General features: G+C 45.5%; 2 protein-coding genes across 3 annotated transcripts in view; one reads left to right on the top strand and one right to left on the bottom strand.

The window, feature by feature from the left end:
• Positions 1 to 3,499: 3,499 nt before the first annotated feature.
• ccbe1 (collagen and calcium binding EGF domains 1) lies at positions 3,500 to 46,631 on the bottom strand. Its single transcript, XM_063012076.1, has 11 exons — positions 46,503 to 46,631; positions 45,950 to 45,978; positions 14,849 to 14,901; positions 13,785 to 13,919; positions 13,479 to 13,616; positions 11,807 to 11,913; positions 9,677 to 9,779; positions 6,918 to 7,057; positions 6,227 to 6,262; positions 5,804 to 5,839; positions 3,500 to 3,907 (listed from the first exon to the last, which is right to left on the bottom strand). Exons 1-11 carry the CDS (start codon positions 46,629 to 46,631, stop codon positions 3,662 to 3,664), a joined length of 1,152 nt encoding a protein of 383 aa, XP_062868146.1. The 3' UTR covers positions 3,500 to 3,661.
• Positions 46,632 to 67,200: 20,569 nt separating this feature from the next.
• LOC134330070 (potassium/sodium hyperpolarization-activated cyclic nucleotide-gated channel 1) overlaps positions 67,201 to 72,089 on the top strand; it is a 61,703-nt gene continuing 56,814 nt past the window's right edge. For both annotated transcript variants that reach the window (XM_063011010.1, XM_063011011.1), the window contains exon 1: positions 67,201 to 67,729. In XM_063011010.1, coding sequence (XP_062867080.1) covers positions 67,362 to 67,729 — 368 coding nt within the window. In that variant the 5' untranslated portion in view covers positions 67,201 to 67,361. The remainder of the gene's footprint in view (positions 67,730 to 72,089) is intronic.

Consider the following 72,089-nt stretch of genomic DNA (forward strand, 5'->3'; position numbering starts at 1 on the left):
CCGTCCATAAATAAGGGGCGAGGTGGAGAGGAGCGCCGCTGAAGGCACTTCAGTCCAGCTGAATAGTGAGAAAGGGCTTCACACGGGACCGTGTTGAGCCACTTTAACCTAATGTTTCAATACACACATACACACTCACACACACACACACACACACACACACACACACTCATTCACTTTCTAGTATTGTCCCACACACACCCACACACACACACACACACACACACAATATGGTCAAACGTACGTGGACGCCCTTAATCAGCGAGTTTAGGGAATTTAGCAACACCCACCACTGAAAGAAAATCAATCATATAAAAATAAACCACTGTGTATACCTCCAGCTTTGTGCCAACAGTTTGGGGAAGACCAAAGCAAAACCCAAAAATACAAAACAGAACCCTGAGCTCAACCCCACAGAAGACTTTAAAGATAAATCAAAATACGACCAGCAGGGAATCAGACTCCAAAAATGAGAACATCAGACTCCAAAAAATATAGGACACCAGACCCCAAAAAGAACATAAAACCCCAAAAAGGAGGACATTACACCCCAAAAAAGGGAACATCAGACCCCAGTAAAGGAGAACATCAGACACCAAAAGAAGGACATCAGACCTCATAAAAAGAGTACATCAAACCCCATAAAAGAAGAACATCAGACACCATAAAAGGAGAACATCAGACCCAATAAAAGGAGAACATCAGACCCCAAAAAGGAGAACATCAGACCCCAAAAAGGGAATATCAGACCCCATAAAAGGAGGAACATGAGACTTCCAAAAAGGAGTACATCAGACCCAATAAAAGGAGAGAACATCAGACCCCATAAAAGGAGAACATCAGACCAACATCAGATCAGCTCCATGTTTCCAGCCCTACAGCTGGTTTACACCAACCCCAAAATCAGGAGTCAGAGGTCACATTTGGTCTCTGCGGTGTCCCTCATTAGCCCTGAACCACAGGGGTGAAGGAAAGTGAGTTTGTGCCCCCCACACTCGCCCCTCAGGCCGACTCACTGAGGGACTCTCTGGTCATTGTGGAGCTGAACTGGGAGAATAAACTGGACCTGAGTGTTAGTGTTGAACACTGATGCTAATCCTCAAGCTCTTCCACACCGGCTAATCCGGTCTCATTTTCATAAAACCCCCAATTACAGACTCGCACAATTAACCACGCTGATTACAGACTGATGTGGAGCGATGGGGTGTGGGTGGTGCGCTTTAGGTCTCAGCCCCACTCAACAGCTCTGGAATGATCTGGAACATCAACATCAGCACCCAGCCGTACAAAAATTAATGTGCACACATCCCCACAGACATACTTCAAAGTCTTGTAAGATGCTTCTCAGAAGATCGGCTGTCGTGAAGCTCATGGTCAGGAGTCCAAATAGTGTTTAGTTTACAACCCAGTTTGACATGTCCTGCCACCTTGTGGTCAAAACTTGAAACTTTAACCTGGTATAAAATTGGAAACAGTGTTTAAGTGTCGCCACCTAGTGGTTATAATAGTGTGTGGCACCTTCCTCTCAGTTAAAACAGGCGCTTCCAAACTTTATCACCTCAAACCTAATAATAATAATAATAATAATAATAATAATTGTAACAATAATAATAATATTGAATTGAAGCTACACAATGTACCTGTGTGTGTGTGTGTGTGTGTGAATTGCACCCACCGTGACCCTGACCAGAATAAAGCGCTGATAAAACAGACAATGAATGAAATAAATGGATATTTTTTATAGCCTATATAATAAAATATGACTGCAGGAGTCGTGCAGCAGAAGCCAAAGCTATAATGAGGGAACTGGACACGACTAAATCAGGAGGAAAAAGGTGAGAAATGCAAAACCAGGTTTATCAGTTATGTGCAGGATTAATGAATCATCAGCTGAACGTTAATAATAATTTGAGGCCTGTTTCTGTACTCGGACTCTTCAGCTCTGTAATCATCGTGCTGTTTGTGTAGCAGCTAATCTAAACGTTAGCTTTTCCTGTGGAGCAGAAATCACAGTCTTATACAGAGTCGGTGTTTAACGAGTCTGTGGGGTTTCGTCATGTCATGCCTCATTACTGACGGATCGCGATCGCCTGACCGTAAAAGCATCGAGTGGAAAGAAAAGAAACAAGAACCTCGAGCAGGTGCAGAAACTGCAAAAACACTGAAGCGTTTCATCACGTCTTTATAGAGCTCGCTCATGCTGAAACATAAAGGGACCTTCCCTAAACTGTTGCTGCAAAGTCGGAAGCATAACACTTTCCTTACTACACGTACAGAATTCCGCGCCTCTCTCTGAGGCGGTTCAGTCGCTCGGTGACCAGAGCAGCTTCCTCGTCCCTGCTGATGGATGTTGGTGGTCCGAACCATTTGTCTGGCGTTCACGAACCTTCCTCGCCTGTCGCCGCTGATCATTCCCACATGTTTAGCGAAAGCCGAGAATGTTTCTGGATTTGGAACTCATAACTCATGCAGCGTGAATAGCGTTCAGTCATTATTTAGAAGAACGGCAGCGCAGACACGACCAGGTGACAAAATGTGGAACAAAGATGAGAAAAACAGACGGTCCAGCTGATGGTCGGATCATCCATGATGAATTTCGTCTTGAACAGCTAGCTAACAAATATGTAAACGGACGACCGAGTAACAGAAGTGAAAACTCTACAGCAGTTCAAGTGTCAGCGGTGCTACCAGCTTGTCCAGGCTCCCAACAGACTGTCTGGGTCACAACTTACTGTGATGCAACAGTGACCCCTGCTGACGGGTTACGGCGCTGGCACAAGTAATAAAATAATAAATAGAGCATAGTGTAGCTCTTAGTACTCTATTTTAACTCAAAAATCTTGTTCTATTTTATCTATTTTAACTCGGATCTTGAACTGGTTCTGTTTAGGCTTCTTAGAACCTTGGTGCTTTTTTATTGGAACCCGAGGATGAGTCACCAATAGAGGGCGCTGCACAATCAAAACAAAAGTAAACAGTAGGAAGAGGCTATAAGTGCTGCAGTTACTCCCTCTGCAGGCTGGTTGTGGTGCTGCATAGAGACAAGGAATAATGGAGATCAGTGTAAGACTCTCCGTGCGCTATACAGATCTCCATACAAACCCACCTGGTGCAGGTGAAAAGAAGCGGTCGGTGCTGCAATGAGTCGGAAGGGGTGTGTGTTAGTCACGACTCTCCTCAGTCAAAACCTGCCAGGATTTTCCACTGCTGGCTGGAGTAAAGAACCACTAGCAACTGCACGTTTCGAGGACGGCGGGTGCTAATCTGTGACTCTCCACGTTCCTCCAATTCTGAACACGCGCCTCAGGCTACTAACCACCGTCAAAGACCCCAAACCTTTTTATTTAGTCCGGTCTTTTCCCACCTAGCAGACTAGTGGTTGATATTATCTGCTGCACCATCTGCACTGTCGATCATGGCCGCTAGGGGGCGCCCAGCTGACCGGTATTATTTTTATAAACACTGAACCAAAGTTAAAACTCGTTCCATCACACGCGTATAAATCTGTACATCTTTATGTTATAAAAATAGAATTTGGTACAAAGAAATACATTCACGTCTTCATGTGTAGAGTATAAAGTTAAATAAAGTTCCTCCGTCGTTCAGCTCTGTTCTGTCCTCTTACTGTCACTCGTACAAATAATAAAGCTCTCCGTTCATCTCAGATCCTCCACTCGGGACGGACGGACGCGCCGGACGGTTTCCGCTTCCTTCTGGACGGGCCGAGGGATTTGTAGTCCTCTCCTGAGCCGCCGTCCACGCCGTCCACAACGTCCACGCCCTCCTTCCAGAAGTCGCCTGCGGGGGAGTCCGGCTGCCTGCCAAACACTCTGTTCTGCAGCTCGGCGATGTCGTGACGGATGTCGGCCAGCAGCACCAACAGGAAGTCAAAGGAGCCCGGCGGTCCCTAAACATCACACAACACACACACACACATGTAACACACATATATAACACACACACACACATGTAACACACATATATAACACACACACACACATATATATAACACAACACACACACACACACATATTTATATATATACACTGATCAGCCATAACATTAAAACCACCTCCTTGTTTCTACACTCACTGTCCATGTTATCAGCTCCACTTACAATATAGAAGCACTTTGTAGTTCTACAATTACTGACTGTAGTCCATCTGTTTCAGTGACACTGACATGGTAGTGGTGTGTTAGTGTGTGTTGTGCTGGTATGAGTGGATCAGACACAGCAGCGCTGCTGGAGTTTTTAAACACCGTGTCCACTCACTGTCCACTCTATTAGACACTCCTACCTAGTCGGTCCACCTTGTAGATGTAAAGTCAGAGACGATCGCTCATCTATTGCTGCTGTTTGAGTCGCTCATCTTCTAGACCTTCATCAGTGGTCACAGGACGCTGCCCACAGGGGACGCTGTTGGCTGGATATGTTTTTGGTTGGTGGACGATTCTCAGTTCAGCAGTGACAGTGAGGTGTTTAAAAACTCCAGCAGCGCTGCTGTGTCTGATCCACTCATACCAGCACAACACACACTAACACACCACCACCATGTCAGTGTCACTGCAGTGCTGAGAATGATCCACCACCTAAATAATACCTGCTCTGTGGTGGTCCTGTGGGGGTCCTGACCATTGAAGAACAGCATGAAAACAGGCTAACAAAGCATGCAGAGAAACAGATGGACTACAGTCAGTAATTGTAGTACACACATGTCCTACAATGGTCAGGTGTCCACATAGTTTAGACTCCGACCCCCTTTCTAAAAAGTCTGGACGGCCCTGTGCTAATCAGTGTTAATCGCTAGTGTAATATCTCTGTTAAAACCGTCGCTAATGGTTTGTTCTCCTCCAGCGCGTATCCGCTAGCTCAGAACGGCAGTAGCTCCCAGTAACGCCGCTTCAAACACACAGTGACGCACTCGCTGACAGAGGGTTTGATCCTGACGACTCCCAGCAGGCACCGCTGCACCGTTCTGAAGGGGTCACGCGTACAAACCCGCTCCCTCTGAGCGGCAAAATAAACTCCCACAGTTCTCTTCTGCTCCACGCCGGGTCATTTGGCGACGGTGCAGATTAGCTTACCGAAAACAAGCGAAAGCAAAATAAGAAAACGCTACGTGAGCTCGAACAGTTCAGAGAGTCCAAATCAGGGAGATTCTAACAAACCCCCAGTTCCAAAACAATTATTATTTATTATTATTATTTTTAATAATAATATTAATTATTGTTATTTATTTATTAAATAACAATTATTATTATTATTATTATTATTATTTTATTAATAATAATATTAATTATTGTTATTATTATTTTGGTATTATTATTTATTCATTTATTATTATCATTAATATTATAATTATTATTATTTTAATTATTATTATTATATTATTATTATTATGTATATTATTGTTATTATTATTATTATTTTTGTTATTATTATTATTATTATTGTTATTATTATTATTATTATTTTATTACTATTATTATTATTATTATTAATATTATTATTATAATTATTATCATTATTTTTATTTTTTTTATTATTATTATTGGATATTTTTTCAACACCTTTGGGATGAATTGGAATGCTGACCAAAACATTAATGCGCCCAACATGAACACCATGAATGAACGTGAATATTCACAGTCACATTCCGAAATCTCTTTTGTCTTTTATAAACGTTGCTAACACGATTTCAAAAAGAGGAAATCAGGAGCTGGAGTGATGTGTGTCGGAGAGGTCAGAGGTCAGCGTTAGTAAAGCCGGCGAACAGAGAGAGGCATGATGGGAAATTCTTACCGGAGGTCCGGAGGGTCCAGGATCGCCTTTTTCTCCCTGGAGGAACCAAACAAATATTGTGGTTAGTGAGATTACAGTGAAGGAAGCGCAGGAGCTCGTACAGGACAGGGTTCCACCGCCCGCGTAACACCATCACACCCTCGAACCTCGAACCCTCGACCCTCACATCCTCCACCCTCACACCCACGAATAATAATGCATACTGAACAATCCACACACACACACACACTCACACACTCACACACACACACACACGTGTATAAATCACCCCGGCGGGGGTTCGGATCGCGTTCCTTTTCATGCAGAAGGTTTTTATTTATCGCTGATAGGACTCCAGAGGATCTGGAAACATGCATCATGCACACACACACACACACACACACACACACACACACACACGCATGTACAAAATACTCACGGTACCTTCATGCCATCTCTGCCTGGAGCACCGGGGGGTCCCTGTCGAAACACACACACACACACACACACACACACACACATTTATTAAAAACACACGTTCTATTTCATCTTCATGTTTTACAAACACTTTATCCTGGTCAGGGTCTCCATGGGTCACTGGTGTCAGACAGGACAACAATCCACTGCAGAGCCTCGACCATCCTCCTAAACCCCCTCAGACACAGCCAATCATGTCTGTATGTAGACGCCCGACCGGCTGACAGATTCGAACCCTGGATCCCTGCAGCAGTGGGCTAATAATTCCCTTTGTATATTATTTATTATTATTATTATTATTATTATTATTATTGTTATTATTATTAATTATTATTATTTATTGTTATTATTATTTATTATTATTATTGTTTATCATTTATTATTATCATTATTAATTATTATTATTGTTATTGTTATTATTGTTATTGTTATTATTGTTATTATTATTTATTATAATTATTAATTATTATATATTTTTTTATTATTATTATGATTTTTATTAGTATTATTATTATTTGTTTTATTATTATTTATTATTATTATTATTATTTGTTTTATTTTTATATTAATTATTTTATTTATAATAATAATAATAATTTTTATTATTATTCCTCTTTCAGAATCATGTCAGTATGATTACGAGAGTGAACTCTCTTACCACCGCTCCGCGTCGGCCCTGCTTGATGTGCGAGAGGTCCGGTGAGGGCCCCATCGGCCCCATCGGGCCCCGAGGGCCGGGCTGCCCCGTAGCACCAGGCTGACCCGGGGGTCCAGAAGAACCTTTAGGACCGGGACCACCTGAGAGAGGCAGAGAGAGTGAATTTAATCCTCCGAGTTTTAAACTGTAATTTTATATGAGAACTGGGAGAACTGGTGTATTTATGTAAACCACACTGGAAACCCAGTCCGGACCCTCGTCTGTACCGTGACTGGAGTGAATACGAGCGGCGCGGATGGTAGCGGATGGTACGAAATGGTTTCCAGAACGCCGAGGCCCCGGGCCCGACTGAAGCCTTGATTTAGGATCGAGTGTTACTGAAGTCCAGCGGTAACGGCGGCGCGTGAATCCTAATCCTGCTCGGGATGAAATAGAATCCTGATGTGGTTCAGAATTGTGCGTAACGTAATCACGCGTCTGTACGTTCACATGATGGGATACCAGAGGAAGCATGAAGAAACACAGCGGAGACGCGGGTTTGTTTTCTTCTTCTGAGAGAGACCCCCCTCCCCCCCCTCCCCCGGGCAGTTTTATATAAACAATACACCACCAAAAGTATCCGGACACCTTACAACCAGCTCTTGGACCCCGTTACAAAACTACGGGCATTAATAAGGTGGCACCATATGCCTCTTTTTTATTTTTATTTATTTATATCTTTATTTTCTTAATCACACCACACTCCATATGGGGGGGGACAATCCTGCTCTTAGACTTAGCCAGTCATGTCTGTCTAGGTGCCCGACCGGCTGATAGCACCATTAAGTGAATGTATTTTCTGGTCTTACACAGGATTTTGCACTGTACCTGTGGGGATTTACTTCATTTCTAATCATTCAGAAGAACACTGTGAGGTCAGGCACTCATGCTGACTTGCTCACAGTCAGGGTTCCGAATCATCCCGGTGATTTCGGCAGGGTTAAAGGTCAGGGCTGTGTATAGTATATATATTTGGACACATATTTATACAGTGTATCACGAAAGTAAGTACACCCCTCACATTTCTGCAAATATTTCATTATATCTTTTCATGGGACAACACTATAGACATGAAACTTGGATATAACTTAGAGTAGTCAGTGTACAGCTTGTATAGCAGTGTAGATTTACTGTCTTCTGAAAATAACTCAACACACAGCCATTAATGTCTAAATAGCTGGCAACATAAGTGAGTACACCCCACAGTGAACATGTCCAAATTGTGCCCAAATGTGTCGTTGTCCCTCCCTGGTGTCATGTGTCAAGGTCCCAGGTGTAAATGGGGAGCAGGGCTGTTAAATTTGGTGTTTTGGGTACAATTCTCTCATACTGGCCACTGGATATTCAACATGGCACCTCATGGCAAAGAACTCTCTGAGGATGTGAGAAATAGAATTGTTGCTCTCCACAAAGATGGCCTGGGCTATAAGAAGATTGCTAACACCCTGAAACTGAGCTACAGCATGGTGGCCAAGGTCATACAGCGGTTTTCCAGGACAGGTTCCACTCGGAACAGGCTTCGCCAGGGTCGACCAAAGAAGTTGAGTCCACGTGTTCGGCGTCATATCCAGAGGTTGGCTTTAAAAAATAGACACATGAGTGCTGCCAGCATTGCTGCAGAGGTTGAAGACGTGGGAGGTCAGCCTGTCAGTGCTCAGACCATACGCCGCACACTGCATCAACTCGGTCTGCATGGTCGTCATTTCAGAAGGAAGCTGACGCACAAGAAAGCCAGCAAACAGTTTGCTGAAGACAAGCAGTCCAAGAACATGGATTACTGGAATGCCCTGTGGTCTGACGAGACCAAGATAAACTTGTTTGGCTCAGATGGTGTCCAGCATGTGTGGCGGCGCCCTGGTGAGAAGTACCAAGACAACTGTATCTTGCCTACAGTCAAGCATGGTGGTGGTAGCATCATGGTCTTGGGCTGCATGAGTGTTGCTGGCACTGGGGAGCTGCGGTTCATTGAGGGAAACATGAATTCCAACATGTACTGTGACATTCTGAAACAGAGCATGATCCCCTCCCTTCGAAAACTGGGCCTCATGGCAGTTTTCCAACAGGATAACGACCCCAAACACAACCTCCAAGATGACAACTGCCTTGCTGAGGAAGCTGAAGGTAAAGGTGATGGACTAAACCCAATTGAGCACCTGTGGCGCATCCTCAAGTGGAAGGTGGAGGAGTTTAAGGTGTCTAACATCCACCAGCTCCGTGATGTCATCACGGAGGAGTGGAAGAGGATTCCAGTAGCAACCTGTGCAGCTCTGGTGAATTCCATGCCCAGGAGGGTTAAGGCAGTGATAATAATGGTGGTCACACAAAATATTGACACTTTAGGCACAATTTGGACATGTTCACTGTGGGGTGTACTCACTTATGTTGCCAGCTATTTAGACATTAATGGCTGTGTGTTGAGTTATTTTCAGAAGACAGTAAATCTACACTGCTATACAAGCTGTACACTGACTACTCTAAGTTATATCCAAGTTTCATGTCTATAGTGTTGTCCCATGAAAAGATATAATGAAATATTTGCAGAAATGTGAGGGGTGTACTCACTTTCGTGATACACTGTATATCTAAAACTCAGTAACCATGAGACGTGTCCCAATACTTCTGTCAATATAGTGAATGTCTATTCTGACTTTACAAGAGATTTCGGAGTGTGTCTGAGGGAACTCGGTGCCACATAGAGCATAAAGCGCATCAGCTCTCACCGGGAGGTCCAGGCTGTCCCGGAGGTCCAGGCAGAAAGGAGCGCGTCTTCTCACTGGTCATCTGCTTACTGATGTCGGTGTTACTGGCCAGCATGGTGGTCATCTGTACAGAGAGCAAAACAAGACATTAACGTACTGGGATTCTGAAGCCCCTAGTGGGCAGCAGACAAAATCAGCCACTAGTCTGCTGAGTGGGAAAAGACTGGACTAAAAAGTAAGCGGGGTAAGAACCCTGTTTAGTAGGCCGAGGAACGTGGAGATCAGCGAGTGACTCTCCGTGCGCGAGACCGACCTCACGCGCCGAAGGGGTCGGTGGAGCGCACACGCGTCAGAGGGAGGGCGTGTCAGGAGAATATACCCTCCTCTGTACGCCATCGGGGTCTCCAGCAGAGGAAGAGGAACTGGCTACGACTAAACTGGTGAAAAAAAAAGAAACCGTTCATTCAGTTTACTTGGACCCAGACGTGTTGCGTTTTGCAGCCCGACGGGTCAGCGGCGCCCTCAGTACCCGCTCTGTTGTAAAGAATGACCCAGAAAGTTCATACGTCCTGTGGGAAGCGGGAATGACTAAAACTGTTTAGTTGCATGATCGACTCAGGTGGCACGGCGGGAAATTCCGCCAACGCACTAGTGCTGTGATCCAGGGTTTGAATCTCCAGTGGTGCTATCGGCCGGTCGGGCCTCTACATACAGGTATGTTTGGCTATGTCTAAGGAGAAGGAAGGGGGTTGGCAGAGGCCCTGCTATGGGGTGTGAATCTGGGGAAGCTGGACCCACTGTGACCCTGATCAAAATCAAACGGTCTTCTCAGCTAGAACACTTTGAGACTTTGAAGTGCGTCTGTGGGAATTTGTGCCCATTTAGTCAAAAGATGACAGCATTTGTGTGGCACGACCAATCTCGTTAACGTTAACGACGTCGTGAAGGGAATGAAAGCGCTCGGGCGCTCTGCCCGGCGGGCGCTAACCTTCAGCTTGTAATCAGATCCATACGCCGCAGCATGTGTGAACGTAGCGGCCCGAGTAATGCGGCTCCATGTGTACAGACCGACACCCGCGCTCTTAATGAGCAACGTGTTTCACCGAGCCGCACTTCAAAGCGCTTCGGAGCTCGGGGCGTAGACGTCGCTATACACGTGCACGGGTGTGACCCCGGGGGCACTAGCCTCGGGCCAGGGGCATAAATCTGCCCGAGCGTCTGGATCACAGGCGATTGAAAAGCCGTTTGGCGGCACCAGGCGCACCAGACAGGGGGGCAATCCACCGCGGGGCTTCAGCCATTCCCCGCTTTTAGATATAGCCAGTCATGTCTGAGTAGACGCCCACCCGGCCGATAGCACCACTGAGATTCGAACCCAGAAAGAAGAATCACAAAAACATCGTCACAAGTTCGAATCTCAGTTCTGCCATCAGCCGGCCGGCGTCTTTGAACGCGATACTGCGTCAGGTAAAAAGAAGTGGTGCGTGACGGCCTCACCCACCTTCCCTTGATCGGGAACTCCAACTCCAAGGTGAAAAGCGCTCAATACCGAGTCAATAAAAATGAAAAATCATTAGATGGGGTGTCCAGATATTTTTGGCATACCCCCCCTGTGTTTTCGGCTCTCTGTGTGCTGCCTTTACTTGTCTCCCCCCCCCCCCCCCCCTTCGTTTTAAGCATTACTGTACGTTATAATCTGTCACAGGTTGACTCGGTTGGTGCTGCCCACCGAACAAGGGCACGTCAGGGGCGCGGGCGCCGTCCAAAGGTCACTTCAATCACGTTTTATTAGCCTGTAAACTCGGCAGTGCGTCCCCGCGGGGCCCGAAGCGGCCCTCGAACGGACGTGTTCGTGAAACCCTATCATCTGAACGCCGGGTGCTAAAAATACGCCACGAAAATGATCGCAGTGTTTAAAGCTGTAGAACACAAACCCTGATCTATACCTTCACCTCCCCTCATACACCCCTCATACCCCCCATGTACCCCTCATACACCCCCCCAAAATCCCACCGTACCTTCACTCCTCCTTGTTACACTGAGCTGTTCTGTAGGAAACGTTCAGTTCAGACGTTGAGGAACGTGAGCGGATCAGTGAACTCTTTATGACCAAAAGTGTTCGGACGCCTCTGTGATCTTCCCAAAAATTACCTTCTGCTTGAGCTGAAAGACGGTGCTTTTCATCTGGTGGAAGTCCTCGCACGTGGCCGAGCAGGTTCCCGCCTTCATCACGTTATCGGACTTCTCGAAGTGCGGCGCTGCACAAAATACATAAATAATAATAAAATTATATTTTGAGGATGATAAACTGAGCTAATGTCTGTAAATATAATCAAAATCAGTCAGTCATGGTGTGTTTGCACAACATGGACCGGCTTTAACCTGGTCAGGGTCGCGGTGGGTCTGATTTATTGGTTGGAAGGCAGGAAACACACCAGACACCATCACAGGACACACACTGACGCTGTAGGTTTGGGATCTTCAAGGCGTGGTGGATGGCTGAAGTGCTGCTGAGTTTATCATGGGTTCATCTGTCCATCAGGAGGACGAGATGGTTCCTCCTCTGGTTCCTCCAGTTCCACCAGTCCCTTCAGTTCTCTCGATTCCTCCAGTTACTTCAGTTCTCTGGTTCCTTCGGTTCCTCCAGTTACTCCAGTTTCACCGGTTCCTTCAGTTCCACCAGTTCCTCTGGTTCCTCCAGTTATTTTGGTTCCACCAGTTCCTCTGGTTCCTCCAGTTTCTCCCGATTCCTCTGGTTCCTCAAGTTACTTCGGTTCTCATGTTCCTCCAGTTCCTCCAGTTTCTTTGGTTCCTTCAGTTACTTTGGCTCTTAAGTTCCTTCAGTTCCTCTGGTTCCTCCAGTTATTTTGGTTCCTCCAGTTTCTCCAGTTCCTCCGATTCCTATGGTTCCTCAAGTTACTTCGGTTCTTATATTCCTTCGGTTCCTTTGTTTCCTCCAGTTCCTCCAGTTCCTCTTTTTCCTCCAGTTCCTCCAGTTATTTTGGTTCCTCCGGTTCCTCACCCAGCTGAAGATGATTTATTGGTTGGTGATCTGGAGGGAAGATTCTCAGCATCAAGGTCCTCACGTGTTCCTCGACGACGTTTTTTGTACGAGAACCAATGCATTAAGTGGCTGTGAAGATTCCAAACCTACAGCGGTGTGTGTGTGTGTGTGTGTGTGTGAGTGTGTGTGTGTGTGTGTGTGTGTGTGAGCGAGACGGTTAATGGCTACCAGGTGCCACATCCACACACTCGATGCTTTATTAATGCAGTGTGTCAACAATGAAGCTGTGTTTGTTCACCAGCGCAAATGTAGCAGAAAGTGAGAGAGAAACGGTGCGAAAGCATGTGAATGGAGCAAGAGAGACAGACAGAGAGAGAGAGAGAGGGAGAGAGAGAGAGAGAGAGAGAGCGAGCGTGTGAATGGAGAGAGTGAGACAGACAGAGAGAGAGAGGGAGAGTGTGAGAATGGACAAAGAGGGAGAAAGAGAGAGCTTGCAAATGAAGAGAGAGGGAGAGAGAGAAAGTGTATGAATAAAGAGAGAGGGAGAGAAAGAAAGTGTGCAAATGGAGAGAGAGGGAGAAAGAGAGAGTCAGCACGATGGCACAGCTGGTAGAGTGGGTGCTGCACACCAGCGTGGGACCTGGAGACCTGGGTTTGTTCCTTGTTACCTAATTTTTACCGAATCTCTCCTCGACCACGCTGTCCATGAGTGTGTGGCGCTCTGTAACCGCCCGGCACCCTGGTGTTTATGAGTGTGTGGTTTGGGGCGCGTGGTGTCTGTAGTGTGTAGAAGGTGGTGTTAAGTGGTGTTAGTCGTACCTCGTTCCCCTTTCCTGCAGGTCCTCCCGTCCCCCTCCAGGACGAACCCGCTCTCACAGTAACACTTGTAGCTGCCGGGCGTGTTGATGCAGATCTGAGAGCACGTCGTCCCGTTCTTACTGGCACATTCGTCCACGTCTGAGAGAGAAAGGACAAAAATGATGGTGATCTTTAGGAGAGCGCGGGGGTGCTGTGGGGGTGCTGTGGGGGTGCTGTGGGGTGGACGGGCTGCGGGAGGTGGGATGGCTCCGAAAAGGCCAGATTCAGTAAATTCAGTACGCCACCGTCCGTATTCCTGTCACTTACCTAGGCAGTACGGCTTCTGCCGGTTTCTATGGCGATCCCGGTCGTAGCGGTAACCGGGGTAACATGTGCAGACGACGCGGCCAAAGTGGTCGGTACACTGCTGCTCACACGGTGCTTCAGAACACACGTCGTAATCTGCAGGAACGACCACACACACACACACACACACACACACACACACACAGAGCAATAACACACGTGAGGGCAAAAAGCAGCGCTATGTCCTGGTCATGGTCAAGGTGGGCACTGGTGCCTACTGAAAACACTCCACTGACATTCATGTTTTCAGGAGGAGACCACACAGTCCCACAGAGAGATCCTGCAATTCTAAGCCTAGCCTTAAGTTACAGTCTGCATGTAGTTTGGCATGTTCTTCCACATCCTTGTGTGTTCCTTTCTACCTTCCACAAACATGCAGAAGATGTATTACTTCTTACTATGTGCTACTTTAGATTTCTCCTTGATGTAATTCCCACCAGTGCTGACATCTCCACTCAGAGTTCACTAGTTCGAATCTCAGCTGTGCTATTGGCCGGCCGGACGCCTGGACAGTGATCAATTCATCAGATTGTGGGAGGGTCGCAGGGGATTCCTCATAAGTGCATCAGTTACGCCCTCTGCTGGCTGATCGATGGTGCTGCACTGAGACAGGGGATAACGGACTCTCCGTGTGCGATACGGATCTCCGTATGAACCCTCTGGTGCAGGTGAAAAGAAGTGGTGCACATGCACATGTGTCGGAGGGGGCGTGTGCTAGAGACAACCCTCCTCAATCAGGAGTAGAGGTCTATGTCAGTAGAGGTGAAATACCATTGGGGAATTAGATACGACTAAATTGGGAGGAGAATTAGGGGGGAAATGCTCATAAAACAATTGTAGAACTGTGATTATTATTTGACTCCATCAAGACCCTCCCCAGTGTCAGCATGACAGGATAAACATTGGAATTCGGAGCTTAGCCTTTGACTAAACTGGCACAAATTCCCACAGACACACTCTGCAATCTTGTAAACATAGACAATAAACAGACAGAATGAATATAGAGACGTGGAGGACGTCGGTACCTTCAGGGATACACTGGCCCAGCACGAATTTGAAGCCCTCACAGCACTTCTTCCTAAAACACACACACACACACACACACACACACACACACTGTTTAGTCGTAGCCTGTTCCTCTTCCTCTGCTGGAGACCCCGATGGTGTACAGAGGAGGGTATATTCTCCTGACACGCCCTCCCTCTGACACGTGAACGCTCCACCGACCCCTTCTTATTTGCCCGTACTTCGGTGGATCGGCGCATGAGGTCGGTCTCGCGCAGGGAGAGTCACGCGCTGATCTCCACGTTCATCCACTTCTGTACAGGCGCCTCGGGCTACTAACCAGGGTCCTTTTTTTTGCTGCACAGTCTGCACTGCCGATCGTGTCCGCTAGGTGCGCCCAGCCGACCGGCAGCAGAGCTGAGATTCCACAGCACCACCTGGGTGCCCTGATAAATAATTATGTAATTATTAATATAATAATATTATATATAATATTATATATAATATTATATATATTATGAGAATAATAATATTATATATAATATAATATTATATATAATATTATTATATATAATAATATATAACATAATAATAATTATGTATACCTGGGTGCCCTGATAAAGTTCCAATACTTTTTGGGTCTGAAAGGTCCCGGGTGATTAATCAGCGGCGCTGTTGAGAGGAACGTCGGTACTCGGACGTGTTTAAGGAAACGCTAACGACCGCAACAGAGCAGAAGCTTCGGCCAACCTGGCTCACGCTCCCCGAATAAATCAGCCGGGATCTATTTCTCCCCTCCACGCTCGTCTGGCGCTCACACGCAACCGTCCGGAGCACATCTGTACAGACCGAGGGGGGGAACCCGAACCCCATCACACACAGATCTAAAAAACACATGTTTGTGTAAACAGGGGGCGGGGCGCACCTCTCCGACGCGACCTGCACCACGGGGACGAACGTTCTGACACATGCTTCCAAATATGTGCAGTCTGACTTGTGAGTTCTCTTCCACCTTCCACAAACATGCAGAAGGTGTATTGGCTACTTTAAATTTCTCCTAGTTGCCACCAGTGCTGACATCTCAAGTCGAACCTCAGCTGTGCTATCGGCCGGCCAGGCGACTACTGTAGTTACGCCCTCTGCTGGCTGGTTGATGGTGGATAATGGAGATCAGTGTGTGACTCTCCGTGCGCGATACGGATCTCTATATGAACCCACCCGGTGCAGGTGAAAAGAAGCGGTCGTGTACTGCACACGTGTCGGAGAAGGCGTGTGTTAGTCACATGTGGGTTCCACTGGGATAATTCGGAACCTTGACCGTGAGGCCGGCAGGGTCTTCTTGTCCTTTCGACTGAACAGGCACAAATTAAATCCCTACCGGCGCACTCCAAAATCCCGTTCCAAACCCGCGTGGCTTCGGTTCCTGCTTTACAGATTAATGACGGCCTTCCATAGCATTTAGAAGTGTGTCTGTGGGAATTTGTGCCCATGATGGACAGCACCTGTCAGGTCAGGCAAAAAACACTCATTAAAGCGCAACCTTCGCTTTATCCTGGTCAGGGTTGCAGAGGGTCCGTTTCACTAGGTGAAGGGCAGGAAACACACCGGACAGGTCGTTATCCCGTCACAAGGCAAACACACACAACCGGAAACTGGAGCACCCGGAGGAAACCCAAACTCCACACAGAAAGAACCCGGGCCGACTCCAGCTGGGAATCAAACCCAGGACCTTCCTGCTGTGTGTACGGTGTGATGGTTTGATCTTTAGGGGGTTGAACAGGGGTGCAGGGTGGCATCTGTCCTAAATCATGCACATAAAGAGCTCGTTACGTATCTCGAATCCCTCCCGGACCGAACACTAGTGTATAAAATCCGGTATCGCCGTCGTTTCGATCCTGACCTTCATGCTACGTCACTTACGGCGAAACACCGAACACCCGCCTCACGATCCTGTGAGGTCTCGGCGACTCTCATCCCGTCCAGATGTTTCCGGCTGCTTTATACGTGATGGAAGCAGAACGAGTGAAAATAATAATAATAATAAAATCAAATCTATAAAACGAGCGCTGGTGGAGACGTGAGTGGCGCTAAACAGGACCGCACAGGGAGGTTTATTACGCTAATATGCTAACATGCTAATGCGCTAAAACGTTCCCCTCATGGATAGTGTTAGCAAAGTGGAACACACACACACAGTCACTATATGGCCAAAAGTATTTGGACACCTGACCATGAGCTGGACATCCCATTTCATTTACATTTTCAGCATTTAGCAGACGCTTTTTACTCAAAGCGATTTACAGTACTGGGACAGTATACAGTCTAAGCAATTGAGGGTTAAGGGCCTTGCTCAAGGGCCCGACAGTGCTAACCTGGCAGTGATGGGGCTTGAACCAGTGACCTATTGATTACTAGTCCAGTACCTTAACCTCTAGGCTACCACTAACACACCTCTGTGTGATCTGTTCAGCTAGAACAACAGTCGCTCCTCTAAGAAGCTCCTCACAAGATTTTGGAGTGTGTCTGTGGGAATTTGTGCCCGTTCAGTCAAAAGATGACATCCCATTTCATCCTAGATCTTTTGAGTGGTGCTGGAACAGGAAGGGCCCTCCCTAAACTGTTGATTTATTACATCTAATTATATATAAAAAAGTGATACAGGTATGACGTATATTTCGTGCCAGTGGTAGCTCAGCGGTTGAGGTACTAGACTAATAATCATAAGGTTGCCAGTTCAAGCCCCATCAACGCCAAGCTCTGCTACCGGCAGGCTGAGCGCCGACACGAGCGACGATTGGCTCGTTCACAAGGAGGGAGCGCCAAAGGGGGGTTTCTCAACACTAAGCGCAATTACGCCCTCTGCTGGCTGGTCGATGGCGCTGCACAGAGTCGAGGGATAACGGGATCAGTGCGTGACTCTCCGTGTGCTAAACCGAACCCCATATGAACTCGGCACGTGCAGGGGAAAAGAAGCGGTCGCTACTGCACACGTTAGTCGCGGCTCTTCTCAGTCAGAGTGAGAGTCAGCAACAGTAGAGAGGAAGTGCAATGCAATCGGGTCATTGGATATGACTAACTTGGGATGGAAAATGCAAAATGCAAAAAAAAAAGTACCGCACTAACAGACCCAGCTCACCAGGGTTCGTTTTAATCTGACCACAGCCGACGGGTGGAAACACGACCTCAGATCCAAACGTGCAGAATAAACACTCAGACACTAATTCTCCTCTCAACACTCTCACACATTTCGGGGTTTTTTGGGGGGGGGTCAGTGATTGGACGCAGGTGAAAAAGCTGCGGTCAGTCGAGCAGGAAATCAGAGCAGCTGAAGGACATGAAAGTTCTCTGATCATTACTGAGTTCATTACTCCGCTAAAACGTCCGAAATCATCAAATACATCAATAAACGAGGTAAACCGCGCCTTTACATCACACACAACCTTCCAGCGGCGTGTGTGAACGCTAACGAGGAACAAGTGTGTGTGTGTGTGTGTGTATGTGTGTGTGTGTGTGTGTTGGGAGAAAAGACCTCGTAAAATCCAACATGCAGAGTTTCTAAGACACAACATGCCACACACACACACACACACACACCACAAATACACACGACTGCATTAAAATATCATTCATCCATTCATCACCACCGCTTTATCCTGGTCAGGGTCGCAGTGGGTCCACACTCACACTGCATGTCTGCACGGAGGAAACCCACATGAACACAGGACAAGGGGAGAACATGCAAACTGAACACAGAAAGGACCTGGCCTGTTCCACCTGGGAATTGAACCCAGGACCTTCTTGCCACCCACCGTGCCACTGTGCTTCTGGGATCTGATGTTCTCCTTATAGGGGTCCGATGTTCTCTTTTTTAGGGCTGATTCCCTCCTTTGGGGGTCTGGTGTCCTTCTTTTCGGGATCTAATTCCCTCCTTTTGGGGGTCTGATTTCCTCCTTTTTGGGGTCTGATGCCCTCCTTTGGGGGTCTGATGTTCCTCCTTTTTAGGGTCTGATTCTCTCCTTGGGTCTAATGCTATTTGGGATTATGAAAGCAACCACCCAACCTTTCTATCCCACAGATCCCGATCTGGAGTGATCCTGCTGCGTAAAAGCACCTGCGCATTCATCCCTTCACACTTAATTTCATCACGGTGATGACGAGGGGGTTCGGGTTACCGGAGTTTGATTAGCGTGACCCCTGTGACCCGTGTTTGGTTTTAGCGGCTCCTGTTACATCGTCTGAACCCAGCAGACGCTAAACAAACACGGCAGCAATAACAGGAACACGACGGGTGAACTGGGTTTTTCAGCACAATAGAAGAACTGTTGGGTTCTAATGATGAGGAAAAATTAAAAACCATCCGGCCAGACTTCGTTCAACAATCGAGCATCGACGGACGCGGCAGCCGCGTTATTATAATACATATACAAAATGATACTCATTCGGTTTTGTTCTCCCATTTGATGGTTTATCCTGGTCAGGGTCCCAGTGCGTCTGGCGCCAAGTGAAAATAAAAGGTGCAAGACAGGAACAAACCCAGAATGTCACAGACCTAGGGAGAATTCAGAAGAGAAATTTCTGAATTATCCTTCAATTCTACTCTCAGTGGATTGGCTCCAGCATTCAGCACAACACCTGCTTCCTCTACATGATCCACAGATCAGCTCTCAGCATGTCGCTTTAACCACCAGCGCTGATTATTTATCGGCTGTAAACTCACCAGCGTTTCATCATTTTTGGAACAAACACTGATTCCCAGACGTGGTCTGGACCAGCAGGAGTGTGTACACGGAGTCTTTACTGTGTATCTCGGTGTGTGTGTGTGTGTGTGTGTGTGAGTGTGTGTATGTGTGTTAGGTGATTCAGGACCAGATGAGTCAGAAGCATGTGAGCTCGGCCTCAGCGGCGTGTTTATTCATCCACCTCACGCAAACCTCCACGACCAGGACCTGAACGATCTGGAGGAGGAGGAAACGTTTCTGATACGCCACACGCATTACCTGATAAACGCACTGGGATTAGCATTAACGTCTCTGATACGCCACACGCGTTACCTGATAAATGCACCGGGGTTAACGTTTCTGGTGTCCTTCATTTTAGGGTCTGATGTTCCTCCTTTTTGGGGTCTGATGTTCTCCTTTTTGGGGTCTGATGCCCTCCTCTTTGGGGTCTGATGCCCTCCATTTGGGGTCTGTTTCCCTCTTTTTTTGGGGTCAGACTGATTCCCTCCTTATTAGGGTCTGATTCCAGGGCCTTTTAAGTTTAGTGCATGTCATTTCCTTCATACCACTGATTTAAAGGACTGTTAGAAGCGGCGTCCCAATACTTTTGCCTATATAGTGTATTAATGACAAACAAATGTGGTTTGGCATGTGCATGTCAATAACATGAATGCCCCCTACCCCCCACCCCCCAAAAAGCAGCATGGCTTTGTAGTTATGGTCTGTAATGAAGCTCATTAGAGGCTCGTCTGTTCTCGCTCCGCTTCTGTAGGAGGTTCTGATCATGCACGACAGATCACACACACACACACACACACACACACACACACACACTCACACACACACACACACACACACACACACACACGGGGACAAAATGTTTTGCTTGTAGCCCCGTCACTTCATCGGAACACACTGAAGTATGTTTTATAAGCTGTGTGTGTGTGTGTGTGTGTGTGTGTGACTCTACAGTTGAAAATATGCACCTGACATCACCCACTATATGGCCGAAAGTTTTCGGACACCCGACCTTGAGCTTGTCTTTGTGTGATCTCTTCAGCTTTTGAAAAGCTTCTCACAAGTATGTCTGCGGGAATTTGTGCCCGTAAAGTCATAAGACGACAGCGTTTGTATAGCCAGGCACAATGGGCACAAGTTCCCATTTTGAAATGGGACATCGGACCAGCTCATGGTCAGGTGTCCAAATACTTTTGGCCTTATTTTAGATAAACACGATACACTACATGACCAAAAGTATGTGGACATCCTGACTAACCACACCATATCAGGGAGGAAAAAATAATCATCCAATCATTTTGGACCTCAGTTTGTGGCAACAGTTTGGGGAAGGCCCCTTACTTCTCCAGCATTACCCTCTGAGTCCTTGTGAACACATGCTTTAATGAGTCTGGTATATAGGACCCCCTATGTGATGAACCTAACCCTACAGGTGCTTATTTTAACTAAATATGTACAAATTCTCACAGACACAGTCCAGAATCTTGTGGGAAGAGATCTCACGAAGGAGAAACATCTCCAACATTGTGAGGAGAAACATCACAAACTCATTTCACTTTAATCACCACAAACATCCTCCCTGTTTCCTAAATATGCAGCTGGACCTTGACAATCCACCGCACACACACACACAGAATCGAACACTCCTCCTCATCCAACCGATGTGTCAAGAACGTAAAATACTAAAATAGAACCCTGACCATGACCCGCAGCTCAGACGTCTGCCAGATCTCATCGCTGAGTTTCAGACGGCCGGTTATTTTATTTATTTATCTTTATTTTTTTGATGTGTTGCGTTTGTTCGTCCTGCCCTCTGTTCCCGTTTCCTGTAAACACTTAAAGATCCGAAACGCAGTAAAAAAAAGCGGCTGAATTCGGGCGGCTTTTATTTCCAGGAGAAAATTCGTCCCGTCTGGGCTGTTCGTCCGCGCAGCGCCGCTCTGTCATCTTTACAACCTGGAGACGTAAACACCGAACCGAAAACAGAAACACGCAGGCGGCCAGTTTATTAACTCGCTTTGGGATCTGCACCTGTAACCAGAAGGTTGTTAGTTTGGGTCTCGTGATCGAAGGGGGTTGACAGGACCTGGCAGTGAGGCAAAAAAGGAGCCGTGAGAAACATGAAGTGAATAAAAAGAGTGAAACCATTACTGCTGGGGTTTAGGGTTTGAATCTCCAGCAGGCTACTGGCCTATCGGGATTGGCTATGTCTAGGGCTGATTCCACATAGCTGCTGCAGTTACGACCTCTGCTGGTGGATCGATGGGGGGTAACAGAGATCGGTTTGTGAATCTCCGTGCGCGATACGGATCTCTGTATGAACCTTGCCGGTGCAGGTGAAAAGAAGTGGTGCTACTGCATATGTGTCGGAGGGGTCTGTGTTAGTCATGACCCTACTCGGTTAGTAGTCGAGGAGCAATACAATCTGGGAATCGGATTGAATTAGGAAAGAAAATAAGCACACGAAGAGCCAGTAATGAACTCTAATCTGTCGTTTTTTTGTAATAAATAAATAATAATCAGTTTGTCTTTGTTTTCCATCTGTTAGTTTTTCTTTTACGCAGTTCTCTCTGCTAAAATCGCTAGTAAACACGCTCCGAAAATCCCACAGCCGCTCTCACGCACCGCAAATACAAACAAACGATTAATTTTCATACACAAAAAGAAAAATGAGAAAACGATGGAATCACGCTAGCTGTATCGATTCCACCGTCTCCATCAGGCCGGTTTTGGCAAAATGGTCTCGGTTTCCGTCTGAATCATCGTGCACGCGACGAGCCAAACACAACGGCGCTCGCTAATGAAAGCTCATTCAGAACGTCTAAACACCAGCGCATTCACTCAGCTGCACTTCATTCTGCGAATATCCTGCCGCCGAGCACACGTGCCCGTCACCCAGAGGAGCACGCAGGGCTAAAGCAGCATTTTACTGTCCTCGTGCTACACAGCCAAAAGTATTCGGACGCCAGACCGTGAGCTGGACATCACGTTTCAAAAACAAGCAGTATGATATCTAGGTGATCCTTTCAGCTATAACAGCAGCCGCTCTTCTGAGAAGCTTCTCACAAGACTTTGAAATACGCCTGTGTGAATTTGTGCCTGTTCCGTCAAAAGATTACAGCATTTGTGTGGCTTGGTTGATGTTCCGGTTCACTCCAGTCAACATGTTGTTTTCCTTCTATACTAAAGCACATGGACTCACTGTTTTTTAGTTTTACACCCTCTGTCTCCGTCCTTCCCTCTGAATATTCGTGGTAATTATTAGTCCCAGTTGTTCCCCGTTCCCTGATTAGTCTCTGTGTATAAATGATCCCTTGTGTTCAGTTTTTTGTTTGTTTTGTTAGTTTGTTGTTGTGTGGTTCATTGCTCTGCCCTGTCCTGTCCTGCTCTCTGTTGTTTAGTTAGCTTAGATTAAATAATCATTAATACAGGGTTAAATATGTTCTGTTTTGATTTAGTCTAGGTGAGTTTAGCTTCTTGTTTCTTTTCAGTTGTTAGCGATTAGCATATCGATTAGCGATTATCATTAGCGATTAGCATAGCTTTGCATAGAGTTTGTTAGGTTATGTATTGTTTGTTGTCCTTGCTTCTCACCACAGTGATCGTACCTCGTTTGTTTATTGCTTATTATCTGTTTAAATTAGTTAAATAAATTAAATAATTACACTAAATAATTTTTACAATTAATACAAGATTAATACAATTCTACCAACTGTCTGTCTGTCTGTCTATATGTCTATCTATATGTCTGTATGTATCTGTCCATCTGTCTGTCTGTCTATCTATCTGTCTGTATGTCTGTTTGTCTGTCTCTCTGTCTATCTATCTCTGTCTCTCTATCTATCTGTCTGTATGTCTGTCTCTGTTTGTCTGTCTATATGTCTATCTGTATGTCTGTATGTATCTGTCCATCTATCTGTCTGTCTATCTATCTGTCTGTATGTCTGTTTGTCTATCTATCTATCTATCTATCTATCTATCTATCTATCTATCTATCTATCTATCTATCTATGTCTATCTATGTCTATCTATCCATCCATCCATCCATCCATCCATCCATCTATCTTTCTATCTCTGTCTGTCTGTTTATCTATCTGTCTATCTGACTGTCTATCTTTCTATCGGTCTGTTTGTCTGATTATCTATTTATCTGTCTGTCTGTCTGTCTGTCTGTCTATCTGTCTATCTATCTATATGTTATGAATGTCTACGCTTGGGGTGGCTTGTTGGGTAGCACTGTCACCTTGCAGCAGGAAGGTCCTGGGTTCGATTCCCAGGTGGAGCGTTTCCTCACAGCAGTATGAAGACATGCAGTCAGATTAATTGCAGATATTAATGTCCTCTTAGGTGTGTGTGTTTTTGTGTGTGTGTGTCCTGTAATGGACTAATGACCTGTCTGGTGTGTTTCCTGCATTTCGCCCAGTGACTCAGACCCACCGTGACCCTGACCAGCATAAAGCGGTGGTAAAGCATCGAATAAATGAATGTCTATGCTGAAACACTTGGTTGAATACAGTAATTAGAAGGGGCGTCCCAATACTTTTGTCCATACAGTGTAAATCCTGCCTTCTTCAGAGCAGGAACAAGATTACAGATCAGATCGCGTCTCGTACGTGAGAACGCGGTGCCACTCCGGTCAGAATCCCGTACAGATCGAGCGGGTAAAATCCCCTGGCAGAGAAACGCTCTCAGTCTCCATAACAAAGCATGCTGGGAATGATCTTACAGGAAGACATAAATCACGCAGCGAGAGAGAGAGAGAATCCTCAGAAGAAATGCTTGGACACCTTCGCTATTTTCCACTCGACTGGACGCGTTTCACATTTTCTGTTTGGAAGATCATAGCTAAATATATCTCCGCTAGTGACTGGACACTGCTCATTCTCATATCACGGTAACATTTAATCACGCGCACTGTACGGCCAAAAGTATTTGGACAGCTGATGGGACAGCTGAGCTGGTCGGACGTCCGGTTTAAAAAAGAACAACAGACGTTCCTCTGAGGAGCTTCTCGCAAGACTTCGAGGTGTGTCTGTGTATGGGAATTCGGGCCTGTTTAGCGCTGACGACATTGGAGTTTCTTAATTTTTCTTCATGTTTTTATAGAGAAGGGCCTTCCCTAAACTGTTGCTGCAAAGTCAGAAGCATATTCCCTTTATGTGATTGATTTATTACACCTGTTAGCGACTGTTGTGGCTGAAACACACAAATGTATTTGCAGAAATAATATTGCGGCCTCTGCTGGTCGGACGAGGCGCTGCACAGAGATGTTGAATAATGGAGAGAAGTGCGTGACTCTCCAGACGTGATACTAATCCTTGTGTGATCCTGTGTTGTGCGGGTGAAAAGAAGCGGTTCGACTGAACACGTGTCGCAGGGGGCGTGTCTTATGTACGCCCCCGTCAGTCGTGGTCGGAAAGAAACAAACAGTGGCGACCAAGTGAGCTAATAAAGAGCTCAGCGTAACGTGACGTGTTTCCTATTATCCTGAACTTGATTTTGCTTAAACGGAACCTTTACATTTTTTCATTTTAAAGCAGATTACAAAAACAAAGTGCTTTTCTGCCAATAGAAATAAAATAAAAATGGATTTTTCAGGTCACCGGTGTGTCCGGTCGTGTGTTAACGTTTCCCTGAAGGTTTTTCCTGTTCCTCCGTCACGCCGGTTCTCTTCGGTTATTAGAACATCATTGAGTGAATGTTTTCGAGCAGAACGCAGATCGTTTATCATGAAAGCAAATATTTTACCCACGTCTCCGTCGGACAGCAGACTCATTATAAACCCTGATCATGAATGTGAAGGGCTCTGAAGGTGCTGGACTATTCTGGAGAACGTAATTCTTCGGAGAGTGGCACAGTGGCACGGTGGGTAGCACTGTCACCCCAGAGTGAGAAGTACCTGGGTTTGATTACGTTTGCATGTTCTCCCTGTGTCCTGTGTCCGTGTGAGTTTCCTCCGGGTGCTCCGGTTTCCTCCTACAGCAAAAGACGTGCTGTCAGGATAAATCAAGCAACTAGAAGATAACTGGTGACCTGTCTGGGGTGTTTCCTGCTTTTCGCACAATGAATCAGACCCACTGAGACCCTGACCAGGATAAAGCAGTGGTAAAGCAGATGGTAATTTAGAGACCGTGTAAATCAAGTCATGAGGATCTGGACTCTAATAAAGTATTAGAAGATTAAAAAAATAAACACAGCTTAAGTGTCGACTGTCGGAGGGTGCGATTGCGGCCTCTGCTGGCCGGACGAGGCACTGCACAGAGATGGTGAATAATGGAGAGCAGTGCGTGACTCTCCAGGCATGATACAGATATTTGTGTGAGCCTGTGTCGTGCGGGTGAAAAGAAGCGGTTCATATTAGAATGTGAAAAATCAGGGTAATCAGGGAATAGAACTTAAATTGCTGAAGCTGTGAGGCACCAACACTGCCTGCTGCAATACAGACCCAGTTCAGAAGTTAATCTGAGGAAAAAATATGCTGAGGGAAGCAAAACACACACACACACACACACACACACGGGTACAGACACCCCAAAACCTCAAAAGACCTCCCTGTGTTTGAAGACCCCACCATACACACACACACACACACACACACACACACACGTGTTTCATAAAACTAATGGTTGTTTTTTCTATATGAAAGTGGAAAGAATGGCACAATTATTTTCTACTTAAAATATTTCGTGCCCTCAGCATGGCGGTCTGGAGCGTGAGATGATGACATCACGTCGAAAATTGCCCCGTGCTGGATGGGAAAGTTCTCGGCATGTAATTTGGCGGTACGGATCGCTGTCGGCGGGGCAGCGAGTAATAAACGAGGCCGCTCGGGCTCCGGGGTACAAGGGGCTCTGTTTCCCAGCGGGGAATCGCGGATGATCTGGGGAAGGTGTTTGGAGTACCGACGGTGGGATCTGTTCCCCCCGTGGGGGGGGGGGGGGCACACCGAGACCCCGGTCATGTCCAAATATTGAGAAATAAACAAGGCTGAAGTGAAGCGAAGAAAAACACATGAGCTGTACATGAGCTGTACGGACTACAGCAATAGCGGGTGTGTCAAAGGGTGCAATTGCAGCCTCTACTGCTCGGATGAGGTGCTGCACAGAGATTTTGAATAATGGAGAGCAGTGCGTGACTCTTCAGACGTAAAACTGATCCTTGTGTGAGCCTGTGTCGTGCAGGTGAAAAGAAGCGGTTCGACTGCACACGTGTCGCAGGGGGCAACAACAACACAGCAGTGGAGCCACACTTAAGTTCTGAAACATCTTTGGAAGTAACGTCAGCTCAAAAACAGTTTAAAAGTCTGCTGACCACTTCTTTTCCCCTGTTAGAGAGAGCAGCATCGCGTACAGAGAGCCATGAGCTGCTATTCACAGTCAACCACTTCTCGTGCCGCGCCTCAACCAGCCAGCAGGGGCCATAATTGCTGCAGCGATGTGAAGTCCCAGCTTAATTATTGTCCCACCCCCCTACAGACACACAGCCAATCCTGTGTCCATGTAGGAGCCTGGGTGGTCGATAGCACAGCTGAGATTTAATCTCTTGGGACCTTGGGAATTGACTGAAACACTGACTGTGAGACAGACCTCATCATTCAACTTCATTCATTCTCTTGAGATAGAATGTAAGTGAATCCCCACAGTCAAGTTCCAAAATCTAGCTCAAATGCTTCTCAGAATAGTGGAGCCCCAACACGCACCTCACGATCCTGCCAAACCGAACCCGAGCCACAGAAACACACCTCAGTGTTACCGAGCTCTCATCCATCATCGCCCCGGACCCCCGGAATCACCGCCGCCCGCTCGTCTCGAACCCGCTCGGTGTGACTGACGTTCCTCCTCTCCGCTGACAGGAGAGAGAAGCGTAACGCGGATACGCCGTGTGGTCTGGACTTTCCCGAATTCCGACCTGAGACGTGAGGTCCCGCGGGACGGATCGTAGGTTCTGACGTCCAGCCGACCCTCGCGAGTCCAAACTCACGTCAATCGCAGCTCCGAAAACTCCCGGCAGCAGGGGAAGGGGGGGAGGGATTTATTGGGAATTATTTTGGTGCTTTTACAGTGTTTGGACTAATAATTATTAGCTGGTCTGACGTCCCACTTCAAAACCATTAGCATTAATATGGATTAGGCACACAGCCAGAGTACACTCTTCTGGAAAGGCGTCTGTGGGAATTTGTGCCAAATTATAAGGGCATTAGTGAGCACTTGACGTTTCAGTTTATCCAAAACCTGTGGAGTTGCCTCTGTGAAACCCCAAATTCATTTTCAAAATTAATCGGACAACTTAGAACCAATCCCAAAAAAGACTGGACAAACTTTTGACTTTGACTGTTAGTACCACACACACACACACACACACACACTTTAGTTTCACTTGTAAATAAAAGGTTTAAACACCCATAACATCGTCCAATAATCTGGGAAGCTTTTCTGCAAGACTTTGGAGTGTGTCTGTGAGAACTTGTGCCCCCTCAGCCAGTAGAGTCAGTAAGATCTGGATACCGCTGTTGGAAGAGAAAGCCAAGCTGAATTCATCGCAAAAGTGTTGATTCGGGCTTCCTTTGTGCACAACCGGTCAAACCAGGCCGTTTTAGAGAGAAAGGGGACTTCCCTAAACTGTTAGGGCAATGTTAACAGCATTTTATTTACCTTATATCATGTTTATACACCTGTTAGAAGCAGATGCGGCCGAAAAAGCTAATTCAATCAGTAGGTCCACTTAAACTTCTTGATACTCATTTGACAAGAAGGCCGACGCCCGGAGTTCGCTCTGTGGCAACAGTTTGGGGAAGGCTCTTTCCCTATCCAGCAGAAGCGTATCAATTATTTTATCTATTTGATTGATCAGGAAGTTTCCATTTCAGTCCTCAGAAGTTTGTGGTTACGATTCCCTCCCGATACCCTCATTTTTAATCTCTTCCTTTTGTTTGGCGCGTCTGCTGCGTGTAAAACACCGAGCGGCGTCACGTTTAACCCACGATAATCGAACCAAATTTGGAAAAGATGTGCGTGAACAAAGTGAGGTGACGTCTGGCTTCAATAAAGAACGTGAGGAAGTTCAGGTACCTTCAGATCTCATGAATCGTCTCATCCTGACAGGGCCGGAAATTACAGACGCCACGCCTGTCCGTACGTCGTCACGTATAGGAGCTCAGCGCCGCGTCTCCCCGAGCCTAACTCGAACCACATTCCACCCGGCCGCGGGCCAAACCTGCACCGCGCTCAATAGCAATCATCAGGGCATTTGTGAGGGTTTGAGAAGCCCATCGACATTTCGTATCGAAACACTACGCGTCCACATACTTTCGACCAAACAGTGAAATATAACCAGAATATCCAGGACGCCCCACGTTCCAGTCGAACCCCAAATTCATGCAGATTTTTGGGAACTCCGCTCCAAATAAATCGTGGCTCCTCTCCGAGCCTAACTGGAACCACATTCCGCCCGGCCTCGGGCCAAATCCGCATCCCGACACGCAGGAAACACGCCAGAGAACACGGAGCGGCGCGCTCGTGTGAGTGACCGGAAATCTTGACCAAGCAGAACCAGCGTGGATCCAGGACGTCCAATAAACCCCCTTCACTACATGAACGTGATGTTCAAGTGCAAAAGTATGTGACCACCCAGCGGGTTAAACTCCATACGTCCAATACATTTGACTCTGCCCACAAAAGGGTCAGTCTATAAACACCTCCTGTTTATATAAAGTGGAGGGAAATGTCTAGGAGCAACAACAGCTCAGCAGTGGAGCCACACTTAAGTTCTGAAAAGTCTCAGTTAAAAAAAACAGTTCAAAAGTCTATCAACCGCTTCTTTTCCCCTGTTAGAGAGAGCAGTATCGCGTACGTAGAGCCACGAGCTGTCATTCGCCATCGACCACTTCTTGTGTAGCATCTCAACCAGCCAGCAGGGGTCATAATTGCAGCAGTGATAAGAAAATGTATCTTCCCCATACAGACACAATCGTGTGTCCGTGTAGGAGCCCGGCTGGTCGCTAGCACGGCTGAGATTATTGGGGATATTCCCCCGCGGGTCAGACGTCCCGGCCGAAGGATTAAAGCAGCGCAAACAACCTGAACGTCAATTAGCTAGTGGATTTGGTTACAATGGTTTTATGCCCTTCATGATGCCACCCTTGGCTTGGGACCTGCACTGAGAGTGCACTGACAAGTGCACCTTACCAATCCTAGACTGTTTTAGCCACCAAACCCCCAATTCCTGGACATGTAGCCAATTATTATCATTATTAATATTAATTCATTTTCAAGTTAAACTCTCAGCTTGGCTATCAACCGTCTGGGTGCCTACACAGACACACAACTGGCTGAACAGGGTTCCTCATAACTGCTGCGGTTATGACCTCTACTGGCTGGCTGATGGTGGTGCACAGAGACAGGGGACAATGCAAGCAAACGAGGGTTGAGGGCCTTGCTCAAGGGCCCAACAGTGGCAAGCTGGCAGATGTGGGACCTGAACCAGTGACCTTCTGATTACAAGTTCTGTATTTTAACCGCTGAGCTCCCCTTGCTCTTGAGATCGGTGCGTGAGTCTCCGTGCATGATACGGATTTCCGTATGAACCGAGGCGAATAGAAGCGGTTGGTGCTGCACAAGTGTCGGAGGGGGCGTGTGTTAGTCACGGCTCTCCTCGATCAGGAGCGGAGGTGAAATATGATGGGGGAATTGGATACGACTATATAGGGGGAACATGCATTATTAGCTGTGGTACATGCACACGGACTACGCGGTCAGCTAAACGTTTGCGTGTTCGTTCCGTGTTGTGTGTGTGTGTGTGTGTGTGTGTGTGTTTTACAGATCTTTATGATGAACGTACGTGATGCTGACAGCAACACCAGCGAACCGAAAAATACGTGAACGTGTTCCATCAATTCCAATGAAGCTCCAGTAATGGAGTACACATGAGTGCATTCAAGCCCGGAGGCGGCCAGAACATTCCTGAAAAAAAAACAAAAAAAACGAGAGTATGGTTTTCATTTGTGTGACGCGTGAAACGGTTCTGGACGGGTCTCGCTTCCTAAATCCGACTCGACCTTGCTGGATGTTCAGCGCAGGGAACACGGTGCTCGTTAATCTGTCACGGGTTCCCGATGTGACGACGACGAGGGGTAATGAGGGGTAACGAGCGAACGAGCTGTTAGAGGGATCAGTACCGTCGCTGCGGCTCCGTCGTTCCTGACGGGACGATCGAGGATCCGTGGATCCGAGCGACTGCAAAACAAAAACAAAACAAAACAAAAAAACAGGAGCGCGAGATGCTCGAGTTCAGAGGGAACAAGATCCAAACCAAAAATATTCCAAACATCAAGAGAAAAAAAAAAGCAGAATGCAGAACAGACCCGAGTCTTTAGGGAGCTGAGCAGCATGATAGAAACGAGTCCCACTGGATCTGATCTTCTGATCTCCTGAAAGGTGACACCACCTCAACATGAGTGTGTAACCACCATCACATGATTATCATTAAGATTTTTTTTTTTTATTCCTGCTACTCTGAGAGGGTTCTACTATCCTGACAGGGTCCTACTGCTCCAAAGGGGTTCCTACTGTCCCCACAGGGTTCTACTGCTCTGAGAGGGTCCTACTGTTCCGACAGAGTCCTGCTCCTACAGGGTCTTACTGTTTCAACAGTGTCCTACTGCTCAGACAGGGTCCTACTGCTCCAAAGGAGTTCCTACTGTCCCCACAGGGTTCTACTATCCTGACAGGGTCCTACTGTTTTGAGAGGATCATACTGCCCCACAGGGTTACTACTGCCCCGACAGAGTCCTTCTGCTCCTACAGGGTTCTACTGCCCCGACAGCGTCCTACTGCTCCATCAGAGTCCTACTGCTCCATTAACGACCTAGCGCTCTGAGATGGTCTTACTGCCCCCACAAGGTTCTACTGCTCCTACAGAGTCCCAGTGCCTTAAGATGGTCCCACTGCCCAGAGAGGGTCCTACTGTCCTGACAGGGTCCTCCGGCTCCATCAGAGTCCTACTGCTCCATCAGCGACCTAGCGCTCTGAGATGGTCTTACTGCTCCGACAGGGTTCCTACCAGGTCGTGTTGCACCACAGGAAGCCCTGAATCCCTGAACTTCATTCTTCATGAAGTCATCAATAAATAGAACAGAAACGAACCCAAGGACGTGAAATCCAAACATTCCTGCATGCTGAACACTTCCCAACCCCAATGGAAATAAAAAACATTTCGTGTTTTTTATGTTTCATGATGTACTAACGTGCCTTTTGAACTTGTGCAGACGGCCAGAAATGAAGTAAAAATAAAGTAAAATAAAGTAATTATTTCCTGATCTGGAAACGACGAAGAGAAACGAGAAGAATTTCAGGCTGGAGGACGGAGGAACGGAGGACACGGGGGACACGGAGGAACGGAGGACACAGAGGACACAGGGGACACGGAGAACACGGAGGACCAGACGTCTCCAGAGCAGAGCTCATGGTCACTGATATCCTTCGACCTCGAGCCTCCGTCGCTCGGCGTCCGTGTAGCAGCTGTGTTTTGACACGCGTGGTGTAGTGGACGCGGATGCTCGCCGCATGTGGTTACGCTCGCCTGGCCGCTCGCCGCTCCGTTCTGGCCGAGGACGAGACATCTGCTTCTCTTCAGCCGGGCTCGGATTCTTCATCCTGCCTGACGCTGGCAGAGACTCCGACGCCCAGAACTTGCAAAAAAATCTGCTCTTTATTAGCGCTAAAAATAGAAGCGCGCAGAGCGTCGTGTTTTGTGCTGAAAGCAAAACGGCGTCCGGTCAGTGAAGTGACCAAGACACCGAGAGCTTTAATAAAACAAATGGTCTCCAGCGTTCTCCGTTGGACGCCTGGTAACCCGATCGCCGCGGCTCTACTGCGCCTCTTTTTCGCTCTGATTGGCCGTTTGTTGTTCTTGGCCGCCGCGCACTTTTAAGGTGAACGGTCAATTACTCAGAGAATCGCGGGCCAAGTCACACCGTACAGCGTGCATTCCGTCTGAGTCATAACCCAGGGACGTAAGATAGCCGAAAGTACGCGGAGAATCAACCATACTGGCGGTAGCTAGGTCAGAAAGGAACAGCCTGGTCACTCTTGGGTCAGGGCCGCCCCTGGGACTTTTGGTGCCTGGATGTCTTTCTATCCAGAGCCACCAGACGTTTTATCATGGATTACTAGAACCTCCAGTCACCTGGGTAACATTTTGCTGTATTTATTTTATCATTCAGGCCACTTCTTTTCACCTGCCAGGCGTGGGTTTCTGGAAGTTAGTAAGCTGCTTTTGTTGGGGTTGTGGCGGCGTTTCTTTTATGCAGCTGGCACCAGAGGTCCATCCTGGACACGAGGACTTCAGGGTGACTGGTGGCCATCAGCTGCATTTCTTTTTACTGAGTTCTTTGTACAAGAGCTCAGTGGTGGATTGAGTAGCTGACACCGGTGGTCCATCCTGGACGTGGGTAGCTCCAGGATGATGGTGGCCGTCAGCTGCATTTTCTTCTTTACTGAGTTCTTTTTACAAGAGCTTTAGTTGTCGCTCAGTGGTGGATTGAGTAGCTGGCACCAGAGGTCCATCCTGGATGTGAGGGCTACAAGGTGATTGGTGGCCATCAGCTTCATTTCATTTTTAAAAGCTGCCATTTTTACTAAGTTGTTTTTTTAAGAGCTTTGGTTGTCGCTCAGTGGTGGCTTGAGTAGCTGGCACCAGTGGTCCATCCTGAACATGAGGACTTCAGGGTGATTTGTGGCCATCAGCTGCATTTCCTTTATACCAAGGTCTTTTTTTTAAAAGCTTTGATTGTCGCTTAGTGGTGGATTGAGTAGCTGGCACACAAGGTCCATCCTGGACACAAGGGCTTCAAGGTGACTGGTGGCCGTCAGCTGCATTTTTTTCTTTACTGAGTTCTTTGTACAAGAGCTCTGATTGTTGCTCAGTGGTGGATTGAGTAGCTGGCACCAGAGGTCCATCCTGGACACAAGGGCTTCAAGGTGATTGGTGGCCACCAGCTGAATTTCCTTTTTAATCGCCAGCGGTTCTTCATTACTGAGTTCTTTTTTACAAGAACTTTGGTTGTCGCTCAGTGGTGGATTGAGTAGCTGGCACCAGAGAAAACTCGCTCCTCTGTGGTTCTCCTTCCATTTTTCTTTGTTTTGTGGGCTGTCTTGCCCGCTGGGGGTTTTAAATGCCCATGCCCCTGTGGAGCAACGGTTCCCTGGTGTTTGCTGTATGTAGTTATGGTGACGTCACAGTAGGAGTGTGATGATCTGTACTGAATGTTCGTTTCCTATAAACTCCTCCACGTTCCAGATAACATCTGAGTCTGGCCCTAATAACTCTGTCTAAATAGAAGCAAATCCCTGCAGTAACGTTTGAAAATCCTGTGGTAAGCCTTCCCGGGTGGAAACCAGCGCACTTGCTAATGATGCATGAGGCTACGCGAGGCTACGTGAGCAGAAACACCCGTCCGCGCCTCATACCAGCCCGCGGTTATCAGACCTAACAGCCAGGATCAGATCGTTCTCGTGATTAGCGCTCACCGTGAGCTCCGCGACACTGCTTAGCCAGAGCGCGCCAGAGTGAAAACGCCAGGGCGCAAATTCGAACCAGAAAGCTAGCAACACGTTGGCTCGTATTCCCGCCGCCCCGCCTGAACTCTCGGATTAGCGCTCGGCTCCGTGGCAGCTCTGGACGGCTGGCGCTCATCCTGGCGTGAAGCGGAGCGGAAATACAGCCGCCAGCGCTTAACCTGCGAGACCAGGTCTGTTTCGACATAACCACTCAGTCATATGGGGGCAATTAAGAGCAGCCAATCCACCTTCTGCACGTTTTTTGGATTTGAGGGAAGAAACAATCATCCACGCATCCACAGCGTAAACATAAATATTCTATTCTAAATTCTAAACCCGTGTTATTAGCTGGAACAAACGGAACAAAGACGGCCGCCGCCCGGGCCGCTCGATTATCCCGGCTGTAACAGGTCGGTTCTCCTCGAGGTTCCGGGTCTGGATTCGTTTTCACACTTTTCTTCACCCGGGTCGGTGAGACCCAAGAGACTCGGAGCGTTTGTAAACAAATGAAAGTCGTCACGCTCGTTACCGCCGGGCGCGGCGGGTAAAACCACAGCAGTGGAGGGAGGGTCGAAGATCAGTGATGTTCTGCCATGATGCTCCGTCAAGCACTAAAGGAACCGCATCCGCACCTCACACCACCGAGACCCTGAATGAACCTCCATCACACCGTCAGCGACTTCTCGTTCCTCGCCTGTGGGTGTTTCTGAACTCAGGCTGACTTTTGCGTGCCATGGTTTCACTGATGCCAAGCCAGTGCCGTGGTGGTGCCGCCGATGTGACCCACCTCAGCAGGGTTTGGGCAGATCTGCGCTCTTAGACTGAAGTACTAGTTTAGGTAAACATTCACTGACAAAATCACCTTCTGTAATTGTGAGCCCGACCCGTGATTCGAACCCTGAACGTTTCCACCAGCTTACACAGCGTCAAAGACCCCGCCCCATTTTCAGTCTGGTCTTTTCCCACACATTAGACTAGTGGCTGACTGTGTCTGTCCACTTGGTTACCAAATTACCAGAATGACGGTTCTTCTTCATCTGCTCATCGTGCCCGCTATGGGGCACCCATTACACCACACCAGCTCACACACATGGGAATTAAACACACGTCCTAAAAAAGGTGGGGAACTGAGGGCAGGTGAGAGGGACGATACACAGGGGGCACAAACAGACACCGAAAGATACCAGGTGAGAAGCTACAACCAAATCTGCTTAACAGATGAAGGTCAGAAGAAGCCGTTAGATTGTTGGTCACTCTGGGTTACCGCGTTTGCCAAATCAGTGAATGTAAAAGAACCAAAGACCAGAGATGTTCACAAGTCACAAAATACGAGTCCGAGTCGAGTCTGAAGTCACTGCGTGTCGCTGAAGAGTCCCCATCTCTGCCGAAGACCGTTTCCACCTCCAGACTTTTCTCAACATGTTTTGAAAAACACAAACCATCTGAATCAGCTCTAATCACCGCTCAGAGCGTGCCAACTGCGGCGTGCCAACTTTCTCCACTACATACATCCTGGCACGAAGACACAACCCGAGAGGCGACCTGGAGATGAACTCCAGCCGGACTAGGCGTGATGGGACGCAGCTTTCATGACCGAACCCTTTAATACTAGCAACAGTTACCAGAAAACAGCGCGGCACATTCTCACCGAGCCCACACACACGTACACAAAATACATACGTCCTATAAAAGAAACAAACTGCCGCCGGCGTATAAAACGGCACAGACGAGGGATTACAGACCGCATGTTGTCGAGCTGCTCGTGATTAACGCCACGCTGAAATGATTTAAAACCAAAACGAAAACACAGAACCGGGCTGGTCTTCGGCCTCGGAGGATCTATACGAGCGTGAGGATACGTATGGATGTTTACTGTGTTCGTGTGCCAGGACTGTGGCGTACCACAAGCTTCCCGCCGTGTCATTATTAAACCAGACGCTTTTACTATAATCTGGATTCACACAAACACCGAACCACCGCTCGGGCGCGTCTCCAAAAATAAATACTGATTATTAATAACAAAGCTGAAGTCAAAAGTTTACATACACTTATAAAAAACACACTACTGTGGAACTTGTGGGTTCGCTGGCATTCGCTGTCGTACACGAGTATACGAGTTCTATCATTTAAGGTTGTAGCGTGGCCTCATAACTCCTCATTAATTATGAATAACTGTCTACTGACTTTCCTGTGCCCATACAAACAGAGCTAGTTTTACTGCACTTATTAAAAACCCCATGGAACAGTGAACTCGTGCCACGATCAGAGAGAAAATCCAAGCTGTGCCACCTTTGCCCTTTTCAACTGGATCTTGAGCTGGTTCCGCTTAATATGCTTCACAATCTGGTCCCACTGCGGCTCACGACCCACCTGCTGAGGGCACTTCTGGTGGTGAGGTGCGTCCGAAAACTCGGAAACTCGGTCTGTCGTTGATGGACAGAAAGTGTTGTTCTCTCTGAACCTCACTTCAAAGCATTCCCTGCACCCCATAACACAGTATTTGCTAAACCCAGGGGTAAACGCATTTTGATTTCCACAGTCGATACAGGAACATAACGAGTTCATAGTGCAAGGGCGGTATTTCAACTGTCTGATTCCTATGTTGAGCGTTTGAGTGGTGGACTGAGTAGCTGGCAAAGCTGATTCCAAGCGTTCTTGTTTCTTCACTATGCAGATTTGATTAGATTATTTTTATTTTCCTCTCTGTTGGTTATTGGTTCGGATTCAGTGCACTTCTACACTGGTAATCTATACGAATACAAACATAAATGCTGATTTACATTTACGGCAGTGAGCAGACGTACAATCTGATACCCAGACTGCATGAAACAACCGTGTATAAATATAACCCCGATACCACCATCATCATAAACCACCACGATGTTCAGCTAAAAAAAGAAACCCAGAAACAGCCGAGTCTAATAAAACTGATTTAATTACGGTGTCAGTGTGGGAGACAGATTATTATAAACTGCACATTCTGCTCTAATCGTGGCTTTTAGTTACGCTTATTGAAAGAACGACTAAATTACAGTGCAGACTAAAATACATTTACGATTGTGCAAGCGCTCTTTTACACAGCCGAGAAATCTGCATTCGATCAGATTGAGAAACGTTCTTTGTTTTTATTCTCCGCAAGTCGTTCTAATTTACGGTTATTAAAGTTCAGAGCGGATTTTTATCACAGCCGTAAATAATAGTGAAATCGCGGCTTGGCGTTTTGTTGGAGGGTGTTCAGCGTATCGGTTGTAGTTTCGACTCTGTGAATAAATGGAAAATATGAATCTCTGCTCTCACCTACAAAACGTCATTACTCAGCAAAAAAAAACATGTTTTGATTGCGATTCTTTCCGCTTATCAGAAGAATTTTAATTCTATTCTGCATTTCTATGTGTTTCAGTCACGGCGAGGCTGAAATCCTTCAGGGAGGTCGAACTCACCATAAGTGATGTTTTGATTCAGAAAGCCGCCGGGGCCGAAGCCAGACGAGATCTTATATTTACGCCGTGTTTAACCAGGTTGTTCCCATTGAGATATAAATCTGGAACGTTGCGGACCTGTCCGAAATACAGGAGCAACACGTCCGCGTCCAGATCAAACATAAGACTCGACGTCGCGCCAGCGCTCGGCCGATAATTACAGCTCATAAATCGGCGCGCTCGGGGCTCACGATGATTTGTTCTGCACCCACGGGGGAGGAGAGTGCTAAATAATTTTACGGTGCCAACCTAAACGTGGATGTGCAAGAGCGTGGAAGGAAAACAGACTTCACCTAATGACAGTTTGTACTTGTATGGAACAGTCATCCACTCAGCGGTGAGATTTCTCCAGGTTATTAAGCTCTGAAGGTCACACTTATCCCGGTGTTACGGCTCAGGTCAACACAGCGACGTTCCCCGAGAGCATCTAATGAATCTTTTAGCTATGTGGTGTGAATCTGCATTAAATAATTAAATTCTTCACAAGCCCACGTGGACGCCAGATACGCTGTCAAACTGGCTGTGATGTGCCAAGACAGGACTCCACAAGACAACAGTAGGAGTCTGTGAGGACTGGTAAACAATGCACACTGGCCTGGCTCTCCACACGGTCATCAGTACCATAACTGTAGGGAGTATAGGCATCCCAAACATTACACATAGGGCCCACATTAAGCATTTAGGATTGGAACTCATTGTGGGCTCAAGATGGGCTGGGCAGGCACAGGCAGGGTAAGGGTATCTGGGAATATATTTCCAAAATTCACTTTACTCAATATGAGCCTGCTAGTGAGCTCAGTTGGTGCAGCGCTCTAATGCTCTGCTAAACTAACAAAAAGCTTGAGAAGCCACCAGAGAAACTACAAGACTTTTATCCAAAGCGACATACAGTACAGTGACAGTATACTGTCTGAGCAATTGAAGGTTAGGGACCTTGCTCAAGGGCCCAACAGTGGTAACCTGGCAGTGGTGGGGCTTGAACCAGCGACCTTTTGATTACTAGTCCAGTACCTAAACCACTAGGCTACACCTGCCACCAAAGAATAAAGTGGCTAGTGTTTACCAACAGAGGACCTAGAAAGAAAGCCGGAGGAGCAAAGAATTAGGATTAGACTCAGCTCCAGCTGAGCATCAGGGACGCTTACAAGGTGTCCCCCCAGGTGTCCCCAAGACACCCCAAATTGGGACGCCAGGTAGAGGCTTTAAAGATTTTTGCTGACAACTGATCAAGTGAGATGGTTTAGGGTGGGCATTGCTGGTGTTACGTTAGGTGAGTTGGTAGGTGAGTGCTGGCTTACGTAGCTCTATAAATAACTGTTATAAAATAGCTTAATGTAGCTAAAAACCTGCTTGGTTGTGATCAGAATTTTTAGCATTTTGCACATGTTTATTTTCAGTTAATGTTGTGTTTTGAATAGAAAAATCATTAATGACCATCTTAAATCCTTAATATGACGAGGGTTCTTCAAAACTCAAACAAACAAACTCCGTCACTTTTCGACATCGTCGCCTTACGATGCATTTTTCCAGCATCGTACCGACTTTTTAATGCCGTCAGCAAAAAATGTTTTCGGTTGAGCTCGTAGCCACTGATGCAGCGCTGCTTTCACATCATCATCACATGAAAATCTTCTTCCCTTAAAGCTTCTTTCAGTGTCCAAAAAAGTAGAAATCAGACGGAGCTAAATCCCGACTATAAGCGTCTCTCAGTCTCTCAGACATGCCCGATTCCTCCTCCTCTCACTTTCACCACTTATAACTACAATATACAAGTGAGGAAACTTTCTGAAGATCCCTCGTAAATATGAGAGCTGAAACCAGGCTGCTCTGAGCTACTAAATCTTCACAGCCTGTCAGTGAGGCTAATAATTACTACAGAATTTAACAGCTAATTGTTCCCATGCTAACTTAGCTGTCGAATGAGACGATACAGACGTGACGAGGAGAACAGACGGGGTGAGACGAGCTCTCGGGTCAGAGATACGGAGGAGTAGGAGCAGAGCATGCCATCTATCACTGAGGAATTCAGCTATTAAAAAAAAAGACGCCTCCCGTTCCTCCACACGCCCGTCATGATCTCTCAGAGCGGATCAAACGTCCCGGCAGCGAAGACGAGAATCAGGCGCTCGTCCGGCTACTCCATTAGCGAGCTTCCTTCCTGCATTAGTCGAGCGAGTGAAGCTCTAAACGTCTCAGTGAGAGAGAAACTGGAGATCTTCCTGATGAGGAGCAACTGCTGGTTAATTAGTGACGATTCGAGGGTTTTAGCTTCAGGGAAGAAACGTGGAGGGATTTAATTGTTCTGAACACAAGCTAACGAGGATAAAATGCCAAATCAACGTAGAACCAATCTGACAGAACATGACCAGGCGAAACCCTGACCCTCAGAGCGATGACTGACCCGCCGTCAAGCTCAGCCAATCAGATTTAACAACAGTGATGCTTGATTTAAGTTTGGACCACATTCAACGTTTATTTACTTTGTATAAGGAGAAAAGACGATCTTGAATTAGACATTTCCAATTCCCCATGACATTTCCTCTGTTGCCTGCACCATCACCATGCTGGTCAATGAGAGGCAGTGGTGGATTCTCAGAGCTAAACCATGTACGAGAGATCACGCTGTGCTTCATGTACTCCTCCACTACTCAAGTCAGCGTCTTGACTGGCCAGCAGGAGTCACTGTTTTTAGCATCAGTGAGAAGCCCAATCAGACCTTTCCTCCCTTAAAGTCTGCACCACCCAAGCATCAATCAATTCTAATCAGACAGATAGTAAAATTACAAACAATGTGGACACTATTGCGTTCAGATGTTTCAGCAAACCCATTCCTGGCAGGTCTGTTAAACCAGGACAGGCCTTCCTAACCAACATTAGTGTCTGACCTTACAGAATGGGTACAAATTCCCACAGACACTTCAAAATCTGGTGGAAAGATTTGTCTTTTTCTGAGGACTGGAGGTCATTATTACTGTAACTTCATATTTACACCCATAGTTTTGGAATAACACGTCCAACATGCTCATGAGAGAGGTGTCCAAATACTTTTGGACCTTATATTGTTTATTACCCAGTCAATGATAAATAAAATCAAGGCTTGAATGTGAAGTTAGCATGAAGCGTTACATGATGCTCTGGATTCTCTGCTCTTCAAACTGTTGAACTTTGACCTCTGAATTGCGGCGGTATACCATCACAGACTGACGAATGTGTCTGATATAGAACAGATTACCGACTGCTCCAGGCCAATAACAGCACAAATTAAAAACCATTTAGAGGAACTCAATATCCTGTGGATGGACGTCATTATCCCAACCATAACAAAAGAACCATAGTGAGAAATGGCAGCTCATTCATCTTCAAGATCTGTACGTGAGGCTCCGTATTCAGTTCACGACCAAAAGTATGTGGACATTCCTACTTATTGGGTGTGTTCGAAAACCTAGTGAGCTGCCATGCTGTCTTACTGCCTACACAGGCAGCTGCCTCAGTAGAGAGGATTCTAATAAGTCAATGACTTATAAGTCAGGTTATTCGAACGCGCTACTTACTAAGTACTAAGCGCTTCGCTTACTAAGCTAACACAGTTAACATCTTGCCATTCAAACCAATGGGATGAGGTGTCACAGCGCGCTAGCAAGTCAACTAACGTCTCCCTCCGAAGCGACTTCATATGTGGATCAGCCTTGTGCACGGAGAGCCACACCCTGATCAGCATTATTCCTCGACCACATTCACTCAGTCACGACTAGGCACACTTCTGAGTTACCAATCCACCTGCTGGCTGTAAATATCTTTAACACAGACTGTAACTGGGGTAAAGGATCAAAGCCGGGCCCTATTTGTGATGCATTTTGTCATTTATTATGGTCAAGATCTCAGTGTGCCCGAGGCCTACGTGAATACTGAGGAGACCAGCCAGGATGCCCGGGTCACCATCACAGAGACATATTGATGGCTTAAGGGTTAAGGTACTAGACGTTTGATCAGAAGGTTGAGGGTTCATGCCCTGCCACTGTTGGACCCCCAGCAGAGGTCGTAATTGCACCAGTTATGAGGAGCCCTGGATGGCGGAGCTGAGATTCCATACGATGGTGTCCTAGTGTGTTTTACCGCTGCATCACCTGAGTGCCAAAAGCATGATGTTTAATGTTCATTACGTCTTATCAGAGTGAGGGGATGGAAAAGCTGAGTACGTGTGATGAATGGATGCATGAAGGTATCACACGTGTGCGAGTGATGGAGTTGGGTGATCAGTCCGTTAGGTTTTGACATGAGAATGTTCCTACAGGAACCTGGTGCAGGGTGAATTTCATTTCGGTTCCTATCAGTAAAACCATCAGCACTTCACTGCGCATCATTTCAGCTCCGCCGGCGGTTGTGAAATGATTTCAGAGCTGGGACCACTTTTCTGATTACGCAGGAAGATTATTTCTTACCTAATAATAATAATAAATCACTCACTCACTCACTCAGGCTCTCTAATCTCGAGTGCTATCTGTTTGTGGGATATTTATTAGGTTTGGGCTGAACAGGAGGAGAAGTGAGGATGAGAACTACACAGGTGTGTAATAAATACCAGCATGATGAGAAAACTCTAAATTTAAACCAGTCGTGTTGATCTAGACACCACGAGCACTGGGTTATTTTCAGCATAGCGCATTTGGCCCCGGAACAGATCCAGACCAGGTCCTAATAAACAAAGGACCATGAATCCAAATTACAGATTATAAGAAACATTCACAGACCCAGCGTCAGTAACCAGTTCAGTCCGATCAGGTTTATGATGGGTGCACTAGGTGGGCAGGAGTCCAAAACACCTGGAGAAAAATGAACATAAGCATGGGAAGAACATGCCAAATGCACCACACATTGACTAGAAGTAAGATGTGAGCACAGGACCATGTCCTGGAAAAGAGGGAATACATTCCAGCCAGGATTGACCAATCACAGTGCATCACAAACTCATTCACTCAGTCACAACCAGACACACTTCAGAGTCGCCAATCCACCTGCTGTCACCAAAGTAAATATCTCAAACTAACACAGACTGTAACTGTTCCTCCAACCAAGGTCCTCAGCACCCTGGACCTTGTGCTACCACCGTGCCACCATTCCATCAATTATTATTGCTTAGTGATTCATTCTGGCTGGTCAGGATCTCAGTGCGCCTGAAGCTTACATGAATACAAAAGAGGCGTGTGCTGCTTTGTGACCCTCCGTCACCATCACAGAGTGTGTATATTGCAACTTTGGTATATGGACACATTGATGACTTAATGGTTGAGGCACTAGACGTTTGATCAGAAGGTTGAGGGTTCATGCCCTGCCTCTGTTGGACCCCTAAGCGAGGCCCCGTGTGTTCTGTGAGTTGCTTTGTATAAAGCTGTCCCTAATTTGTACTGATTTCTACAGATTCTAAAAATCCATCGCATTTATTCATGCTCAGTGAAATAGAGAACTGGAACAGGAGCCTCCGGTGAGGTCAGGGTATCTGTTTCCAGCTCAACGTACACAACACGACCCACCAGTCATGCTAGCCTCCTAATTAGCATAACACTAGCAAATTGTATATACAAGAACAAACAGAGTCATATCTGCGCCGAAGAGCGTCTGGAACATCTTCAAACGAACAGCTAAAGCATTTCCTGTTACACACCATGACACGGCCGGGCGGCCGGGCAGCCGGCAGCGCCGCGGCAGCGCTTTAAAATTCCGGAGAATTCTTCAGACAGAGCCAAATGGTGCACACGACGGCTTTACTCAACAAAATCCATCAGGCAGCAGTAATGATAAAACCCTCGGGTTAATACAGAACATCTGGAGGAGCGACAGGAAGAATGTTAATCATTATTAAATTGCCTAATATTTCCGCACAGCCCTTGAAGAGTAATAAACAAGGTTCCCTCAGGGCTGATCCACGCTAAACATCATCACAGCTCAGACGAGTGATTTGCGACGTTTTCGCCCGATGTGACGTCTCACGAGCGTTCGGTGGAACACGAACCTTCACTGAAAAATGTTTGTTTTAAAACTAGGTGTCATTTATTTTTTCCATCCAGCACACGGTGTTTTGCTTCGTATTGTGATTTATTCCAACGTTTCCTCCGGTAAACCCTGTCGGCCCGGTCCTCCTATAGGAGCCGTCATTTATGTCAAAACCATGTTTACGTTTTGCATCCTGACTGAATTTTAAGCACGGCATCGAAGCATGCTTCTGATTTTCCGAACCCTGAGCAGAAAAACACCCGAGAACAATGAAACACGATGAAAGACGCACGACTGTTTTTCCACCAGTGGAGAAGAATGAGAGTTGACGCGTCCTATTAGTCCGCGGTATTTATCTATCGCCAGATTCATCCATTTACGGCGCTGTTACATAACGGAGACTCAGATCTCCGTCCTCATCGCCACGATCCAAATCTGCTGCGAATATAACGCGAGTGAAAACAGCACTGCTGGCACCGCTCCGTCCAGAGGAATCGCTGAGATGCAAGGAGCCGAGTACAGTTACAGAGAGCGGTTCCAAAACGCTGGTGTTCATCAATCCACACGACGTGCAATGCTGAAGGTGTTAACCCGCGAGGAACGGCCAACGACCTGCAGAAAGCCTCCCAACTTAGCAAAGTCTTAGTTCACGTGTTCATTGTATAGATGATAGAAAGCAGACCACCGAAAATCCACTAGATGTTCCACAACACTTGGACACATAATGGAAAAAAAGGCAGTACACACTTATCCGAAAGATTTATCCCAGCTGTGAAACGTGGTGGACGTATCATGTTTTGGTGTTGTTGGTTTGGCTGCCTGGTGCTCATTATACTTTTAATGACCAATCTGCTTGAACGTTGAATGCACCTGATCTGATCTGAACCTTCCATGTTGGATCTTCACAGCGATCATACAGTCTTTACCAGACTTGTCATCATGAAGCTAAAGGATTCGAAAACCACAGATCCGCTCGAGCACGAAGGCCTTGACGAACAGAGCGGAAGACCTGCACTGGAGAACCAAACAAACAAGCGTAATCAGGACTTAAAAGAAGGAATCAAATCAACGTCGGAGAAGGAAAACATTCCGTTATGTGCTGTGGATTTATGTGGGAATCTGCTGCTGGCTGGGAGAAAGAAGAGCCTGATGTCATCAATGCCGAACACGGTTTGAAGGGGAGGTTGTGATAGTCTGCGGTTCTCCTAGGCCATTGGTTATTTTCTAAGCTACACCTACATCCGGATGATTATCGAGGGTATACAATTACTGTATGTAACCCATACAAAACAACACACACTACTATTATTATTATTAATTACAGTGTTAGTATCATTGCAGTGCTGAGAATAAACCAGCACCCAAATAACATTTGGTCAGGGTCACATACATCGATCAGCCATAACATTAAAACCACCTCCTTGTTTCTACACTTACTGTCAATTTTATCAGCTCCACTTACCATATAGAAGCACTTTGTAGTTCTACAATTACTGACTGTAGTCCATCTGTTTCTCTGCATGCTTTGTTACCCCCTTTCATGCTGTTCTTCAATGGTCAGGACCCCCACAGGACCCCCACAGAGCAGGTATTATTTAGGTGGTGGATCATTCTCAGCACTGCAGTGACACTGACATGGTGGTGGTGTGTTCGTGTGTGTTGTGCTGGTATGAGTGGATCAGACACAGCAGTGCTGCTGAAGTTTTTAAATACCGTGTCCACTCACTGTCCACTCTATTAGACACTCCTACCTAGTCGGTCCACCTTGTAGATGTAAAGTCAGAGACGATCGCTCATCTATTGCTGCTGTTTGAGTCGGTCATCTTCTAGACCTTCATCAGTGGTCACAGGACGCTGCCCACGGGGCGCTGTTGGCTGGATATATTTGGTTGGTGGACGATTCTCAGTCCAGCAGTGACAGTGAGGTGTTTAAAAACTCCAGCAGTGCTGCTGTGTCTGATCCACTCATACCAGCACAACACACACTAACACACCACCACCATGTCAGTGTCACTGCAGTGCTGAGAATGATCCACCCCCTAAATAATACCTGCTCTGTGGGGGTCCTGACCATTGAAGAACAGGGTGAAAACAGGTTAAAAAAAAGCATGCAGAGAAACAGATGGACTACAGTTAGTAATTGTAGAACTACAAAGTGCTCCTATATGGTAAGTGGAGCTGATAACATGGTGAGTGTGTGTGATACGTATTAGGATTTAGTCGTGACCTGATTATTATATAATAATATAAGAGGTTACATTTCGGGTTCCTCTACGTTTCTGGAGCTTCAGACGGACGATAATAGAAGACGAATGCTGCCATCGTGACTCTCCTCAACGCCAACCGTTTAATTAGAAACCAACCTTGGAACGATGGAGCGTCTGGCAGACGACTACATGGAAGAACGACCCTCGTCAAGGTTTCTGTTTACATCAGAAGAGTCTTCAAACACAGCGGAGCCGAGCGCGAGCATGTGTCCGTGATTAAGCGCAGAGATCCATCTGAATAACGAGCACGGAGTCTTTCATTTAAATAGAAGCTTCCAGAAATGTCAAAGAAGATGGAAAAAGGACGGAGGGAGAGGACGGAGCGCCGGGCTGGGATTAGTTTAAAATCTTCTACTCCTGGAGATAAATACATAATGATGGGATGAAGTGTACGTCCAGGTTCCTCGCTGCTATAGGAGAGCACCCGGGGCAGAAACGCTTCAGATCCATAAAGCTGCTGATGAAATGATGATCTGATGATGTCTCTGCGGCCCCTCCGGGCGTCTGTATTTCCACTGGAATGCTTTATCTTCACATAGACGTCGCATTTTTTATTTATGTTAATATATTTTTTTGGGGGGGGGGATATAATGTATATCACGCTGCCTAAAGGACGCAAAAACGTCTGGAAATGTAACAAAGCACCCACCGCACGCGGGCCGTATCGGTTACCAGAGAGCGTTCCAGTTCTGCGCTGCACGGATTCCATCGCTGACGTCTGAGCGTTCGCCAGCACCACACAGCACGAATTCAACAACATGAACGCCGGCCAGCTCATTTTAAACCGGCGCTTCAGCCAAAAATGTCATTCCGCTTTTACATTTCCTGTTTTACACCAACAATAGTCCATCAGCAGTGACACGTCCGGTCGGGTGTTTGGTTCTTGGGTTTCACGGAAGCTTCACAGCTCAGGGCGGATGAACGGTCGACCGCTGCAAAACCAGAGTCGCCCATTCAGTTTGGCTTTAAACGTCAAATATCGGCTCACCTCCGGTCACTGTGTGTGACCACTGCTCTACATGTTTGCGTAGGTTTACTCCGGTTAATCCAGGCTGGATGAGTGCGTAAGCCCCGGAGGATCTGGGTTAAATCCCATCGTCTGGTAACTGTGAGGAGTTCGGCTAGTTCTGCTCAATCCACGTCATTTTCCCAGAAGCTTTTGAGCCTCAGATACGTCTCTAGTCCTGCTTTCTGGTTGTTGTGTTATCATTTCGTCTTGCTTTATTTTACTCTGTTGTTCTTCTTAATCTGGCCGGTGTTATTGTACAGAACCTTGGCTGCCACCCGAGTGCCAGGGAGGTGAGAGAATTCTTATACCTGAGATAACAGAAAGCCTGAGGAACCAGAGGAACAAGAGGAACTTAAAGATAGAAGACAGTCGACTATATTATGAAAACAGGAGCTCTTCTCTCCACGCAACATGATCATTGGACAACACAGAAGCTGTGACAGACTAGGGTAGAAACTGTATCAACGTGAACCAACGTCTTGTGCTCGAGCTTCGCTGTGGCTCATCTTGGTGATTAGGCGATGTCCTGCAGGGACAGCGATTGGCTCTTGTCTGAGACCTTCCACTAGGTGATTGGTGGAGTGACTTGTACTCAGCATGTGATCTCTACAGTGAGCTTCCAGAGAGTCCAGAACACCAGAGCTTGTAGACCATCAACAATGGAGCCAACAAAAGAGACAGGAACCCAAAAGGTTCAACCCTGAGCCGAGTCCCAGGTCTTCAATCCCAGACCCACATTAAACCTGACCAGGATGATGGGTTAATCAGCATGTGACCTCTACAGTGAGCGTCCTCCCACTCCTTGAGAAGAAACTGAAGATCACTTGGGTGCAACAACCAGTTGCAACCCAAATGCTCACCAGAGGAACCAGCCTGGAGAACTCAGAAAGCCAGTAGCAGCTACAGAACTGAGAACTCAACATGAGGGAACGCCGCTATCATTTACTGACTGAGTCCAGGACACCAGAGCTGCAGAGTTTGTAGAACACCAATAATGGAGCCACCAAAAGAGACAGGAACACAGAGGGTTCAACCCTGAGCTGAGTCCCAGGTCTTCAATCCCAGACCCACATTAAACCTGACCAGGATGATGGGTTTATCAGCATGTGACCGCTACAGTGAGCGTCCTCCCACTCCTTGAGAAGAAACTAAAGATCACTTGGGTGCAGTTCCATCAGCCACCAGCAGGCTCAGCGCAGGGCAGGAACACGGAACACGTTTCTAGCAAACCATCAGACAGACATGGAATAAATGGACATTATGAGACAGCACGTCCTCCAATAAGCTGGCGTTTCTCCAGTAAGATGGCACATCTCCTTCTGGAACCAACTCAACACCAACATGAACACCAAGAGGCTCTGAGAGGAGAACGAGCCAAAATAGATCCTCATAAATAACGTACCTCCAGTGCATTAAAAACCTGATCCCGGGCTCAGATAGATGCCTGAACCGGGTCAGAATCAGGACACGATCATGTCCACTTTGTTACGGCATTTAGAGAGGATCAAGGTTCCACATCTTAAATCCGGCTGTAATACGGTGGAGTCCGGCTGAAGATCAGGTTATTAGCAGGGATCTGGAATGATGGAATTAAACATGCTACCCTCCATGAAAGCTGACACACTGTGGCCAAAAGTATGTAGACACCTGACCGTAAGTTGGTCGAGGTGAGCAGGACGTGTAGGTAATCGTAGGAGAGATCTGTACCGCCGTACCGCCGGTGATATATCGTATTTTAGATGGTGACGACAGCTCGACCAGCCGGGACCCCATAAACATTCGTGTAAGTGCACGTACGGGAGACTCGATCCCCCCAGCGTGACCCGTGTTCACAATTACATACCTCATGTTCTCTACATGCTCCAGCAACAAAACCGCTCTTACTACTGCGGTAATAATAGTAATAATCACAGTAAAATCATTTTAGAATGAACCTAATTCATTCTGATTCACAATTTACAGACTACACTTTACTTAATGCAACTAAATGGATTACAGATGTGGCGCAGTCGTTTTCTATCCAGCTGAACGCATATAATCACGGAATCATGTTTCTATAATATTTTTCTTTGGTAGACATAATAATGAGCCAAAATAGATCTGAACCACCGAGGCATGGACTCCACAAGACCTCTAAATGTGTCATGTGGTATCCTGCACCCTGGTGCCTGGGTAAACGACACCAACATGAAAAGATGGGTTTCAGAAGTGAGACCAGAAGTCCATTTCCCATTGCTCCGACTGCTGTTGGGTTCGAACCAAACATTATAGCCTCCATGTCTCTGGGCATCAATGAATCTTGGCTGCCCAACAGACCACACAAGTCATCAAACCATAATGATTTGGCTCTATACGGTCCCTCAACTACGAGGAACCTCCATCAGCTCGACATCTAACAGATCCCTCACCTTTACATGCACCACTGCTTCCCATTATAAATAAAACAAAGCCAGTTGACTGACTGAAAATGGGAGCAGTACTACTGGACTTCATGCTCGACAATCACCAGGAAGCACAGAAATCTAAAAGTCTTGAGAAGATGCAATAAAGCAACTGGGTTTAACAAAACCAGCTATGTAGTCCACTGACAAGTTACATCTCAGAAGCTTGAAAGAGAAAGAAAGGAGGAGATATTTGGAAAATGAGCAGTTATTGGAAAACGCTCGAGAAGTTCTCAAAGAAACCAGAAGAACCTTGAGAAGCAAGAAGCCATTGCAACTGGTAAAGAAATAAAGCATCTATATCAGTTATTTTTGTTTATTTTCCACAATGGATCATTCTGGTCCTCATACCAGATCTGACACGGTGTCACAGATGCCCCTCTTGATGCAACTCTCTTTACGTTATCCGGGCATGGGACCGGCACTGAGAGCGCACTGAGTGCACCTCCTAATGCCTAGGCTGTTCGGCCACTCCTCCACCGAAGACATAAAAGCAGACGCTTTTATCCAAAGAAATTGAGGGTTAAGGGCCTTGCACAAGGGCCCAACAGTGGCAACCTGGCATTAGTGGGGCTTGAACCAATGACCTTACGATTACTAGACCTTAACCACTAGGCTACAACTGCCCACAACAAAAGTAAGATAGCAGCACTGAAATTCGAGCCCTGAGGGCTAGGGTATTTTACCGCTGCGCCACCTGACCGCCCCTGCGTCCACATCTGTACCTGATAAAAATTCACTATGAACTTCACTATGGCATCAATACCTGCAGCTACCATAAACCCCAACCTGTAAACTCAGCGTTTGTTCAAAATATAACATTTCTGACATGATTTAAAGGCAGAATCGTAACGGTTTGGTTCTTCAGGAAGAAGAGAACACAGCAAACTGTTGGTCCGTTCTTCAGGGTTTGATTTTCGGCACCTAAACATCATGTGTGTCCAGCGTGAGGACAGATTTCGACCTGCGTGATCTCTAGAAAACAACCTGCTGCAGTCAGATCAGTCCACGTTCTGAAGAACACAGAACCAATAATAAATAAACCCTCCGTGGATTTTTATGATTTTAGACTCTACTTTCTTCGGTGGCATGTTCTGAGCCAGAGACGTCGGCACTATTAATGGTTCGATTGCGTCTGTTCAAAGCTGCTGACTCTAACAATACATCCAGCTGTCAGACGCGGCTTAACGTCCTGCAGCGTCTGCACGCGCTTTGTTTCCGAGATTACGTTTCCTTACGCCCTTAATCCCCAACCTTCAACACGTCACATCTCTGCACCGGTCCGCCGACTCAACCCGCCGAATGAAAGCCGGTTTAGAGCTTTCAGAGCCACGACTGAAACTCTGGCGAGAGGGCATCTGAACCGTCGCTCGGTCAGCTGGAACGTCTGGCCGTGTGTTCAGGGAATTAAGACGAAGTTCTTTAGTAGTGGAACGTCGGGGTGGAATATGGGGAGCGAAGCCACAGCCTTTTTCCTGTTACAGCCCCAAATTAGAAAATGTCGGGACGGTATGGAAAGTGCAAATAAAAATGCAGTTTGTTACATTTTATCTGGTCGACTTCATTTCATTTGTTGATGTGCATCCATTCCTGCATTTCAGACCAGCACATTGCATAAACAAAATTGGCACAGGGGCAGTTTAGGGCTAGTAAAGGGGTAGTGTGTAGTAAGATTAAATGGAACACCCAAGGTACAACAGCGCCCCTAGAGGTCAAACTGTTTTCTCATACTGGAAATGAGTTCAGGTCAGGGTTCCTGACCCACGCTGAAGTGGAGCCAAAAGAGTGACAAAGGTCTTTATGATGCATTTCAGAGATAAATAAATAAAAGTAAACAAACTAATCAAATCCATCAATAATAATTCAATCGTTAATTGACGTATAGAAGTTTTGTAGTTTTAGTGCTCGTTTTACCACAACGTTGTTAAAAGTCTGTTATTGGGTGGTGCAGTGGGAAAGTACGGGGTTCGAATCTCAGCTGGGCTATCGGCCGGTCAGGCATGTGCATGGACATGATCGGCTAATGTCCGAGGTTATTGTGGGGTGCACTTGTCAGTGCACTCTCAGTGCCGGTCCCAAACCCGGATAGAAGTAGGAGTGTTGCGTCAGGAAGACGTAAAAATTGTGCCAATAAGTCTGGTATGTGGACCAGATTAATGTACAAATACAGGAGCAACCGAAAGAAATAAATGATACAGGAATTCATGTGTACGTCTATTATTCACTATTTAATATTATTTTATTGTGTACATTAATATTAAATATTATTTCATATTTAGTTTTGACATAAACGCACTTTACTTAAAAAGCCACACGTTTAGGCATTAATTAGGCTTAATTAGGCATAAATAATAAACGTGGGGGCACAAATCTACTGGAATGACATGGGGGGTCCTACTATTCTAAAACATTCCTGCCATTTCAACATCTGATGAGAACACCGACAGATCCAAATCCAAACATTACGCAAATCTACTGAGTGGAATGGTTCCATCATTCTTACATCAGTATATATATACTTATGTATGAGGGGCGATTTTGTGCATATATGAATTTTGGGGACATGCCCCCCCCCCCCCCCCCCATATATACAGTATACAGCACGATAACAGTGTTACTCGTTACTGTTTGTATTGTTAGTGTATGGAAATCACTGCGTCCCCAAAATGCACACACGCACTTGTGCCAACCGACCCCGTTCTCCCCTAAAATATGGACCAAATAAGGATAACTTTGTTTTAAATTATGGAAACATGTGCCCTCATGTGTGAACCCGCTATCTGGCTCATATCTGTACAAGAACCTACAATAAAACCGGTTCCATTTTGCGGCACCTACACGCGGCGTTTGCGCATCCGGCTGGTTCCACTCACCTGTAGCATGTGGTCACTTCCCCCGTGGATTTCACACACGGGTACTTGGTGGTGGCGATGTTGTTCTCTGAACACACTTCTCTGCAGCAAGAAGACACAACACGCACTTGAGTTTAGTGGCCGCGGTGTGAGTGCCGCACGGATTCAGCGCGCTGGGTTCACGGTTACTTTACCTGCCCGCGTCCTCCTGCTCCTGCCGGAAAGTCCAGAGTAATCCGCGGGAGATGAGAGCAGACAGGACCAGGAGTGTCGGGGGAGCGAACCTTCTCAGGTGCTTCATCTCTCGAGGGTGTGGGAGCTCTTCTGGAGGAGGTTAAATGAGGAGAAGTTGCGCTTTCTGCTCCGCGACCTCCCGCAAAGCGCCGCTGCTGATGCGCCGCTGCGCTCCACATCATCCCCATCCGAATGGTTTCAACCGACTCTTTAGAGCGAGTCAAACTGATGAGTCGATTCACCAACACGAACCGCTTTCAGATACATTAGTGCCAAAATCTTAAATACATTTAAATGTGATTTATTTCATATTAATCTGTATAAACAGCATCTCTAGTGTATGTGTGATTATTATAAGATATAATTTGGGTTTAATCCTCAGTACAGAACTGGGATTCTGTGGAGAACCAAATGGAACCGAGTCAAAACCAGTTCAACGCCATTAACAAAATAAAGACTGACAGAAGATCTGACCAAATTTGTTCTTATAGACCATCAGTGGATCAGCACAGCATTTTAATTCCACTTACAACATATGACCAGAAGTATGTGGACCAGGGCCGGCGCTAGGGTGGGGCTGAGGGGGGCATTGCCCCCCCAAATTGTGTCTTTGCCCCCCCAAGCACAATGCAAGCAACGGCTATTTTTAAAATGATCTCTGAACCAATCACAAAAATGCATTTTGTTTTACAGTGTGAAGATATTTCCTTGCTTATTCCTGATTGGCTCTTTGAGTCATATAAAAATCGGCAGACTGCCCCAAACAGTTCAGTTCGGCAGTATATGTTCTGTTAGTGTGAGCGAGAGGCAGGTATACTGGTAAACACTTTTTTTTTACAGAATTAGTATTCTTTTGTTTTCTTTATATTTTAATTTCCCAATAATATAAATATTCTCACTCATTCCTATTTCCACGTTTGAATATTCTCAGTCTGTGTGTAGGTACATTTGTCAGCTTTGACTTAAATTTGTATTAAAGCCTTTCAAGAAATAGAGTTGTTCTATTAGTAATGGCAATTTAATTAAGGGGGCGTATTAAAATGAAATACAATTAGATAATCTTTTTTTTTCCATTTACATAATCAACATGTATTTTTTAATCATTGGGTTTTAAGTTTAAGTTCGAAAACATGCATTTTTATTTCTTTACCTCATACATCACTTTAAGCCAGTATCAATAGCTTGGCTGTCATCATTCATGCACAAATCAAGCCTTGAATATATTTCTGGCTTCAAAAACATGACTATCAACATGCCCCCTCATTAGGTTTTACTGCCCCCCCAAGCAAAGCAGTCCAGAACCGGGGCTGATGTGGACACTCCTAATTGTAAAGTTTAGGTTTGTTATGGAAGAACTCCAGTGGTCCCTGGACACATTTGGGATCAGTTGTACCACTGATTATGAGCCAGACCTTCTCACTTTCACTGAGGTTTTGTAGGATCTGAGCACCATAAACAACACTGAGCTGAACCGAGATGATCAGAATTAAATCAACTAAATAAAATTAAATTAAATCATTTAATGAAACTATATTAAATTAAACTAAACTGAATGTATCTGTCGAATATCTGGACTGAATGAAAATCAATTAAACTGAATTAAATTGACCTAAATTAAAATAAATGTTAAATTAAATGTTACTGAGTTGAATAAAACTGAATTAAACACAATTAAATCGAAATTAACCAAGTTAAATTAAACTTTGCAGTGAATTTACTTGAACTGAATTAAACAAGACTAAATAAAATTGAATAAAACTGAATTAAATTAATTGAAACTGAATTAAATTAGATTGCACTAAATAAAATGAAGATACTGAATTAAATAAAACTGAATTAAATAAAACTGAATTAAATAAAACTAATTAAATGGAACTGAATTAAATAAAACTGAATTAAATAAAACTCAATTAAATAAAACTGAATTAAATGGAACTGAATGAAATAAAACTGAATTAAATAAAACTGAACTAAATGGAACTGAACTAAATGGAACTGAACTAAATAAAACTGAATTAAATAAAATTGAATTAAATAAAACTGAATTAAATAAAATTGAATTAAATAAAATTGTATTAAATAAAACTAAATGAAATAAAATTGAATGAAATAAAACTGAACTAAATAAAACTGAATTAAATAAAACTGAATTAAATTAAACTGAATTAAATAAAATTGAATTAAATTAAACTGAATTAAATTAAACTGAATTAAATAAAACTGAATTAAATGGAACTGAATTAAATAAAACTGAATTAAATAAAACTGAATTTAAAGGAACTGAATTAAATGAAATTAAACTGAATTAAATTAAATAGAAGTAAATTAAATAGAATTAAATTACACTGAATTGAATGAAACTGAATTATGCTGTGCTCGCTGTATTCATCCACCACTTGCGCAGTGGCTCGACCGGACAGCAGGGGTCACTGTGGCAGCAGAAAGAAGACCTCAGCCCATCCGACTGTATCTGAGCACCTGACCAGGCGTAGCGGTCTGTTACGCTAACCCACTAATGTGAAGATCTGGGTTAGAATCTCAGCACCGCTATCGGCCTGACAGGGATCTACATGGGCATGAGTGACTATTTCTGTGGTGGGACGGCATCTGATGGAATCGTATCTGCACCAACCCTGACCAGGATAAAGCAGCAGCAGTGTGATCCTGGTCAGGGTCGCGGTGGGCTCTGATTCCTCCAGAATTACACACCCTGAACAGGACGTTATAACCACAGTGCTTTTGCCAATAGCACCACTAGGACTGGAGTCTCAGCGGTGAATCTCAGCAGTAGTGGGCAAGCACATTGTGCCGCCCGAGCGCCCTTTATTCATATTCGTATTTTAAAAAATGATGAATAAAATTAATAACAATATTTGATTGTTATTAGAAGAACATGAAGAGTTTTTCTCAGGACAGAGAAGCATCACACATGCGCTATAGAGCTTCAAAAATTATCAGAGCTTCATTTTACCACGTCGTAGCTGTTTTTTTACATTATTTTACCCTCTGTGGGTAAATTCTAGCTAAACATTACCCAGACGAGCTCCTCCAGACTCGGCACAGGTGCACCGTCTCCCTCCTGATAGTAATTTAGGTAATAAACTCCCAGGGTAACGATCCTCATGGACACTTGTCCCCCGGGTCCCGGACCTTGACCCCCGGCTATCGTTTAAGTGCTTGTGGTCGTCCGTTTGACCCGTGACTGCAGAGGGCAGGAGTGGGCAGGAGAGGGCAGAGGTGTAATTACAGTGACAGGTTTAGTTTCTTTCTCAGCCCTTTAGCTCTGATTTATTTCCCTCCACATGGTTTTAAACATTCCTGCAGCACCCGGGAGTTCCACCATCAGCTCTGAGGACGGGGGCCGGATTTAGGAAGTTCTGGCTCCATCAGGTGGCTGAAAATAAAATAGCAGCTGAAAAATAATTCCATTTTTTAATAATAATAATAATAATAATATTACAAATAATAATAATAATAATAGTTGATCAATAATAATGAAACCCACAGTGGCTCGGTGGGTAGCACTGTTGCCTCACAGCAAGATCAGGGTTCTTTCTGTGTGGAGTTTGCATGTTCTCCCTGTGTCTGTGTGGGTTTCCTACTGGTGCTCCGGTTTCCTCCCACATTCCAAAGACGTGCAGTGTGTGTGCGTACGTGTGTTTGGACTGGCAACCTGTCCAGTGTGTTTCCTACCTTTCGTCCAGTGAATTTCACCCACCTCGACCCTGACCAGGATAAAACAGTGGTGTAACCAAGTGGTGCCTGGCTTGCGATCGAGGTTCCAGTTCATCCTGTTACACACAGTCAGGAGGGACGTCCACATGCTTTGGCTTGTGTGTGTGTGTGTGTGTGTGTGTGTGTGTGTTTGTCCAGGTGTTTGACCACATGTGAGCATCTCAGTCATGGTAAACATGGTAAACATTTACTCGCCGGTTTAGCATCAGAATCACAAGGCCGCTCTTTAATTGTGCTTCATTAGCCTCTAACCCTGGTTAACCTCAGAGGAACCTCAGAGGAACCTCAGAGGAACGTTTCTCTTTGATCTTCGGTGTGATGAGCCTCGGGTGTGGTGGGGCGTTTCGTCCGGGCCGTCGGTGCTTGTCTAGTTTTACTCGGTTCAGGTTGAAATGTCTCCGCTCTGTTAGCGCTTGTGTACGTTCAGCACAGTCAAAAGTTTATGAACACCGGTACAAAACAAGCGACACCTTTCTGCAGCGCCACCATCAGACCTCCATCACATCAATATTGTTTTTATTAACATGATTATAATAATTATTATTATTATTACTATTATTATCAGCATCATTATTATAATTATTATTAATTTATTAATTATTATTATAATTACTATTATTATTGCATCATCATTATTTATTAATTAATTATTTGTTATTATTATTATTATTATTATTATCATCATTATTATTTATTATTATAATTACTATTATTATTGCATTATCATTATTTATTTATTTATTATTATTATTATTATTATTATTATCATGATTTATTATTATTATCATGATTTATTATTATTATCATTATTTATTATTATTTTTATTATTATTATTATTATTATTATTATCATTATCATTATATTATTATTTATGTATTTATTTATTTATTAATTATTTTTATTTTTATTTATTTATTTATTTATTATTATTATTATCATTATTTATGTATTCATTTATTTATTAATTATTTTTATTTATTTATTTATTATTATTATAATAATAATTATTATTATGTATTTATTTATTTATTTATTTACTATTTTTATTATTGTTATCATCATTATTATTATTTATTATGATATTATTATTTTTATTATTTATTATTTATTTATTATTTGATGTTGTTGTTGATGTATTTGAGTCGTTCTGTTCTCTCTCTCTCTTTAAACCAATGATCTGAAAAGCCGGATTTATTATTGTACTCTTACTAATAATTAACATCTGGTCACTTCCAGCTGCTGCTGCTGCTGCTGCTGTGTGTGTGTGTGTGTGTGTGTGTGTGTGTGCAGATTAGACATTTAATCTCGGTAAAACATGATATTAAATGTATCATATTATAGAAAGTGGCCTGTGGGCGGAAAGAGGAAAATAGAAGGTCACTTACACACACACACACACACACACACACACACACACACACACACACACACTAACACACACACACTTAGGGTAATTTCTAGTATCTCCATTAAACCTGACTGCGCATCTTTGTACTGTGGGAGGAATCCGGAGCGTCCGGAGAAAACCCACACAGACACGGGACATGGGGAGAACATGCCAACTCCACACAGGAAAGACCCGGACCGCTCGACTGGGGATTCGAACCCAGACCCACCCACCGGGCCATCATGCTGCCCCCATGTTTACATTTTCAGCGTTTAGCAGACGCTTTAATCCAAAGTGACTTACAGCACTGTGACAGTGTACAGTCTGAGCAGTCTGAGCCTTGCTTAAGGGCCCAACAGTGATAACCTGGCAGTGGTGAGGCTTGAACCAGCGACCTTCTGATTACTAGTCCTTGTAAGGGTTTGTTCAACTACGTTTGCATGTTTGTACTTAAATAAAAACTCCATTGTTAAATATTAGTCAGAATTGTGCCGCTCATCACCGGGACGGCGTCAGAGTTCCGATTCACGCCGCCACGCGCCGCCGATTCACACGCGGCTCAAACAAATCATCCTCAGCCATAATCATGAGCTGTGCTGTTGCCATGGAGACAGGGATGGAAACCTCTGAATGTGCCGTACAGAACGTGTGTGTGTGTGTGTGTGGTGCGTGAATGGAATTAGGACACGGCATGTGTGTGTGTGTGTGTGTGTCTGTGTGTGTCTGTGTGTGTCTGGCGAAGTTTGTTTTGTTGAGTGTGCAGATTCTGTAGCTGCGCACGTGTGAGGTCAGCAGCGGCGCGGCGGCGGCGTCACCTGATTAACGAGGCGGTTAGCCTGCAGCAGAGGATCCATCAGGACTGAGATATAGCCGCGTGGTGCAGCGACGCGCTCCATTATTAATGAAAGCAGGAGAGATTATATGGGTTGGCGGATATAAATGATACCGAATGTATGCAGGGTGAATGTGCCCGCGGTGGAGGTGTGGCACTGACTCGGCCACTCAGCGTCACTGACGTCAGGCAGCGATGTTGAGCAAAGCTCACAGTCTTCCAGTGTTCCAATTCATCCCAATGTTGAAAAAAAAGGATCGCTTCTTTTCCCCTGATAAGGGCGGGGCCTCAAATGGTCAGCAGAGGCCGCACTTGCACCAGAGATGAGGACGAGGAACCCCGTTTCAGCCGTCGTCCCAGCTGATACACAGTGCGTCTGTGTGGATGCCTGGATGGCTAATAGTGGAGCTGAGATTCGAACCCAAAAGCGGTGTGGGTTTCCCCGAATGTACCAGGGGTGGAGGTGTGGCACTGCAAGATGAATCCGACCACCTGGGTTTGATCCTCACCTCTGAGTCAGTTTCTGCTTATCTGGTTTCTTTGTACCACTCAAAAACACATCACTGATGTCAGGTAGCGATGTTGGGCAAAGCTCACAGTCTGTGTTCCTATTCATCCCAATTTTGTTGACCAACCTTAAAAAAAAGGATCGCTTCTTGTTACCTGATCAGGCCAGAGTCGAGGAATGAGGAACCCGTTTCACCGAGCGTTTAATAAAAGCCAGGACTGAAGCACCGGGAATAAAAGACGAGCAGCGATATGGTGAATCCGCGCTGACCTTGGCAGACAGATGTTGAAGGGATCACATCTGGATTGGATTTTATCTGCAGCAGCTGGTTGCAGTTGAGTGATGTGGTGTTGTGTAAGAGAAAATATTAGTGGTTTTTGATTAACACGGTGTTCACCCGTCTGCACGGTCAGCGTTCGTCCGGTCCTCATCCGTCACTTTCGGCATCAAGGTCTGACCTCACAAACAGATCCAAATTTCTTCAGACACACTCCACAATCTTGTAGATTACTTGAAGAATAAAACCAAGAGAGGCTGAGGTGTTCTCCTTCGGAATTCAGCTGACCTGGCAGAACCGAGAGGGACTGAGGCGTTCCCCTCGAAATTGAGATTACCTGGTAGAACCGAGAGGGGCCAAGACACTCCCCCGATAGAGTCAAGAGGGGCCGAGAAGGGCTGATTTGTTCCACCTGGTAGAACCAAGAGGGGCTAAGATGTTGCTTTTCGAAATTTAGCTTACCTGGTGGGTCAGAGAGGGAACGAGACGCCCCCCTTCCCTTAAAATTAAGCTTACCTAATAGAACCAAGAGGGGCTGAGACGTTCCCCCTCAAAATTTAGATTGCCTGGAAGAACTGAGAGGGACTGAGTTGTACCCCTTGAAAATTAGATTACCTGATAGAGCCTAGAGGGGCCGAGACGTTCCCCCCTCAAAATTTAAATTAACCCTAGTCCTTACCCCTGGTAGAACCGATAGGGGCAAAGGCATTTCACCTCAGAATTATTTGGTAGAACCGGTAAGGACCGAGTCGTTCCCCCTGGTAGAATCGAGAGGGGCCGAGTCGTTCCCCCTGGTAGAATCGAGAGGGGCCTAGGCATTCATCCACAAAACTTAGATTTACCTGATCGGACCAAAAGGGGTCGAGTCGTTCCCCCTGGTAGAATTGAGAGGGATCGAGGCGTTACCCCTTTGAAAATTAGATTACCTGATAGGACAGAGAAAGAGCAAGTCGTTCCCCCCCGGTAGAATCATGAGGGACTGAGACGCCCCCCCTCAAAATTTAGATTACCTGATAGGACAGAGAGGGAGCAAGTCGTTCCCCCCCGGTAGAATCGTGAGGGACTGAGACGCCCCCCCTCAAAATTTAGATTACCTGATCGGACCAAAAGGGGCCGAGACTTTCCACTTGGTAGAACTGAGATGGATCGAGGCGTTCGCCTTTGATATTTAGCTTAACTTATATAATTGAGAGGGGTCGAAGCGTTCCCCATGGCAGAACCGAAAGGGGCCGAAGCGTTCCCCATGGCAGAACCGAAAGGGGCCGAAGCGTTCCCCCTCGAAATTTAGATACCTGATTTTCTAGCCGTGAGAGGATCCTCTGGAGCCCCGGTGTGACCTGTGGCACTGACACTGATTCATGTGCATCATTACCGTCTGGTGTTTACGGCAACCCATAATGCCGAGGGGCGAGAGGAACACACCCGGAGGGGTGGCGGATTAAGAAAAATACCCAGCGTTGGACTTTTTTTGCTCGCTGAGGAAACTACAGTACAAAGCCATCGGTCAGGCGTTCCTCAGGCTGGTGCGCTCGAGGAGGAGGGTAATCGAGAACATCAGTAAAGGTGCTGAACCCTTACCCAAAAGTAAGTGTACCCCACCACCAAAAGTATGTGGACTTCCTTTCTAATGAGTCTCTTTTGAGAGATGACGATATCGTAAATGAATCTAGTGACACACGTGGCACAAGTGATGACCGTGTGTCCACGCTTCTGTCCGCCTCAGGTTACAGGACACAGAGAGGACGCCACCGCACTTAAACCCGAAATACGAGGAGCAACGTTACACCCTCCATGAATCGATAATGAGGTGACGATCTCACCGTTCTCACTTCGTTCCATTACACATTTCATTAAGCCTGGAGGTGTAATGAACAGCCAAAAGTATTCAGACGCCTGACCGTGAGCTGGTCAGACGTCTGGTTTCCACTCAGTGACCTCTGTGTGATCTTTTCAGCTGTTCTGTTGGACCGTGACGTCCTGGTACCTTGTCTGCATGCCAGTGTGGACATAAAACCTGCTTGACTGTAAACATTCCCCTCACTGATGAACTGATGAACGCTGGAGGAAACAAAGGACCAAGCAGGCATGAAAACGCGACATGAGACGTGAGTATCGTGTCTGTGGTGTTGAAGAACACGCGCGTCGCTGTCGGAAGCTTCTCAGGTGTTTCCAGACACAGTACTTAAGTTTCAGCCCCGCTCGCCCATTTCATTACCCAAAATCCTCCGTAACGAGACCCTGTAACAACGAGATGCCCGAGGATTAACCACACCCGCCTCCCTCTGTTTTTACCACTTTATGTCTACGTTCTTTCTTCTTCTCCCAGTTTAGTCGTAGCCAGTTCCTCTCCCTCTGCTGAAGACCCCGATGGCATACGAGGAGGGTATATTCTCCTGACACGCCCTCCCTCCGACGCGACCCCTTCTTATTCACTCATACTTCGTGGATCGGTGCGTGAGGTCGGTCTCTTGTATGGAGAGTCACTCACTGATCTCCATGTTCCTCCACTTCTATACAGGCGCCTCAAGCTACTTCGATAGTGAAACGTGGAATAAATGCGAATAATAACAAGGAACCGTTAGCAGCACCATCATAGCGCATTAGCGTCTCTCAGGATCAAAGGTGGCAGATCAATACGGTCCGAAGGCCGCCGCTATGCACCCTCCATTGATTTCACACCCTGATGGATTCCTGCACAGGTTAAATATTTTCGATAGTGTAAAGCGTCGACCCCGGGGAGGGGCGGCGGGGCGGAGGGAGGGTATTTATAGAAATGTCGCTCTTCATCACGCGTTCCCGGTTCACGAGGACGGCGTGTTATTACGGTGGGACGGATAAAGGGCGAGCGTGACACGCCGCGTGTCGCTGCAGACGTGACGCCGCCGCTCTTTTGTTCCCCGTAACACCATGACAAGCGCTTACACGTCCGACATCACTTCCTCCCGCTCAGACACGTTATTAGCGCGGGGAGACTCACCGTGTATAATACCAGCGCACATCCGCCCGCTTCATTACAGCAGCCACGCGGGCGTCTGGATTTACTGCAGAACAAACACTGATAATGAAGCCTCACATTCATGTTCCAGCTCACGTCCACCTCCACCTCACAGGGAACCACAGGGGTGAGTGGGACGCACCTTTAGTCTGAGGGGGGTGTGGACGGTCGAAACTGCTCAGAAATTGGTAGGTGCACTTGTCAGTTCGCTCTCAGTGCAGGTCCCAAGCCCAGATAAAATAAGAAGGGTGGCATTAGAAAGGCATCCAGTGTAAAGCTGTGCCGAATCAGGTATAAAGACCAGAATGATCCACTGTAATGATGCCTAAATACCAAAAACAAACAAGTCTGACTGTGTACATTATTATTATTATTTTTTTCTTTTTAAATATATATATTTTTTTATATTATTATTATTTTTAATATTATTATTATTATTATTATTATTATTATTGGCATTAATATTATTGTTATTTAATAATTTCATTAATAATTTTATTGTTATTGTTATCATTTTTTAAAATTTCTTTATATTTTATTATTATTGTTCAATAATTTCATTTTTAATAATTTTATTACTGTAATTGTTATATTATTATTTAATTGTATTCATTTTATTATTATTATTATTATTATTATTTGTATTTTTATTAATATTATTGGCATTAATATTATTATTATTTCATTATTATTATTATTGTTATTATTTAATTATTTCTTTTTTAAATATTTTATTATTATTATTGTTTAATGATTTTATTTTTAATAATTGTATTATTGTTATATTATTATTTAATTGTTTTATTTGTATTATTGGCATTATTAATATTATTATTATTATTATTATTATTGTTATTTAATTTTTTTATATTTTATTAATATTATTGTTAATTATTATATTACTGTTATTGTTATATTAGTATTTAATTATAATTTTATTTTTATTAATTATTGGCATTAACAATATTATTTAATTTTGTAATATTGTATTACTATTATTATCATTATTATTATTAATAATCATTATTATTATATTAATTATTATTATATTAATTATTATTATTATTAATATTTTATTAATATTATTATTATATTATTATTATTTATTACTATTATCATTGTTATTATTATTATTATTATTATATTATTACTATTATTATAGTTTAGTTTGGATCTCGGCTGAGTCGTAGCGCTGGTGCTGCATCACTGTGCAGGAGGTGCTTTGCATGTTCCTCGAATGATAAACCACCACAAACTGAAACCGAACACACACACACACACACACACACACACACACACACACACACACTCTGCTCAGGTCGTGTCCTTTACGTCACTGTGATGTGAGAGAGAAGCGGATCGTCTGTCCTCCATTATTACTCTGTGTACATCGGCATTATAAACAGTGTGAGTACACGGCGTTCTCCCACCTGAAACCTGTTCTACAGCAGCAGTGGGTTCAGGAGCAGGAGTGGGATCAGGCTCGGGCTCGGGCGTGGCACGGAGGAGCAGTTGGTGGAACAACTAATCCAGCCCAGTGTTAAGAAGGACATGCTCTTCATTTACCATAACGCTGCTTATATAACCATACAGAGACGACCTTTACTGATCACATGTGCAATTTTAGGAGTCACGGAGGGATTTTAGAACCACGTGGTCTGTGTTTGTATTTTATTAGCATATTATTGCTAACCCCGCGTCACACCAGGGATTTGCATTTTGAATCTCCTTGCAAAATAGAAGTTCAAACCCCCCCCCCCGACACACAAAGCCCATGTAAATGCTGGGTGAGCTTTACCGCCTTGGTGTCGTTTGCACAAACCAGCGTTGTACAGGAATGAACACATGAACACGATCTAGAATAAACCAGAAACGTTTCACATTCTGGCGTATCGATGAATAAAAGACGCTTATGTGGTTTTCATTTCCGGTCCCGGATCGTCGGGTTCGGGAAGCACCGTGTCCTGCTCACTGGCGACCGAAAACACCCGACAAAAAAGTCCTGACAGTGTCATAAATTTCGGACCGATTTTGGCGGTAATAACACGCCTATCAATTTTAATATCGAATTCGACTCGGGTCAGTGCGAATCCGCTTTCCTCTCGACCGGATTCGAAGCAGCTGGAATGGCGCTGGTTTGCGGGATAACAGATTAGCTAAATCCCGTGGTGCGCGGGCAGCGGTGTGGGCAGCGGGGTGGGCAGAGGCATGCCAGCGGTGGGAATAGAGAGGAAGCAGAGGCGCAGATTACCTGCTGATGAGATCCAGACCGCTTCACCTGCTCCCCGTCTGCAAACCTGGACGTGGCTCTTCATAAACGAATCAAAAGAGATTTAGCAGCGTTTTATTCATCGCCAGCTAGTGTGGGTGCCGGTCAGCTCCGGTTTACTGGGTTTAATCTTTGCACAGAAACCTTTGGTTTAGTTTTGTGCCATGCTTTCTTCTTACCTTATAAAAACATTCTGCACTCACTTACCAAACACCCTGCCTTATAGCTAGGGTTAATAAAGAGCTGCCAATCCACCATCTGCATGTTTTTGGGGTGATTCATTTTCGGCATTTAGCGGGCGCTTTTATCCAAAACGACTTACAGCACTGTGACAGTATACAGTCTAAGCTATTGAGGGTCAAGGGCCTTGCTCAAGGGTCCAACAGTGGCAACCTGGTAGTGGTGGGGCTTGAATAAGTGACCTTAACTGGTAGGCTGGTCACTGGACGAAAGGCAGGAAACACACCGGACAGGTCGCCAGTCCATCACAGGACACACACACACACACACCTAGAGGGACGTTTAGTATCTGCAAGTAGCCCGACTGCACATCTTTGGTGGGAATCGAACCCAGGACCTTCTTGCTGTGAGGTGATAGTGCTACCCACCTAGCCATCATCCCGCCCCAGATAGAAAACACACATGAACAAAACATGATCCAAACTCCTCTAGGGATCGAACCCAGGTCCCTAGGGCTGTAAAGCTTCCCCTGCTGTTCGATGAAGGTTAGCAGATCAGCCGTCTAACACGTCACTCCGAACTACCGGGCTGAAATCTGGCAACCTTGAAGGTCACGGCGTCTATTTAAATCATCTTTATCTCCGTCAGTTCAGTCAGGATCGTTAAGCCCTCGTGAGCTGCGGATGGAGGCGTCGTGATCCTGAAAGAAACAACTCCCTACAAGATAGAAATGAGGCTTAAAGCAGGTGATGATCTTAAATAAAGGTTGGAAAAGGAAAGCGACATTTAACACATAATTAAACACACACACACACACTCATAAAATGTTAGAAGAGGCTGAGGGGGACGGATAACATTTCCCACTTTTTCTTTACATCATGTCTTAAATCTGACACCGCCCCCCGTGACACAGAGTCTGTCTAAAAACCCTGTGCTCTCTCTTTCCCATCATCCTACACTCCCGAGAAGAAGGCGTGTCTAAATTCTTTAAGGTTTAGCTCCCTTAAAATGCTCCTACTGAGGCGCCTTAATTCTGAGTGATGATCTGACTGAATAACGAGGGAGCGTCTGACGCCTCCTCAGCGCTGAAGATCAATCCCAGCATTCAGTGCGGTACGACTTTCCTCATAAAAAAAACTACTACTACTACGTAGCGGACGAATCGATGCGGAGAAACCAACTGAGTTCTTTACAGTTTCAAACATAAATAAAATCTCATTGATGTTTAATCTGTATAAAGGTGTGATTATACGAGTGTCGTTTATTTGTAAATTGGGGCGTCAGGGAGAGTTTAAGCGTTTTCGGTACACGGAGTGAGACGTTAGCTGGCGTGAGGCTAACTGTGTTAGCTTAGTAAGCTAAAACCGCGGTGACGCTCTAAGTAGAGTGTCTAAATAATCTGATCATGAGCTCCATGTCTGATTAGAATCCTCTCTACTGAGGCAGTTGATCAGGTAGGTACTAGGGAGCAGGGCGGGTCGATAGGGTCCTACACACACTCCATGAGTTCAGTGTACTGAAATAATCTGGGATAACAGATTAGGCGGACGAATGCGGAGCAACCAACGGAGTACTTTTCAAATGTAAATAAATTCTCTATTTTTACCCCCAATTTTCTCCCCTAATCTAGTCGTGTCCAGTTACCCTGACCGCATCCTTTATACTGATTCGACCCTTCACCGCTGACTGAGGACGCCTCAATATCCAAGGATTGCCGCTCAGGTGGCGCAGCGGTAAAGTACGCTAGCGCACCAGAGTTGGGGTTTCGAATACATGCTGGGCTGGGCGGCTGCATGAACAACGATTGGCTGTTGTTCAGGGTTAGAGGGTAAAAAAGTCGGATCTGTGCCCGTCGGTGTATGAACTCGACTCGTGCAGGTGAAAAATGCAGTCTGTACGCCCCCTCTGGCACGTACAGTCAGTACAGACTGCATTTTTCACCTGCACGAGTCGAGTTCATACACCGACGGGCACTGTGTACGGAGGGCCACACCCCCATCAGCATTATTCCTCAGCCCTGTTCAGGCGCCATCAGTCAGCCAGCAGGGGCCGCAGTCGCACCGGTTATGAGGACCTACGATCCGACTTTTTTACCCTCCAACCCTGAACAACAGCCAATCGTTGTTCATGCAGCCGCCCAGCCCAGCATGTATTCGAAACCCCAACTCTGGTGCGCTAGCGTACTTTACCGCTGCGCCACCTGAGCGGCAATCCTTGTATATTTTTAATGCGTATAAAGGTGCATTTGTATAAAGTGTCGCTCATTTGTAAATTCGGGCTCGTCTGTAGGCAGTAAGGAGCAGGGCGGGTCGATAGGTTTTTAGTGGACTGAAATAAACCCCCCAGTCAACTGATCTGAATCCAGGGGAGCAGATTTGGGGATGAAGTGCGGGAGAAACCGGCTGCAGTGGCGTCAACATGGACCGAAGTGTTTAGAACAGGTGTTAAGGTACAGGTGTCCGCTAGAGGGCGCACCTGAGAGAGTGTGTGTGTGTGTATGAGAGTGTGTGTGTGTGTGTGTGTGTGTGTGCGTGTAAGAGAGAGAGAGAGCGCTCCTGTTACAGTGCGCATTTGCAGATCGAGGCGCGTTTGAGAACTGGAGCGCATCCAATGCACCGAGAGGAGCGACGACCGGCGCGCTCCTGTCCGCGCACGCTCCTGTTCCTCCGCCATCACGATTAATTACGATTAATTCATTCATACCTCATTAAAAACAATAAAGCATCATCACCAGGACCGGAGCGGACCGGAGCGGACACGGTGCTGCTGCTGCTGCCCGACAGACGCCATGGATGATAAGAAGGAGGACAGAGCGGACGGGACTAACTCGGTACAGAGGCGCGATTCGGCCAAAAAGAGCGGCGGCGGCGGCGGCGGAGGAGGAGGCGCGAGCCCGGGCGCTAAGGAGCACGGTAACTCGGTGAGTCGGGACCACGGCGAGCGCGAGGAGGCGGCGGTGGGGCTGTGTGACGACGCCGATGCGGCGTGCCAACAGCAGCAGCACGGATTCATGCAGCGGCAGATCGGCGCGATGATGCAGCCCGGGGTGAACAAGTTCTCTCTGCGCATGTTCGGCAGCCAGAAAGCCGTGGAGAAGGAACAGGAGCGCGTGCAGACGGCGGGGTACTGGATCATCCACCCGTACAGCGACTTCAGGTGAGGGAGAGAGCGCGAGAGGGGGGGGGGGGGGGGGGGGGGGGGGGGTGTATGCGCGCGAGGAAGGAGGGTTGGAGGGAAAAGTCACCTTGTAGATTTGCTCGCATCCCAAACGCGAGTGCATGAGGGAGTGCGCGATATATCGTAGCCCTGATACACGATCTGATCTTCAACGGGTCTGGTTACGAGGCTCACTGTTCCTGCGTACCGAATGCGAGGGTGGGATGATATTAAAATCGCGATACTTAACCAGCACGATACTCTAGATGTACCGAGTCAGCAAAAACTAGGATTATCAAAAATGCAGAGTAGCAAAAACTACTATTATTAAAAAACTAGGATTATCAAAAACGCCAATTATCAAAAACACCGATAATTAAAAATGCAGATAATCAAAAAACTAAGATTATCAAAAAAACTATCATTGTCAAAAACTAGGATTATCAAAAACTACTACTATTAAAAAACTAGGATTATCAAAAACTACAATTATCAAAAACACAGATTATTAAAAACGCAGATAATCAAAAAACTAAGATTATCAAAAAAAAAACTATGATTGTCAAAAATGCTGAATATCAAAAACACAGATGATCAAAAAACTACAATGATCAAAAACGCCAATTATTAAAAACTAGGATTTTCAAAAATGCTGAATATCAAAAACTGCTATTATTAAAAAACTATGATAATAAAAAACGCTGATAATAAAAAACGCTGATAATCAAAAACGCTGATTATCAAAAAACTAATATTATTCAAAACGCTGAATGTCAAAAAAAGTACGATTATCTGAAACGCAGATTATAAAAAAAAAACGCAGATTATAAAAAAAAAAACGCAGATTATCAAAAAAAACGCAGATTATCAAGAAAACGCAGATTATCAAAAACGCAGATTACATGAGCGACTGCTTGATATATCATAGACATGATACAGGATCTGATCTTTAATGGGTCTGGTTATGAGGCTTACTCTTCCTGCATACTGAATGTGGACGCCTGAGAGGGTGGGATGATATTAAAATCGCGATACTTAACCAGCACGATACTTTAGATGTACCGAGTCAGCAGCGTAGCAGTCTTGTGGCTGGACGATTTTTTTAATTAATATTTAATATCGCGATACTTTTACCTTTTACTTATACTTTTACTTGTACTGACGCATCGCGATCCTCACTCTGCTCGTGGATTGGAACAGATTTCCGTGTGCACTCAGGTTAAAAGGGTTCCATCGATCACACCTAATGCTTCTGAGCTTCGTCCCTGTATGGGAACGTCACCTTTCAGAAACGGTTCCAGTGGAGGTTCTGGAAATGTAGGTGGTCACGAGAACCGTTTAGAACCGTTTGGAACTCTAACAACAACAAAATAAATGAGAAATTTTAGAACATTAAGAGAGTTTCAGAAGAAGTTCAATCAAAAACCTTTAGAATTTAAATCATTCTGAGGTACAAGCACCAAACTTCTGTTCTTTTTGGACTTTTTGATCTTTAATAGTTAATTACACTAACATGTAAACAGCAGTGCTAATATGCACACACTAACACACACACACCAGTAAAAGCATACACACACTAACACACACACACACCAGTAATAGCATACACACACTAACATACACACATGAACATAAACACACTGACATACACACAAGTAATAGCATACACACCTTAACACACACACACACACACACACCAGTAATAGCATACACACACTAACACACACACACACACACTAATGATAACATATAGAAGCTGACATGCACGTACCAGTGATAGCATACATACACTAACACACATACGCTAACATGCACATACTAATATGTACACACCTAACATGTAAACACGAGTGCTAACATGTACACACACACACACACACACACACACACACACCAGCGCTAGCATGTACTGGTGCTGTACTGTGTATGTGTGCAGTGATGCTCAGTTGTGTGTGAGCGCTCGTGACCTTGCTCTCCGTGGTTGAAGGTTAAATGTGAGTCTGAATGGGGTGGAGCTGGAGACACTCTGAACGTGTCTGAATGAGACGCAGGGACGTCGGCGCGGTACCCGTACACCACGCCGTTACAGCACCGTTAGCTCTGGATGTGTACAGCGGTGGTGTGTGGGTCTGCGGCGGGTTGGAGGGGGAGGGAACATGATGAAACGCTTACACCACACCGAGGAGGGAAACGAACCTGTAATCATTCAGCCGTGCCACTAAATCCCCGGTGTGGAATTAACACCTGCAGTGTTGAATTCAATCATGCAGTGTTGATTTAGCGCCGGCGGTGTCGGCTGAGCGCGCGCGGCCGGATCGCGGTATTAACACGCGGATGCTAAATCAGTGCTGTTAGAAATGAAAGGTGTGAGCAGAGATTTATTTATTCATGTTTATTTATTTACTGCTGTACCTCGGTCCTTCATCGATTCAAGGAGGCGCAATGAGCACCAAAAACACGATTACCAAATCCACTAAGTACCAAAAAACAACCAGTATTAAAAAAGACGAGTACCAAAAATAACGAGTAAAACAACGATTATAAAAAACAAAAACAACAATTATAAAAAATTATTACCAAAAACGCTGTGTACCCAAAAAAAAAAAAGATTAACAAAAAAGATGAGTACAAAAAACAACGATTACAAAAAAATTCTGATTATATAAAAACGCTGATTATTAAAAACTACGATTGTCCAAAATGACATTACCAAAAACTAAGATTTAAAAAAACCCGCTGATTATCAAAAACTACAATTATTAAAAATGCAGATTATCAAAAACTATGATTATCAAAAAGACAAATACCAAAAACGCTGATTATAAAAAAAAGATCATCAAAAACGCTGATTATATATAAAAAAAGATCATCAAAAACGCTGATTATGGTTATCAAAAATGCCGATTATCAAAAACGCTTATTATAAAATTAAGATGATCAAAATTGCTGATTATTAAAAAATGCCGGTCATCAAAAATTATGATTATCAAAAACGCTGACTATTAACAAAAATGCAGATTATTAAAAACTATGATTATCAAAAACGCGATCACCAAGAACTATGATTATCAGAAACGCAGAAATAAAAAATGACTATTATCAAAAACGACAAATACAAAAGCACTGATTATTAAAACAGCGATAATAAAAAATGCTAAATATAAAAAATGACAATTATCAAAAACGCTGATTATCAAAAACTACAATTATCAAAAACATTAATTATCAAAAAATATGAGTATCAAACTAATTGTTCCTGTAAGTAATAATGTAAATACATTTACTGCGTTACACCATGTGCACATTTTTAAGGCAGGATGTATAAACACAGGTTTGTATTTTATTACTTTATGTGAGAAATAAAATATGACCACAAAAGCTCAGATGAGACCCACAGGGGGACGTGAACTGGACGTGTTAGAGCTGGCGCGTGAGTAACGCTTGACCCTTCGTTTCGGCTGGAACGGGCAGTGAGTCACGACGCAACACAGACACCGACAAGTTCTAGCTTGTACACTTGGACACTTTTATCCAAAGCGTTACGAGCGTCCAGTTCACTTCCATAGGAGGACGAATACGTGTCTGTCCAGGAGTCGAGCTGGACTGCAGATGGGCGGATGAACAACCGGATTGTCCACCCTAAAACCCAGCGTACGGACACATCTCACCGGTACAGTTCAGCAGTTCAGTACAGAAACGTAACCGGGTGAAATTCCACTTTAGCATCGCCGCTAGCGTTAGCATTAGCATTCCACGTGCGCGTACATATGGCCTGTGAGACGAGGTCATCTGAGATTAGTGATATAACCCACCAGGAAGAGCTTAGCGCCCCTCCCAACGTGATGATGAAAGTGATCCGACCTTCTCATGATATTATTACCTGCAGCACAATCCTGATTAGTAAATATTACAGCTTATAATAATACCGCCCACACGTGCGGGCAGAGGTCGCCCGGTGACGGGACACGCAGCGTTTTCTGACCAGGCGTTTCCGAGAAGAGGGCGTGTCTAAATTCTTAGATTCCTTACAATGCTCCTAGTGAGGCACCTTAATTCTGAGTGATGATCTGACTGAGTAACGAGGGGGTAATTAACGGGTTGTGGGTAGAATAATGGTACTTATACAGCAGCCTGTGGCATTCAGGCGACTGATGATAATATTGGGGCACGATTTGTGCCAGGAAACAGTCTGTTCAGTCTCCTCTGGACTCTCTTATTAGAAATGGATTTCCTCCTGCAGAACTGCTGCTCACTGGATGTTTTTTGCACCATTGTGTGTAAAGTCCCAGCTGATCTGCATCTTTGGACATACACTGATCAGCCATAACATTAAAACCACCTCCTTGTTTCTACACTCACT

Source organism: Trichomycterus rosablanca, chromosome 16 (assembly GCF_030014385.1).
Source record: "Trichomycterus rosablanca isolate fTriRos1 chromosome 16, fTriRos1.hap1, whole genome shotgun sequence".
Lineage (NCBI taxonomy): Eukaryota > Metazoa > Chordata > Actinopteri > Siluriformes > Trichomycteridae > Trichomycterus > Trichomycterus rosablanca.

Coding starts and splice junctions, on each gene's coding strand:
- ccbe1 (XM_063012076.1), bottom strand. CDS start 46,631: ATGAGCTGGCCGGCGTTCATGTTGTTGAATTCGTGCTGTGTGGTGCTG. Junction 6,263..6,917: donor AGGGCCGACGCGGAGCGGTG/GTAAGAGAGTTC, acceptor GTGTTTCGACAG/GGACCCCCCGGTGCTCCAGG. Junction 5,840..6,226: donor CAGGCAGAGATGGCATGAAG/GTACCGTGAGTA, acceptor TGGTTCCTCCAG/GGAGAAAAAGGCGATCCTGG.